The sequence below is a fragment of the Tachypleus tridentatus genome, chromosome 7, assembly GCF_004210375.1.
Source record: "Tachypleus tridentatus isolate NWPU-2018 chromosome 7, ASM421037v1, whole genome shotgun sequence".
NCBI classification, from domain to species: domain Eukaryota; kingdom Metazoa; phylum Arthropoda; class Merostomata; order Xiphosura; family Limulidae; genus Tachypleus; species Tachypleus tridentatus.
The window spans coordinates 138,375,433-138,447,521 of NC_134831.1; the positions used below are offsets into that span (position 1 = coordinate 138,375,433).

Below are 72,089 nucleotides of genomic sequence, written 5' to 3' on the forward strand. Positions count from 1 at the left end.
TATGTTACATAATACCATGAACCCATTAAACCTTTGCATTTTCAGAATTTTCCCCACCTAGCAATGTTATCTAAATGATTTTGTGAATAAGACTTGTGTTTATTGATGTTTGGTTCTTTTATAGTTTTACCTACATATATTAAAATGGTGTGTTTTTCGAAGCTGTAGTTTTACTTAGATACCTTTTCAATTTAGATCGTTTATTTATGTTTATGAAAGTCTCTTACATACGTAGCCTTTATGATAAATGAAAATATTCTCACATCTTAAATGGAATTTCGCTTCTGAAACTGAACAGCTGAACGAGTAAGAATTGATTGCTGGTAGTACAGGGATGAAGGAACCAATCGTTAGTATGCTTTGCTGGTGCGACAGTTTCAATCCACGCCCTCCCACGAAGAACTTGGGTTTAAAAAGCGGCAGTCAGGTGATGTAGCAAGTTAGTGTGTCTAATACTTTCATTGAAGTTATTTCAGCAACAAGTTGTTCCAGCGATACGTTTATTGGGTGAGTTTATAATACCAGAGTTTTATGTAAGAAGTAGTGATATACGTTCTGTGAACGTTTCTGTCCTGTTCCTTTTTAATATACATATATTAAATAATATATACATATATATATACATTTTTATGACTTAGAGGTTGTTATTGGTTTCATGGAGAGTATTCTACGCAAAAACTTTATTTCGTATAAACAGCTAGAATATGCAGAATTTTTAATGAAATAAGTAGGATTAACTGAAAATAACATTAAATGATAGTTCAAATTGTGGCCACAATTGCAAATTAAACAAATATTAAATAAATAGAAAAAGCTTGTGAAACATTCTATTTTTCCAAGTGCGGTTTTTAATAAGCGAACCTGGAAATATGTGCAGGAGATCTAAACATGTAATTGCTTAAATAACTCTGTTTTCAATTTTACAAGTGGTTCGTTGACAAATTTACGTAATATATAATACATTTCTCTATGAAACATATAAACCAATGAAGAAAAATCTATGTTAAACAATTATGTTGTAAGTATAATATGATTAACACAGTGTAGAATGTTTTAAAGAAAAAACTTAGAACCATATCAGTCTTCAACACAATGTTAAAATGTGGAAAGAGTTTACTGTTTCAGCTATAATATGATCAGTAATATTAGGCGAGTTATTTTATAGTAAAAACCGAACAGTTACTATATCACAAATAGAATATAGGCAGAAGTGTAGCAGTAACGAAGTAGTATTGTTACAGCTAGCATTACAAACAGCATACTGTAAAGTATACAGTTTATAATCTACCGTTGGAATAAATAAAATAATCAAAACAGTCCATGTAAAATATACTGATCAAAATATTTCTGAACGATTAGAACCTAGGTTTCTACAATATCCAAACAAACAAATACATACACTGCAGACGTACTGGTTATTTGGACTATCATTCAGAAGTGTTATGGAGATTCAAAAAATGGGCGTGGCGAAATGAAACACAAATAAAAAAATAATAATTTATGAATATTTGTTTCAGTATTTCCCACAAATAGGCATTGTACTAAAATTAAGTCGTTCAATTAGCTATTTGCTGTTGGGCTGTGACGAAACTTTTGTCAGCATTAAGCATTGTCAACGAATTTAAGCAACTCGGGTTCATTATTGTGATTAATTTTGATGGTGTTCGAATTGAAAGATAAAATAATTTACTCTGTAATAAGAATGTGAAGTTTCTGTAAGCTTGCAATCGTGCTTTGAGTATGTTACACATTTATTTTTACAACAAACGACCTGAAATTCGAGATAAAGATTTTTGTTATTTTACTGAGTAAAATTCGATGTGTAGAGTTAATGAAGCAATGAAAAGAAAACACATTTTACTGCTACTAGTCGCTTAATTTGAAAATAGATTATATACTTTGTCTGAAGACCAAACGCGAGATTGCCTATTATATACATAAAGAACAATTTTAAAAATTCTACTTACAGGGAAATTGAATTGAGGAAATTCCATTTATCAAAATATAATTTCCTCATAAAACTAACTTAATAACGAGGAAAAGATAAACTAATTCCGTTCTTCCAGATTTAATTTCAGTAAACAACTAGCCATGTTCTGAGCAGACAGTTTCACAAACTTCTAATTTAAAAGAGTACCGACATAAGCTATGGAACTGCACTTTCTCATGTTTGGTGTGAAACCTTTCATCGTTATGTGTGTTATTACGAAAAGAGAATTTAATAGAAAAATAAAATATATTTATTGTATTTTAAAGAAACAAAACGGTTTTAACTAACCTGCTGCTAAAACAGAGCATTTATAGATCTGATAAAGTAACAACTATTAAAGAAAACATGTTATTTTTTTTTGTGTTTAAATATGCTACCTGAAACCTGTAAATGATTTGTAAGGTACGTGTAATAACAGAGAAACCATTTTCATGATATTTTCATGACATAAAATAAAATCAACTTGTGCTGTAAACATTCTCAAACATTTTATAACAGGTTATATAAAATTACCTAATCTTCGTTTTTTAATGTATAATAGTTCTCGTTATATACCGTTTTTAGTGATATCATTGTTTCTATAAACATTTTACTCTAGGATATAGACAGTAGCAGTGTTCTTTCTTTAGTATATTGTAGCGACTTAATATTATATGTTCTTTTTATTTTTGGTATAATGAGTTATTTAAAGATTATTTCTTACTCAATGTAATGAAACATTCAAAGGCATTTCTGTAGCTGTGAAATGGAGTTTCAGACTTTGGTGTTTACTATGTTTAGGTAATGTAACAAAACTAAAAGTGGCAGTCAACTGTTTTACACATGTAGTGAAACTTGGATGAAAAGTTTCAGTGAAGAAGGAGGCTAGGGTAACAAAGAGTAAAACAATTTACCTTCAATTTAATTTTATTAACTTAAAGCCTACTTACGTAACTCTTTATAAAGAATTCGTTTCACTGTAAAACTGAAGCGTTGTTCCTGAGTTTGGTATGCAGGAAAACATTTTTTGTCTTAGTGATACAACTCTCCAATAAAGATTATTTGTACACTTCATATGCTGTGAACTGTTATGGTTGTTTTTGGCTTGTGCACTACTACACAATTACATTTTCTTTACTTATTTATAAATTAATTGTCAATACTTTAAGTACACAATTTTTAATTATCAAAGTCATTTCCGGACGATGAAACAATTTACTATATAGGTATGTATTTCTAACTTTGTAATGCCTACAAAAGGCAACAAAAGCTGTTAATCATTCGAACACACATACACATTTATTTCGAATTAATGAAGCTTTTAAAATACATTGAGTTGCTACGAAACCTACAAGAAGTTTTGAGGAACAAATGTTTCTTACATATTTTTAAATACTTACTGAATTAACCTGTTGTCTTGGTTTGAAAACAGTTACTGTGTATCTTAACTTGAGCGTAAGCCTGTGAAAAGCCTATACAGAACCACGGACTCAGTAACTGCATCGCTTTTATTAGTTAAATATCTGGTGTGTTATTTTAACAATTCACAGTTGTAGTGATGTAAAGTGTCTGCGCTAGCGAAGTAATAAGACATTTTAGGCCTAAATGTGATTAACATTAAGATTCTCTTTATTTTTGTTTTCAGACATTACTCTTAACCATTTCTTTAGAAATTTTAAGTCAAAATGTATAAAAATATTTAAGTTCTACCGTTTTTTGTACACCAGTTTCTGTCCAAATACATCAGCTGGGCTACATCTATGACAATCAAAATTCACTGCACATTCTGCGTAAATAACACTATGTTACCCAATTTTTACTTTTTCTTGTTTCTGGGCAGAAAGTGTTTTCCCAATTTCTTATGCCGAAAGTAAATTGAAAAGACCTATTTTTCTCTTCAAACTTTGCTTTTGTGACTTGGGAGCGTATAACAAAAACATGATGGGAGATTCTATTTGGGGGCTGATACGTGTAAGTGATTTATATTACAGTCGCAAGTCTCAAGAAACTACTCACTACTAAACATTTTTGTACAACTTTAGTACAAATACATGTAAATCTTGATTCATACGTTGTTTTATTCAGACCTTATGTAAATGGAAATTGCAAATTTGCCCGTTTTTACATAGAAAATAGGTTAATCTATAAATTTCATTATCCAGGTCACAAAAGCAAAGTTTAAAGGGAATAATGGTCATTTTTGTACTTTTACAACATAAGCAATTGAGAAATAACACATATAATCCAAGAACAAAATTTGTGTTACGTAGTGTAATCCATTACGAATTTCGAATCAAACGTAAATTTAATAAAAATGCTATATGTAAGTAAAGTTACTAAGACTACTGATTATAGTGAACTATGAGATTTGAACATTCTTTAAAATCAACGTTACCCAGAATATTATGATAAAGAGTCTTTATAATAGGATAAATAAAAACACAAGTGCAGTTATTATAGTATAGAAGAGTCAAACGTGTTCATAACTTTCTGTACGAAAATTATGATGGATCCGGCTTGGGATTCTTTCCAAATGGATATAAAGTGTGAACAAATGCAGAGTTGAAATATTTCTGTTACATGTATTACTAATACATTGTATGTACTATAGGTACCAGCGCAAGTGATTTAGTTTTGTTTATATGTAATTAAGCACAAAGCTGCAAAATAGGTTATCAGTGCTCTACCTACCTCGGGTATCAAACTCGGTTTATAAAGCGAGTTGTTGTTGTGCCCTACTTGATATAAGTGGAATGCATATGGACTAGCTATCGATATTCTATACTGAGGCGTTCAGTCATGACTGTGAACATATTTCTTTTTAGTTTGGTCTAAGTCAGCGGTTGTCTCCTTGTGGATGGTTGGTCTTGAACCACATACGAACATGTACAAAAGCTGTCTCACATTCTGCTAAGTACAGTTTTAGGTACATGCAGCCAATTTGAAACAGTCTTGTATGGTTCGCTGGCTGCTAGTCATCCAATGTGTCTCAAAATGGGTGAAACGTACAGATGTCTTGTTTGACATCTAGTAATGCCTAGTGAAAAAGTTGAAGCATTTTATCTTTGTAATTCGCTTCAATGTAACAACTGAGGCAAGACTGTGTGATACCTTTATCTCTCTCTCTCTCTCTCTCTATATATATATATATTACAGAGTGAGTGAACTATTACATATATATGTATCTTATAGACTGAGTGACCTATTATACTTATATATATATATTACAGACTGAGTGACCTATTATACATATATATATATATTATAGACTGAGTGACCTATTATACATATATATATATATTATAGACTGAGTGACCTATTATATATATATATATATACCAGGTCTGTTCAAAAAATACGCGGACTGACGTCATAAAACAAAATGTACTTTATTTAGAAGTTACAGGTCTGGGACCCCTTCAAAGTACTCTGCTCCCCAACGCACACACATATCCCAACGGTGTTTCCACTTGTTGAAAGTCCTGGTACGCTTCTTTTGTAATGTCCTCCAGCTCCTTCGTCGCATTTGCCTTAATCTCGGGAATCGTCTCAAATCTTCTTCCTTTCAAGGGTCTTTTGAGTTTGGGGAACAAGAAAAAATCGCAAGGAGCAAGGTCAGGTGAGTAGGGGGTGGGGAAGAACAGTGATCGAGTGTTTGGTCAAAAACTCACGAGTTCTGAGGGCTGAATTTCGCAGCAATGCGGTGCATCTTCAATTTTTCGGTCAAAATCTCGTAACAAGATCCAACTGATATCTCACACTCTTCAGCAAGCTCCCTGACAGTCAGACGTCGATTTGCCCGACCAGGTTGTTGATTTTGTCGACGTGTGGGTCGTCAGTTGACGTGGAAGGACGTCCAGGACGCTCATCATCTTCAATGGACTGTCGACCATCCTTAAAACGTTCATGCCACTTGAAACATGCCGTACGCTTCGTAGCAACATCACCGTAAGCTGTGTTAAGCATAGCAAAAGTTTCAGTCGCAGATTTTCCAAGTTTAACACAAAATTTCACAGCAAGTCGTTGCTCCTTCAGGTCATTCATTCTGAAATCCGCCAAACGAAAAAAATCGCACTTCACTTAAAACCGCGTAGCTAATACACAAATGAAGATATCTGCAAGCTGGAAAAGGCGTCGTAATCAGCTGATCTGTGCAAACCTAGTGACACCAAGCGGATTCCCCTGAAACCAACTGGAGCCGCGCAATTCAAACATTCCGCGTATTTTTTGAACAGCCCTCGTATATTATAAACTTATTGACCTATTAATTATCAATAATTTAGTTCATATAATTGCAGAGTGTGAACCTGATTTGTATAATAATAAATTAAGTGATGGTTGATATCCTTCTGTAATATCATTGTTGTTCTTGAATATGGTAGATATTCATTATTTTCCTGTTTCTTATAAGTGCCGATAACTGAAATAGCACATCGAATCGAATAATTACATACTAAAGATTTGGTAAACTAAATGAATGAATTTCATAATATTTTTGCTGCAATTTTTTACAAGGAAAACAAATCGCTCCAAACAGCCCGTTTCTATTCTTATTATTATCCTGCAACATAAACTGCTTGGTATATTACACACAAATCTAAGGTTGTGGTATATTAAAAAGCCTATTTGTTTTATCTATATTTGGCATTAGCTAAATACATTATAATTCTAGTATAAACAAAGTTATCGTTACGTCTTGAAACAGGCTTTCTTACAAATACGTAGTGTTTCTTTCAAAAGCTTAGGTACGGTGAAACAGATATTACCAACCAATAACAGATATACATTAGCTGCCAGTAACATGGATACTCAATGCTTTGTACACTATACGATCAATGTCTCTAGGAAGCAAACCCCTATATTATGTATAAATGAATAAAAAAATCAATACATATAATATTAAATTTCATTAAACATATTCGTGGAATAGTTACTTTAAAAGAAACGAAGTCTTACTTAAAATGATGTTTTTGACGTATATGTTCTTTTTTACATGTAAAATTTTATATACATTTAGTATGAGTTATGTCTTTGTCTAGAGGTATATTTACCCACTGCTATGCATTAGGTTTAGAGAATTTCGTTACACGGAAACTCTAAATGCTCACTATATTCTCAAACACATGTGCATAACGATCTCCATTTGCAGTGTCGAAACAAAATGAGGCTTATTTTTCTTCATATCATATATATATATAGTAGTATTTAGTAGAGTAGGTTGAATTATATGGGTGTTGGGCTAAGGAACCTTCTACAGTGTTTGTAAATTGTTGGCGATAAATTCGAAAATAAACGAACAGCACGCAAACCACTTGTTTTCAAAACAATATATATATATATTTATACTAGTTAAACGTATGTACAACAAATTATTTACACTATAGAGATAATAGCCATGGCATAAACACTATGTATAGTTCTCTTATTCTTGTGAAAAGTCTATTTAGGACTATTTAGTTACTGTAGAATTTTATTTGACAAACTGGACCACCATCTTTTTTTACTATCTCACTAGTATTCCGTGTATAATTCACTTACAATGTGGTGCAAGTGATCAAAGTCGTATACTGCTCTTCCAGTAATCGTCTTGTCCTTGTACTTCAGATATTGTCTGTTCCTTTTATCAAAGTGCATTAAGGCTGGTTCAGTTACTTTAGAACTCGCTTTCACGGTATAAACTATATTTCTTTTAAAACTGTTAGTTTTGCTCTAACACATTACTCGTTAGGCATATATTAACCATTAGACCTTTCACTTCTACGACAGTTAACTTTATTTTTTGTGTCAGACGACTTATGGTTCTAAAATTGTCATAGTCTTATTCAGCCTTTTCAGATTAACTAGTATAAAAGCCTATCTGAATCCTCTAACATGCATTTACAGTTATGCTATCCGTAAATAGATATAAGGAAAATAAGTAAACAAAACGGATTGGATTTGGTTTGTTTGGAATTTCGCTCAAAGCTATACGAGGGCTATCTGCGCTAGCCGTCCCTAATTTAGTAGTGTAAGACTAGAGGGAAGTCAGCTAGTCATCATCACCCACCGCCAACTCTTGGGATGCTCGTTTACTAAGGAATAGTGAGATTGACCGTCAAATTATAAAGCCCTCACGGCTGAAAAGACGAGCATGTTTGGTGTGAAAGGGATTTGAACTTGCGATCTTCAGATTACGAGTCGAGTACCTTAACCACCTGGACATGCCGGGCCGAAACAAAACGGGAACGGAATATAAAAAGAGAAAGTATTATGGGATAAAGATTTGAATAGTACTCGTGCAATTCAGGAAATTTGGAGTAATCGAGCGTGACTTACGACACTTGATTTTTATTATTATAATTTCACGTGTACTAAGAATGTTACGCTATATAAGCTTTCAAAACTGCTCTATTTTCGCCAGTATTAAAATATTTCAAAAAATAAAATAAAAACAGTAATTTATCGATCTCTATCATCATAATTATTTTGAAAATATTATCATCAGTGATAAAAGAATGCTCCCTGTTAGGTTGTGCAAGAAATAAATCTCACAGCACCCAAAAATTACCTAATTTCAGAAGACAAAACTTTTACCTGTGCAGTTCTATTTCTACTATAATTAACACTTCCATAACAATTAAGTTTAATCTATTGGTAGCAAGGCTAATTTGAAACCGACAAACTGATCCGGACAATTATAAATACTAAAAATCCTACTTTATTGTTTTCATAACACAAATAATAATCCAAACATACTTCATTTTTATCAACTTAGTGGATATTAATCAGTGATGACGAGAAACCCACTTGTTGAGAAATTTATATGCAAAAACGGCTCGTTTGGGCTGAGAAAACACTTTACATAGAAGAGCGAACAACCTGACGATGACCGAAGAAGGTCGAAACGTTGTTCGCTCTTCTATGTAAAGTGTTTTCTCAGCCCAAACGAGCCGTTTTTGCATATAAATTAGTGGATATTACTTCTCTCACAAATTTTCAATTCCGTCATATGAGAAAAAAAGCCATCATTACAATGTGAGTACAATTCTTATAACATTCATTTAACAATTATTGTATTACTAAACTATCTATCATCTTACCTGAAACTAGAAACAAGGTCTCAAATTAATTTAGTACAATTTCCATCTGACCACTAGCGAAAGATCTTCCACGTTTCGAATCCTAATATTAATTTATTCTGTTGTTTCTCTTTATTTACAATTGCAACTTTAACTGTAATATAAATTTATTCTGTTATTTCTCTTTACTTACAAATGCAACTTTAACTGTAATGTTTCCACTTTTTTTCTTAATTCATGATTTGCTTTATTCATGCTCAGCGACTCATAATTTTTGTTCTACATGACAAGCATGCCCCACAAACAACCTCTAAAATATACTTTTGCGCTTCTTAAAATTAGATTTTAGCCCACTGTTACCAAGTGTAACTTAATTTTATATTTACTGCTCTTTACAAGTTTCACGATGTTTTTATTCTTATTACTTCTAATTATTTCAACAGTAAAGCTAGTGCTCCTGCAAAAACGAAGTCACATAAAACAATTGGAAGGAAAAAGAGCTACGCAAATATTAAGAAACGATAAGACATCAAGTCCTGTCAATGGATTTTAAATTAAATTAAAGCCAATGAAACTCTAAAATATTGAAAAATGTAGTCATACCAAATATCAAGGTTAAAGTACCTTAAAGCTTAACTTATTAATAACGTAAAATGTGGGTACTATGCACTAATATGGCCAAGTGGGTTAAAACGTTCGACTCGTAATCCGAGGGTCGCGGGTTCGAATTCCTGTCGCACCAAACATGCTCGCCCTTTCAGCCGTGGGGGCGTTATAATGTGACGATCATTCCCAATATTCGTGGATAGATGCTACGGACTGGTTTTCTTTCGGTCAGTAACTCAAAATTAGGGACGGTAGCAAAAGACTAAGTAGATTTGTCATAAGTATGAGGTACAAATATATTTCTAAAATATGCAACATAACGTGAGCTTTTATTGTTTGCTTCTATGTTATTATAATAATTTAAGTGAAGAGTCTTATTATATCTTCTTATGGAAAAGACGTTGCTTCCACAATTCATGGGAACTTTCTTTATTATTAAATAAACTTTATGATCTTGGTGAAGACGATTGGCACTTTTCAAAACATGTTCTCTGAATCATTAAGTGTAATCTACAACGAGCAAACAACTGTACAGAAATATATTCCAGAGATCCATCCAGATTAACAACTTATATCGCTGAGTCGCTCCTAATCACTCTTACAGACTGCTAGGAACTATCTGTTCGGATTGTACCAGAGCTAAATAATGATTTATAATCTTAAATAACTTAAGAAGTATCTTTAATATGAATAAAATGTCACCACTCTGCTCTGTCGTTAACCCTACTCTTAGTTTCAACATGCACTACACTAACAATTATTATTTATAGCACCATTCTGCTTTGTCGTTAACCCTACTATCAGTTTCAACATGCATTACACTAAGAGTTACTTAAATCACTATTCTGCTCTGTCGTTAACCTTAATCTTAGCCTCAACATGCACTACAGTAATATTTACTTATTTATATTACCATTCTGCTCTGTCGTTAACCCTACTCTTAGTTGCAACGTACATTACACTAAGAGTTGCTTATTTAGTTTCTGCATTTGAATTATCATCATGTCTATAGCATGTTGAATCTTATCACCTCTTTAATAATTCTAACCTTAATATCACTATGTTCTTCATTAAGTAACCTTTCTGTATGGCAAAAGTACTGAATTCTAAATATTTTTTTTCTGACTTGACAATAACATTGAAAAAAATTCATTAGTCAATAATCTGTAATTTGACTCATTATTGCCAAATGAAGTATACGGTTACTTCACTACAAGAGAAAGCTTATGTTTCGTCCTCAACCATTAGAATTACTATGGTTTTCCTTGATTGTAAGCAGACCTTTCTCAATCACATTCAAAGACTATTGTTAATTAATTAACTCTGTATCAATGATGTTAGCCTCTTTTTACTAACAACTGGATCTGAGATCGCTACAGAAGATTAATGAGCAAGACAACAGATTACAAATGCTTATAAAACTCTTACAGGTTTATATGAGACCTTTTCACCAAACTAATGGATTCAAGTTGCTTTACTCATTACGTAGAAATACAACTAAGCTTGTTTTGGAGTTCAAATGAAACTTATAAAATATGACTTGGTAATTTAAAAACTTGATACAATTATTGAGATAAAAAATTAGTTTATTGATGATACCACCAAAAATTAAAGACGTTTATATCACATTTTTTTTTAAATATTCAGCTTTTCTGAAAGTTACCAGTAGAACTATAAGTATTTATCTTTTGGAAAAACAATAAGGATAACCACGCCCGTCACCTATTGATAGTTCTTGATAAAACTTACCTTCATAACAGAACAATATATTAAAAATAAAATAGGATGAGTTTTGCAAAAATAACAATGTAAAAGTATGTAAAAAAAGGAAATCAAACTTATTAAATGTCACCATTATTTAGCTTATTTGAATGTATTTAGGAACAGGTTGGAACGTTCAGTCATTTTTGTAGAAAGTTGAGAACTAAAGTAATACGTGAGTTATATCAACTGATTTTATACTTTTAATCTAATCTTTTCAGTTGTCTCTCAGATAAATAAATACATTAGAAAACAACGACATTTATTAGTGATTTGTTAATGTTTTATATTTTGTTTTCTTTAAACCAGCCTTTAGTATTTTAGCTTTTTCCTATTTGTCTCTTCTGTTTTAGTATTTATTGACCTCAAGGGTGGATTTATCTACAAAGTTGGTGTTTAGGTTTTAAAGAAAATAATAGAATTGTGAATACAACTAATTACGTAATATAAGTCTTGAAAAATGTCGATACGTGTTAAGAAATATTTAAAACACAGAAAAAGTTTAAGCTTTTGATAAAAATAATTAACAAATAATCAGAATCACTCATAAATTAATAAAATTGAGAGTAAAATAAAGCAAAATATAAATAAACATTAAAGTTATACGAAACCTAAACAGAACCAACAAACTTAAATCCAATAAAAAGTATGTGCAACTCCAACACCTCACACTTATCTTATTAAATATACATAAACAGAGATATCTCCCAGTTAACGCTATTATCGTGTGATATTTACGTTTGTACCTCCGCAACTGTTCAAGAAAATTTAAACTTCTCAGTATGACTTAAAACTTATGAGCTTGAAGTACAGTTTTGAATTTACCTTGGTAATTAGAACATAAGAGATAAATAGTATTTCAGTTGTTTCACGAAAACTACGTTATGTTTAGTAAAATGAATTTTTATATTAGTGTCATTATTACTCTCTTCATATTTTTTTGGAGGAGTGACTGTAAATTTAACGATATGAAATGTATTTCCAGATAGAAAGATATATTTGATATAATTCAAACACGTAATATATATGTTTATGAATTGTCCCTATTCTATTTGTTAGAATCTTGCATTGAAAACAAATTAATATTTCTCAGTCGTTGTTGTTTTGAATTAAGCACAAAGCTACACAATGGGCTATCTGTGCTCTGCCCACCACGGGTATCGAAAGCCGGTTTTTAGCGTTGTAAGTCCGCAGACATGCCTCTGAGCTACTGGAGGGCATTTCTTAGTCACTTTATGCGGTTAGAATGAAAAAAAGAGAAAGGTTTGGGTGTGCCATCTCTTGGAATATTATAGTATTAAACAAATTAAAATAAGCTGTCGTTTTTTTGAAATTAAAGGCTGTGCGTTACAGTTAGTGTCTTTCTGGCCTATAATCTGCGTCCTGTTGTAAAAAAACCGCGCTGTGCATTTTAAATTGATGAGTGCGTTATGAAGGAAGGGTGGCCCGGCATGGCCAAGTGGTTAAGGCGCTCGATCGTAATCCGAGGGTCACGAGTTCTCACCAAACATGCTCATCCTTTCAGCCGTGAGGGCGTTAAAAAGTGACCGCCACTCCCACTATTCGTTGGTAAAAGAGTAGCTCAAGAGTTGGCGGTGGGTAGTGATGACTAGTCTTACACTGCTAAATTAGGGACGGCTAGCGCAGATAGCCCTCGTGTAGCTTTGCGCGAAATTCAAAAAAACAAACAAACAAATTATAAGGGTGACAATCAATTGCCACTTTTCGGTCAGGCAAGAGTAGTGTAAGGCTTGGCAGAGGATGGCGCTTCTCTTTCGCTATTTTATCGTTTCAGAAGTAAAGTTATGTTGAAATTTTATCAATATGATATTCAAATCCGAAAATACAGATCCTAGTGTCATTTTACAGCATGAGATATCCATCATAACGTGAGGATCAGGATGAAGAATATTATTCTCTTCTTTAATAAAATATGTGTTGTTAATACTGTAGCTTGTACTGCTTATCTATGATTCAGCGGCACGTCTTCAAACTTATGCCGTTAGAAACCGGTTTCGTTAGCCGTTGTGGGCTTAATAACAACAACAATAACTACTAACCTTCAATAATTTTGCCTTTAAAATGCTGTCGACTGTAGAGGGTCGAATAAATATAGAAGAAATGTTAAAACTTAATTTTATTACGACTACTTCACACCCACCGCATCCAAAGAAAATATCAGTATAAAACTATTATTGAACTACACCGAATAATGAAAAGGTTAAATATTTAATAAGTTTTAGAATATTACATACGAGCGCATTACTAAAAATCAATATATCGTTCAGTGTATGTTGATAAGGGTGAAACGACCATTTTGGCGCATGTGCTATTCATCCTGGAATAACAGTATTAATATATTTTCTCTTTAGGTTTTGATTATCATTTCAATTTATGTTACTGTCATCGTACAGTTATTCGAACGCTGAAAATCGAATAAGGTCGAATACAACTTATGTTAATCTAAAGGATCAGGCTTTATCAAGATAAAACGTGACCTAGCACTGCCGTGATAGTGATGATTGAGAAACCATAAAGGTAGATAGGTTACTTTATATATAACACATTTGAAACCACCTTAAACGAAAGTAAATCATCACGTTAATCCATCACCCACTTTGCCCCGGCAGAAGAACGGACAAAATGTTTCATAAAGTCATTCGACGGCTAGTCAGAAATGTGTTATTAGCAGGAAGGTATGTTCATTTCAAAGCAGACCTGTGAAGTGTGGCCTGTTTATAGGCCCCCAGTGGTAGAGCGAAATGTTTGCGGACTCACACTGTTAGAAATTGGGTTTCGATACCCATGATGGGCAGAGCACGAATAGCCCATTATGTTGCTTATTCCATTATTTTCCTAGGGATTCTTTAGTTGTTAGCTGTATAAGCCAAATAATACAGTAGAGTTCAGTAGACTATTCAACTAACTGAAATTATGGATGTAACCAGAGCAGACAGTAACTTGATAGACTTGCTGATAAAGTAATGACCATTCGTACAGTCTTTGTTACATAATAGTATAGTTTTCCAATGGAGTGTCTCTTGGGAGATTTGAAATTTTATCAACTGTCTCATTTTTTGTGTGTTCTGTAAACTTTCTGTATTTGTTTAATTCAAAAGAAATTCGGAACAATTATATGCTAAACCAACTACTAGTTGTAAGGTACTAATATATAACTCTTTATGTTGTTGTCAACTCATTTTACATCTTCGTTGAGTTTGTCAAAATTAACTGTTGTTTTCATTCTAACTTAACTGGATGTACATGCTGGAAACTGACAGCCTTCAGAAGTAAAATACACAGTACATCATGTTTATTCGTTCACATTTATGGTGGCTTTAAAATAATAACTGTTGAAAAACTCTTACAATAAGGTTATTAAATGAGGTTTCTGGAGCGTATTTTCTAGAATGTTTAAGTGGAAACTAATAAGCTTAATACTCATGATAAAATCTCGCTAGGTTGCGTGTTCTTTTTTTAATTTAGTATTCACATTCATGCTTATTTGTTCATTATGTATTTTAAAACCAGAGGTGTCAGAAGTGATAGGCTAGAGGGAAGGCAACCCACCGCCAACTCTTGGGCTGCTCTCTTTAACTACTGATAATGGGATTGATCGTTTTATCATAGTGTTCCCACGGCTAATAGGGTGAGCATGTTTGATAACTGGAATCTAACTCGCGATCTACAGATTACGACTCGAGTGCTCTAACCATCAGACTATAGCATTTAAAGAGTAGTTCAAAAGTTGGCGGTAGGTAGTGTTGACGAGCTGCCTTTCATGTTCTATATCACTTTAGCATTAGGATTTCTACAGGATAATCTTAGCTTTGATAAGCTTTAAGCGAAACTTAACATGAACAAAACGAGCCATCACAATACGACTCTTAATAGTTTCAACCGCATCCTTTGATTTATTATGACTATCAGAAAGAAAACAATATATACATTAGCATTTGAGGGATTACCTTCCTCATTAGAATAATTGATAAATAAGATAAATTTTGGCAAAATAATGAATAAATAAGTTTATTTGATATTTTACTCGTTATTTACAATGATGACATTAATGTGATAATTATTGTCATGACACAAAATGCCAACTCTTTTACAGGTAAACTCCTAAGAAGAATGTCCACGCGACATCTGCTGAATTTTGTGTTCTGGACGGTTATTCTTCTTTTATGTCTTTACTGTGTGGGGAAGATGGAGTCGGCGGCTGTTGTTGCTAGTGGTAACATTTATATATACTCTATAACATTATTTATTTTAAACAGAATTACTGTGAAACAATGTATGAATTATCTAAACCTTAAGCATAATAATAAATATTAAATAAGTTTATGAAACGTTGTTTATGCATTGTAATTTACCTATGTTTGTGATAATTGTTTAGGGGTTTTATTAATTAATCAAATAACAAGAGAAAAAATATATTAATACAGAAGGATGTGTACATTGGAACACTTCTGAATATGCAAGTTAGCAAATCATGTGAAAACCAAGGCCGCTACATGATTTGGTGTTTCGTAGGTAATATGAGGCCTACGAAAACTGATATTTTTTTTGAAAGGGTAAGTAGCAACCGTTTCCAAAACAAAATGTTTATACATTTATCCTTATTCCAAGTCTCGACACTAGGCACCAAGATCACCTAAAAAGATATTTGCAAAAAATTTGGTAAGCAAATGTCAATGTGTTATAACAGGTGAGTATTCAACAACACAAAGGACAGTCATAAAAGTCTCTCACGAGCCGCAGGCAAGAGTACTAAACACAATAAAAAGACCCGTCTAAAAACGAGACTAAAAGGGTATGGATTAAGCCAGATAAGAATTTCAGTCATATCTCCCATTCAACCGTCACGTACTTCAAGCAGCTCAAAAATTAAACTGGTAACCATGATATTCTATACAGAGACATATCAGTCAATATGCAGGACATAAAGTCTATGAATTTCTGTACAGCACGAGAAAACAGTTGTCTTCGTATACTAGATGGATTATAAAGTATGCATGGAAGAGTGGTGTGCTTTGAGCGAGATAACACATGAAAGAAAGTACAGAGACTAATCTTAATTCATGTAATACTTAAATAGGTGAGAAATATAAAACACTGTCGGAGAAACAAGTGCACAAATTCAGGTATTTTTATATCATGTTATGCAATGTTTCCGAACATTGTAGCTGCAGTAATGTGATTTTTTAAAAAGTAATTATCAGTGATGTCGAGAAAACCCACTTGTAGAGAAATATATATGTAAAAACGGCTCGTTTGGGTTGAGAAAATATTTTACGTAGAGGAGCGAACAACGTTTCGACCTTTATATGCAAAAACGGCTCGTTTGGGTTGAGGAAATATTTTACATAGAAGAGCGAACAACGTTTCGACCTTCTTCGGTCATCGTCAGGTTCACAAAGAAAGAGGTAACTGACCGGAAGCTGACCACATGTTTGAAAGGGGTTGTGTAACTGTGTGTCGAAATGTAGAGGGCGGTATTAGATGTTTGAATATATAATTTTATTTATTTTAGTATATTAATAAAGGTATAAAGGCGTTCCTTTATATTGGTTTATTTTGGGTTTAAGTTGTTGTATAAGTAAGGCTTCTTTGATTTTGCGTTTGTTTACGTTTGTTTCTTTATTTAGTATTTGAGTGTTTTCTATGGTTATGTTGTGTTTATTTGACTTGCAGTGTTCGAAAACGTGTGAAGGTGACTTTTATGTTCTTTGAATCTGGTTTCCATTTTCTACTTGTTTCTCAATATAGAAGTCGTGGCAGTTATCACATTGTATTTTATAAATAATGTTGGTGTGGTGTTTGTCAGTGTAGTTTTTACATAGTATAGACCTCAGTTTTGTGCCGGGTTTTTGAATAAATTTGGTATTAACTGGAATGTCATATTTTGTTACTAATTTTTTCCAATTGTTGGTTATTTGTTTGCTGATGTCAGGAATATATGGTATACAGCAGTATATGGTTTCGTGGTTTTTTGATTCGTGAGCTGTATTTACTTTAGTTGGTTGATTTTGCTTTCTGTCTAGGTGTGTGCGTATAATGTTTTCTACGGTTTGTGGAGGAAACTTATTGATGTTGATGAAGTATTGTTTTATTTTGTCTAATTCATCGTTAATTTTATCTGGTGAGCATAGTTTTATGGGTGTGTTTATTTGGTTTCTTAGTATGTTGAGTTTTTGTTTTGTTTCATGTGCTGAGTCCCAAGGAATGTATAGGCCAGTATGGGTGATTTTTCGGTGGATTTCTGTTTTGAATTGTGTGTCAGTTCTTGTAATTTTGAGGTTAAGAAATGATATTTGATTGCTTTCTTCCTGTTCACATGTGAAGTTAATGTTGGGATGTATAGAGTTAATGTGATTGAAGAAATTAAGTATGTGTTCTGTAGATTTGAATCCCGCAACCGTGTCATCTACATATCTGTACCAGTATAGTGGTGGATGTAATGCTGTGTTAATTGCTTGTGTTTCAACTTGTGTCGTAAAAATATTGGCTAGAACTGGTGATACTGGGTTGCCCATGCTTAGGCCATTTGTTTGTATATAGTTTTGGTTGTTGAACATGAAGTTTGTCTTTATCGTGGTGAATTCTATGAGGGTTGCTAACTGGTTACTGGGAATTTCTATAGTTAGGTTAGGGTCTCGGATATAGAGTTCTAAGGCTATCTTGCAGGCTTCAGTGGTTGGAACTTCTATAAAGAGGGATATAACATCGAAACTGGCCATTAAGGCTTTATGATTAAGTTGATTTAGATTAGACTTGAAATTAAAAGAGTCTTTGATGAATGAGCTGGCTGATGTTACATATTTGAAAAATGCCCATGCTATGTATTTACCAAGATTGTAATTAAACGATTCATATGTGGACATTATTGGTCGTAATGGACAATCTGGTTTATGAGGTTTGGGGATGCCGTATATTTGCGGTGTGCGTGAGTCGGTTTTACGTAGGTAGGAATAAAGTGTTTGTGAAATTGTGTTGGCTTTTTTCATTTGTAGTAGCAATTTGTTCAGTTGCGTCTCGTGTGTCTTTGTTGGATTTGTGTGTATTGGTTTAAATTTTTTCGTGTCTGATAGGATGTTATTCATTTTTTGGATGTATTCATTCGTGTTCATTATGACAATAGCGTAACCTTTATCTGCTTTTAGAATTTTTATGTTTTGTCTTGTTTTAGGTTTTAATGGAATTAATGTCTCTTTTGTAAGGTTGTTTTAGTTTTCTGTTTTGTGAAATTATGTTGATGGTTTTGTGAGAAAATTCTTTGAAAAAATCGTTTAAGATGTTGTTTTTAGGTGTTTCTGGAAAATATAAATTTGTAATTTTACCTGGGAAATTTGGCTGTTGGATGTCAATAAAATTATCTAAGTTGTCTTCTTTCTGTTGGTTGTGTTTGGTTGTTTCCTTGTTTTTCTTCACTGTAGAAAGTATCACAAGTCTCCTGGCTAGGTCTTCTAAACATGTTTTGATTTCTATGGTTGGAATGTACCTAGGTGCTATTGCGAAGTTGAGTCCTTTGTTAAGTAGTTGTTTCTCGTCTGTGTTTAATTGACGGTCGGATCTGTTAATTATGAGGTTAGTCAACGGTTTGTCGTTTTGGTGTCTTTTTTGCATATAAATTTTGCATATAAATATAAATTTTGCATATAAATTTGCATATAAATTTCTCAACAAGTGGGTTTCTCGACATCACTGATTATTGTTTCGACCTTCTTCGGTGATCGTTAGGTTCACAAAGAAAGAAAGAGGTAACTGACCGATAGCTGACCACATGTTTGAAGGGGGGTTGTGTAATTGAGTGTAGGAATGCAGAGGGCGTGCTTAGATGTTTGATTATATTTATTAATATCCTAATTAATATCGGTCAATTACCTCTTTCTTTCCCAAAATAAACCAATACAAAGGAAAACCTTTATATTAATAAATATAATCAAATATCTAAACACCTCTTTATCTTGTCCAACGTTACCTTGTAATACATTTGATTAAATAAAAATATCTTTAATGTTTAGTGAAGAATGAAGATACGGTGTTACAGTTTAATTAATTAGTTACAACACAATGTTAACATTACTAGGGTTTCTCAAATGTATAATTATTTACAATATAAACACTTAAAAAGACCGTCGATGCTCTTGTAAATGTTATAATTTAACATCATTTAGGAAACCACCTAGATACGCAAAAAGTAACATGTTTTTGTCAACGTAAGTACAGTATTAATTAACTTACATAAAAACAAATTTATATGTGCTTTGTTAAATTATCTAATAAAGAAAGTTAGGGGTTCGGTATGGCCAGCTTAAGGCACTCCACTCGTAATCCGAGGATCGCGGGTTCGAATACCCGTCACACCAGACGTACTCTCCCTTTCAGCCGTGGGGGGCGTTATAATGTTACAGTCAATCCCACTATTCGTTGGTAAAAGAGTAGCCCAAGAGTTGGCGGTAGGTGGTGATGACTAGCTATCTTTCCTCTAACCTTGCACTGCTAAATTAGGGACTACGAGCGCAGATAGCCCTAGTGTAGCTTTGCGCGAAATACAAACCAAACCAAATCATAAAGAAAGTTAGGTATTAATTGGCACTACCCTAATATGTTGGAAAGTTCTTTAAAACACAGATGCTATATTTTACTAGAAGCAATTAAGTACGGAGATTTCTCGTTGGTAGTGGTTCTTTGGTTGGTTGACTGACGACAAGAGTTATCTGTTTCAGGAAATAAAAAAAAAACACGAAGTAAATATTGATGTATATTTTATTCGCTACTCTCGCTGCAATAGACTAGTTTCGCTGAATTCACACCTCATCAGTATCGTTTGGAGTAGACTTCGTATCGTGATGGAGTATATTTACCTGCTTTATCCTCTTATCCTAAGCAGCATTTTAGAAACCTAAGACACTGAGAGGTGAGTGAAATATATTGGCAAATGTAAAGAAATGTTATTTTATTTCAAATTTCATAAGAGCTAATGTTAAATTACGTTTTTTAATACTTTAATACATAGCCTACATATAATTTACATATATATATTTGTTTGTTTGGAATTAAACACAAAGCTAAACGGTGATGTCGAGAAAACCCACTTGTAGAGAAATATATTTGCAAAAACGGCTCGTTTGGGTTGAGAAAATTTTTTTACGTAGAGGAGTGAACAACGTTTCGACCTTCTTCGGTCGTCGTCAGGTTCACAATGACCGAAGAAGGTCGAAACGTTGTTCATCCCTCTACGTAAAAAAATTTTCTCAACCCAAACGAGCCGTTTTTACAAATACAAAGCTAAACGGTTCCTAGCGATGTGAGTTCATAGATATACCACTAGGGGCACTTATATATATAGAATATTACTGCTTAAAAGTCAAGTAAAATAAAAGAAAATCAAAAAAGAAGGACTGCGTTATAAACAATAAATCATAACCTCTGACTAATGATAATTTGATATAAACAAAAATAAGCCCAAACAAACATAAAATACGCGGCACTAAAGTTTGTACAGATTACAATATATTATTATTAATGTTGAAATGTTAATACAAAAATTAACATTTTGTGGATTTAATTTTTAAAAAAACCCTAACTAAAGTTGTTAAAAATATTCTGTGATAAGTGTAAGAATGTATTAAATTAGTAAAAAGAAGCAAATATTAAGGAATTTTTTACCGAAAGTTTTTGATGATTGTTTTTAGTTTTTAATAAGATCATTTAAACAACTTGGCACTACTTTATGCGGATCAACACCTCATCGTATATAAAGGATTGTTTATAGTTTGAAAATTGGTAGTTACAGTGGGCTTAATGCGTAGTGGTTGGGAGCTATACAAACTAATTTAGATATCTGGTTGGGACCTTTTATACTACTGTAATTTGTCTTCTGGGCTACTAAGTTTATTTAACATATTATTTATTATTTTTGTTTAATTTTTCTTTACTTTGGAGAGTATTCACCTTCCCACAACTGTCTGCAGGCAGTGAAGGGTGGTATAGGTGTGGGATGTCGTGGGCTTGAGCATCCACATCTTGCTTTTTAATTTCTATTTACACCTCTTTCATCATTTTATTATCTAATTATTCTTCATGTAAGACTGGCGAACGGAGGTTAAGACTGATAGACGATGTATCTCCACCACAATGTAGGTCCTACTTACGAAGTCACCTCCAAAACCTAGGGTACATTTTATGTCGCATATTATAGTTTGCACCCTGGGGATCCTTTCGATTATTGCAGCGTTTTTTATTTTTGTTTGAGGTTGTTTTTGTTTCGAACAAATTATACATGTAAGTACTATTAATGAATATTACACACGTTAAGCAATGTTGAATAGTTTACTTTTTTAAATTCAACTAATTTACAAAGAATGATGCTCATGTTCTGTTATTTTTCCTACGTTTTCACTCTTGAAGATGTAATGGTACCACAAACATTTTTAGGTTAAGTTATTTTGTATTGTATATTGGCTATCTTTGTTCTGTCAGTCATGGGAATGGAAACCATATTTGTAGCGTTATGAGCCGTCTGATTTACGGCTCAATTACTGGAGGCAACACTTTGCAAGTTATGTCATCGTATTAAAAGTTAATAATGGAAATCTAAAGGTAACTCTTTTATAATGATAAGAAGATTAGAAGAAATGGCATGTGGCGCCCCCAAGTGTCTCAGTAGTATGTCTGAGGACTTACTCACTAAAAACCGGATTTCGATACTCGTGGTAGGCAGAGCACAGATAGCCCATTGTGTAGCTTTGTGCTTATTTCTAAACAAACAAACAAACAAACTTGTGGCGAACCAAACGGGAAATATTAGAAGTAGTGTCGAACAGTACAATCTTAATGAATAATTGTTCTAGAATTACCAGAAACTTGCTTTGTGAAAACAACTATTTTACCTTTGGCAATTGCCCACAAAACAGAATGAGTGAAAACCTCACCAAAAGCACCTGCACATAAAAATGTTATTTATTTTGACCTTGAATGGGTTTTCTTTTGTAATAACTCATTTAAAACACAGCCTTAAATAAGCGCTAATGTTTTAGTGAACAGTGTTGCTGCTGAAGCACTTATAATGTTTATTAGATGAAAACCGAGTCCAAACAATTATTGTAAATTTAAATTAAATACTTAATCCATTTATTCATCAGATGTGAAGTAAAATAAATCTAACCAAAATGCTAGAGTCTCGTTACACGAGACATTTGTTTACAAATAGCTGACTAACTGATATTCATGAATAAGACAAAATGTTTGAGCTTTGTTTATACCACGTTTTTAAGTGTTTAAAAATAAATGTTACAAAAAAGAATTAAAAAGAGTCGAATATTATCTCATTAATTTTAATATCAGTGCTTGATAAATAAGTAAAGCAAGTTAGGTGATCACATTCAAATGTATCTTTATAATTTTAAGGCCTGAAGAATTATTTGGAATATGCATGTATATGTGTATAAATGTATGTATTTATATATACAACATAACAGAATAGATTTGAGTACACATGTTTTGACAAATTATGAAACAAGTGTTGATTATAGAAATTCTGAAAGCTAAAGAAAAGTAAAATGATACCGTTTATTATTTCAGCTAACATTACAGAGCTATTAATATCATTATCTAAAGCTTTCCTGATATACCAAAGTTATTTCGATAAAAGTGTTGTAATTTTTTTAGAATTTTCCTTCGTTTACTCAATATAAAAAGTATCATATAGTTTTAATTGTATTAGTTTATGTAAGGAAACAGTCTATTTAATCTGTATAATAAATGGATATATAAACTTTAGCCAAGAAATATTTTTCAAAGAGAAACAAAAATGGCTGCATGCAGAGTACGATTGTTTTTTTTTTTGAGTTTCGCGCAAAACTACACGACGGCTATCTACGCAAGCCGTCCCTAATTTAGCAGACTAAAGGGAAGGCAGCTAGTCATCACCGCCAACCGCCGCCAACTCTTGGGCTACTCCTTTACCAACGAATAGCGGGATTGACCGTACATTATAATGCCCCCACGGCTGAAAGGGCGAGCATGTTTGGCGCGACGGGGATTCGAACCCGCGGCCATCAAATTACGAGTAGAGTGCTTTAACCACCTGGCCATGCCAGGCAGCAGAGTACGAAATATAGGTTTGTATAGCTACCAAACTGGATATCTACCCTCCATGAATTTAACTCATTTATTTTTCCGTTGTTACAATTTGAAACTGCAGTAAGAAGATCAACCAATATACAGCTATTAAGTTGCGAAAAGAAACTTCTTTTCTTCAGTCAGCTATATATATATATATATATATATCTTGTTTGGACAACTTCAATTTCTGATCAGTTCATCTGAATAAAATCAACAAATCATAATTTCCTTTTATGACTCTGAATAACTGAATAGCCACAGAGAATGTTGAAAAGTGTTTTATTCTTTGAAATGTAAAAAAAAATATCAGAAAATTAAAAGCTATAAAAAGAGCTCTGTACAAAATGGCGCAGTGGTGGAAGAGCGTTAACTTTATAGACTTGCAACGTTAATCGAATTTCTTGCGGTGGACGCAACACATAGCCCAGTGTAATTTTTCTACAAACAAAGAAACTCTACAAAGTGTGTTATTTGTAAATCATATCCTTTGTTTAACCATGAAAAGTTTTCCAGCTTAGAAATGATTTGAAGCAACACAGACATCATATTGTCATTCTTTAATAAGAGTAGTAAACTTTTATTTAGCAACATTCTGATGACGTACATAAAATGGTATTACAGTTTCTATCCCTTGTATAATGATTTATTTCTCAGTGACTTTTCGGTACGCTTCAGGACTTATGATGCTTAAATTTGAGTTTCGATACCCGTCGCAAACTCAGTACAGTTAATCCATTGTGTAGTTTTGCGCTCAAACAGTGAAACAAACACAGCATCAATGTTTAATGCGAAGAAAATCAACAAAATCATCAAACATACATTAACCATGAAATTATTATATCTGATTTTTAACATGTTTTTAAATCATTTCTGAACCTGTTTGTCGTCTTTTTTTCTCTTTCACACACATATGAATGTAAAAAAAATCCTTTAACATTATAATTATTAATTTTATTAACTACTAATTATTTTTCTGTGAATTTTAAAGCTAATGTGAGTTATTTCATTCAATTTGGTCAAGTGTAGCAACAAGTAAAAACATAAAATTACTCAATACGATACAATATATAAAATCTACTAGTAGTGAATAGTTTATTAACTAGTCTGTAATTTGAAAGTTACAGAAACACAATGTCTTGTGAATGATTTTACATAGAATACAAAACAAAACGTCATTTCCGTATATATGTCATTAAATGGAATTGTTTCCAAGCTAATTTAAACATGGTATTTCACTGTACTTGTGTACAATGCACAAAATCATTTATTTAAAAAAAACACAACATATACCCCAACGTCCCCCCAGTGTCACAACGGCATGTCTGCAGACTTATACTGCTAAAGACCAGGTATCGATACTCATGGTGGGCAGACCACAGATAGTCTATTGCTTACTTTTGTGCTTAATAACGACAACAATATTCTCTGACGGTTTTCAGATAACCAAAAATACAAGTGGTAATGTAACTGTTACACTTAATAACAATAAAAAAGAAAAAATGTCTTATCATAATGAAAGAACAATGCTTTCAAGTCTATGTTTTATCTTTTTACTCTAGCATGTGTTCCATTTTACTGTAACATCGTTTTCTTGAATGTGCTCAAATATATATATACATGTTTGTGTGCATAATGTTTTATCATAGGAAGAAGCATTTTCGAATTATTATTATTATTGAATTATGTTTATTTTAGATTTAATGCTGCTGGGAAAATATTGTTTTAGACATATTCAACTGAATGCAAACCGGAGATGAGACCGAGAGTGGCCCAATTGTCAGTGTATTCGGGCTCTGAATACCGAGAGTAGCCCAACTGTCAGTGTATCCGGGCTCTGAATACCGAGAGTGGCCCAACTGGCAGTGTATCCGGGCTCTGAATATGGAAGTTTTTTGCTCGCATTCCTAAGTCACAAACACTAGTTCCATATTTTGTGTTTTAAAAGTAATTGTTAAATTTACCTGTTTAGTTGCAAAAGAGTAGTATAAAAGTCTGGAATGGGTGGTTTTAGCTAATTGACTTTCCTCTAGTCTATTATTAGAAAATTAGGGACGCCTATACGCATATCATGATTTGAATAACTTTGTGTGAAAATTAAAAAAAACAACAACAACAAAACTACGAACAAACAGCTGGAAAGAAAACATAGGATAAAATAAATAGATATGTCTGGGTTGCTTATGAGTACATTATATCAAAACAATTGAAAATAAAATATTGCAAAAGGCTCTGTTGTAACACTGTCTTGTTCAAAGCACATCCCTTCTCCCCTATGTCTTTCCATAATCCATCTAATGTGTGAAAATGATAGTTTTCCAATGCCCAATTGTAACAGTCGATCACACATAAATTCAATATACTGCGTCTAGTGACTTGACCAACATATTTTGGTATGGAATATCACGAATGCTTTATTTTTCCATTGCTTGAGAATGAACGGAAGATTTGATTGGAAGCATTATCTCGGTGAACCCACACAGTGTTGACCTCGTTTCCAGACTTGTGTACACGTGACATGTATGGCTTTCCAATCGAAGATATTTGTTGTGTTATGTATTATTGTCATTGGCGCATGAGTGGCTGTTACCATTGATGATTACGTGCATGCATTTTCAACAACTACAATACACCCACAATATGCTTATATCGGTTGGGCTACGATGTATTACAGATCTCTTTCCGGATAGGCTTGATATTACAATTTGATTCATATTCATTTATTTTAAATGTCGTTGAGTAAAAGGAATATCCCCGTCTTTGAAATTCTAAGCTCCAATCTTAGCATCCTTGTGATTTTAGTATATGAATATTCTGTATCGAACAGAGATGTTATGTATCCCTTTCAAAAATAATCAACTTTTGATGACATCATGCTGTTTACAAATATCAAAATTTAGTTTTGACACATCCTGTTCGTACCGGATTTGTCACTTTCTTTGATGTTTTTAAACTCAGAGATGTTAACAAGTTAGATGGCAAAGTGTTTTTTTGAATATTTTAGCATCGTATATAACACTAAAGAAATGTATTGGTATCTGTCAAAACTGTTAAGTAAGGTTTATTGTTTATGTGAAAAATAAAGCAGGTACTTTTATAACAGCAAGTGACAATATTTTAAATCTTAGTCAAGAACGTGAATTTTGAAATATTATTTGATTGGTAACGTCAATACTTTTGGTCATTCTAACTCCATATTTTTATGATTACCTAAAATGTAATTTGTTTATTTAAAACTCCTTCAAGAACTTAAAGCATCTATATATTTTTAAAACCCTGTTACAGAGCCTGAACCTCACAAAAGACTATTTCCCGGAGGATTTCCAAAAGTTTTCTACATACCTGACGGTCCTCCTGATCAAAACACAGGAATAAACTTTCACAATACACCGTATCGTCTGTATATTACCGACTTTCTTAGTGAATTCGAGGAAGAAAAACAAGTGGGTGATTATTTGCAAAGTGCACAAAAACAAGATGATAACGGACGAGGACACAGTTTTATTCACTTTGGAAAACGAAGAAATGGTGTAGTTAATAAAGAACGCAACAAAGTCCTCTTTCAGCAGGGACTACAATCAGAGAATAGTTTATATGAACATTTTGAGGCACTCAGTCATACAGAGGATAAAAGGTATGAAAATGAAAGAATATTACACCTTAGAAAACGATTTATTGGTAAATCTAAGAACAAAGCATATTCTAAGCAGCCAAACCTCAGAAAACTTAAAAGTAACAAAGAACTTAGGGGTCACGCTACAATGTCTTTTGACAAACGGGTGCATAGTATCAAGCATCCTGGCCATTATATCATACATTTTGGTAAAAGAGATGATAACAGCAATCTGCGTCATTATCAAATGATGGACTTTGAAAGTGTTGTCGAAGAAGAAAAGCAACATAACAGGCATATTATGTGTTTAAAAAAACAATTAGAGAAAGAACAAAGATCCGATGAGCAGATGATGCCATTTGGAAAGAGAATGAAAGAAAGAGCGCACTGGCCAAAGCATAATGTACTTTCATAAACAAATTGCTAATGACCTTAGGTCCAATAATTATTAAGTTCTGTAGGAAGAGAATAGAATAGAAGAGATAACCTGGACATAGTATGATGTACTTTAGCAAAAGAATGGATGGAAATGATAAACCTGCCCATCAAATGGCGCACTTTAAAAAGAAAATTAGTAAAGAAAAACCAATAAACAACAGAATATACTTTGGTAAAATAATAGATAACGATAATAAGTATACTAATCAAGGAATTTATTTTGAAAAGAAAGCCGAAGAAAGAAGGTATTCAAGCCCTGAGATGACCTATTTTTGAAAGAGAACAGAAGACGAGAAACAATCCGATCAACACATGTTGTCCTTTAATAAAGAAAAAGACGAAAACAATACATCTAATTAGCAAACGGTGGACTGTGGAAAAAAAGTCGGTTCGAAAGAGCAAACAAGTCATAAAATGATGTATTTTGGAAAGAGAAGAAACGAAGAGCGACCTGGTCAACATGGGACACTTTTAAATGAAGAAATGGATAAATATAACATACCTAATCATAAAAGTGTGCACTATGAAAAAAGAATAGACGAAAAAGAGTCATCAGGTCACAAAATTATGTATTTTGGAAAGAGAAAAGACGATAAACGACCTTATTAATCCGTGGTGAATTTTGGCAAACAAATAAATGACTACAATGCACATAATAATCAAATAATGCATTTTGGTAAAGACAAAAAGAATGAGAGAATGAAAATGACAATGATTATCACAGAATAAAATTTGGAAACATGTTTACGAGCAATTATAACAAGAATAGCAGAGATTTATTTCACTTTAATAAGTTAGTACCAGTTATTAAGAAACAAGTCAAAGTTGGACTTACTTTTCATAGTCTGTACGATACGGTTTTCAGAATGAGAAGCGTTAGAGTAAATGGTAGGATGCAAAAGAGGAACAAGCTATTAAGTAATAATTTCAAGGAAACATTCTCGTCTCTGATGAAACTCTAACTGTTCCAATAGAAGCCTTCTCCAAATATAATATCTGACATATGGTGTTTCATTGTCAAAAGGTGGTTTTAAACAAAATAAGATTGTTCTCTTTTCGTTTAGTAGTGACCAAAAATGATCAAAACAATCCTCGTCTTCACAATTTACTACAATACCAGAAATGACAAGTGACAATGAAAAAAGAAGAAATAAATATTTTCTTTATTTATTTCCAAACAACAGTAAACCTGAAAAATAAATCTTTTAACAAACAATTGATTATGACACTCTTTATTAGAGAACCATTTTCAATCATTTTTGATATTAAATTGAAATGAAACGTATATTTAATTGAAGTGGATGGACTCTGTAGGCTTATTTTTAATTATTACATATTTGTATTAGAAATTTGAGTAGATATAGTTGCTGTAGACCTATCAACAGTTTATTGACCAATATTATAGTGATTGCAAAATATGTATTGTAAATGTGATACTCTTTCTACAATAAAGTTGTTTCCAAGATTGTATCAAATTTTTGGTTTATTATAACTAGTGAGAAACTTGCAATAAAAAGTCATTAATCATTTGTTGATTTAAATGCTCAAAATTAATAACATGATATTTCTAACAAATGTTAAAGTTTATCTTCACAAATAGTTCCAACAATGATTTGAGAAAATCCAGATCGTTATAATGAAATAAGCTCCGAACGTATACCTTTAAAATAATTGTGAATTGTATCTTATTACAGGCGTAAAGTATGAAAGAAATAAAACGTAACTGAAGAAATTCGGAAAGAAATATGTTTTGGTGAGATTTTATGTTGAAGATCTCTTACAATAACCATGTTCTTCTTGGACAGTTTTTACTTATCATCTTTATTATCTATGAGAAACGTTAGGTCGAAATGGGAGTAAAATATTATCATTACAGATTACTATAATTGTTATGAAAACATGTTATGCTAATCAGATGCTGTAATAAATAAAAGTTTTATATGTAATGAAAAACATTTAAACACAATACGATATTTGAATTTGTTTTGAATTTCGCGCAAAGCTATTCGAGGGCTATCTTTGCTAGCCATCCCTAATTTAGTAGTGTAAGACTAGAGGGAAGGCACCTAATCATTACCACCCACCGCCAACTCTTGGGCTACTCTTTTACCAACGAATAGTGAGATTGATCGTAACATTATAACGCCCCCACGGATGAAAGGGCGAGCATATTTGGCGCGACGGTAATGCAAACCCGCGACCCTCAGATTACGAGTCGCACGCCTTAACACGCTCGTTGGTAAAAGAGTAGCCCAAGAGTTGGCGGTGGGTGGTGATGATTAGCTGCCTTCCCTCTAGTCTTACACTGCTAAATTAGGGATGGCTAGCACAGATAGCCCCGAGTAGCTTTGTGCGAAATTCAAAAACAAACAAATTCAAAACAAACACAGAGTAAATAATAAAACTAATATTTTTTCTTGAATAAAAGAAGGGATTTACCATTTGTTTAAAGTTAATAGGGGAGGATTTGTTGATTATAGTTGAAGAAAGTGAGCAGCAGAACTGATTGACGAACAGGGACTTCAACCAAATGCTTCATAACTTAGTTTTGGTATTTTGATTTATTTAAATATTTCCAAATTATTAGATTTTGCATCTGTTAGTAAAACTTTAAAGAAAGAACATAATCGCTACTTCACATGGAAGACTTGTATTACAAGTTAAATAATTCAATACCACATTCATATTCTAAATTCTTCATGAAATGTTTGCAAACTCAAGTGTAACCGAGTTCCTGTTTTTTTGGTAAAACTAGACAAAGGAACTCAGAAACTTATCATTGAAACACTTATTTGTTTGACACATTTTTTTCTGTGTTTAAATAAACAAACAAAAAAGTTTATGGCAGACATTGTGTTTGTTTTTATTTTTTGACAGAAAAGGTAAACTAATGTTTTACATATAAAGCGAAGTTATCACCGAGATTTATTAAACACAATAAATCACTGATTTTACACGAAATTATGAATTTAAATATTTAGCACAACAGCAAATATTATTTGACAGCTAAATTACAGCTGAAAAATAACGCCTATTTCTTGTTTTTCCCATTTCCCAGTTTTTTCTTAGATTTATTTCCATTTAAGGGTTTCGATCAGATCATAAATGCCTAGAGGGTAAACTCAAATTTTGTTTTTTGTGTTAACGTTTTATAAACACTAATATATGCAAACAAAAACGATATTATAACTACCTCTTTATGTATCAATCCTTGATTCATGTGAAGTTTGAAATGTGGTGTAAAATGTAACCACATATCAAGCATTCAATCGATTATTTCAGACTGTCATGATATTAAAGACTGTTTAGTGTAGATATTATTAATTACCGTATTTCCCAACGACAAAAATGCACCCACATTTTGATTACCGAAATTTTAAAAAAAGATATAAACATAAGAATAAGGCCGCACCACTTCCACCAATCTTACCAAGACGTTTCGTGGATTGTTTAGTGACTAACAGTATGTACATCCTCTTGCTCACTTCTCGTTGTTTGTTAGCTGTATGCTTATCATATCTACCTTTGAAAGTGTATACCTTATATTACCACTGGAATATCTGTATTATTACCAGTAATAACGATATTCTACGCCAGATGAGTTAAAAAGCGCGCCGACATTACAACACCATATGTACAGTGAGATGTTCTTGTTTATTTATTCGTTACGTAATACTAAGTGACTTACACGTTTCATTCTGGGTAAATACAGAGGGGCTTGGATTACTGTCTAGTATCGAAACGTTTCCTCTAAGCTTAGGTTTAGGCCTATAAGCAATATAATCTTCGCCCTGGAAGACGCAGGGTAAAATACTGAGACTTATTTTTTGGAAAAAAATAGCGTCTTCGACGCCAGGAAATGCGGTAATTTATTTTTTGAGTCAATATTTCACAGCTGTTTATTATTTTTATAACAAGAGAAGGAAAAGCAATTGTTTTAAATTAAACGTTATAATAAATTTAGTTACGTAAATTACGTTGTGTTTATAACTCATAAATGTCGAGATTATAGAACGTCTGTGACATTTATTGATGTGGAGAATATAGCCAACGATGAAAGTAATAAACATATAAATATTATGAGTTGTGCTGAAAAAATGACAGACAAACAAAGTGAAAGCAGACAAAAAACAAAGGAAAGTTACTATAGTTCAGTCGATCAAAAGTTAAACTATTAATATAGACCTAACAAACGGTATACATTAAAGTGAGACTAATAGTGGACTTTAACAAATAGGCTAACGATTCTCAGAAACACAATGAGAGAAAATGAGCAGACGATGTTGGACGTATAGGATATAACCGTGGTGAATTCGAAGATAACGTACGTGAACTATACTCAGATAGGTTGGCAACAGAAATAGAGATAAATAGTTCGGCTTGCTTACTGAAAACTTAAAGCAATTGAATAGGCCTAAGTAGCCTTTTGACAACAAGAGAAAAAATACACAGTGTTTATAAAGAATTTACTGTTTAACTAGTTCCAAATACATTATTGTGAAAGCAAGTGAAGTGAATGCCGTTCAGTTATTTTTGAATTTATCAACAATAAATCACAGACACCTGGTGTAGAAGAATCCTTAGCCTGACACCTATATTATTCAACATTCTTGCTAATTACTAGTGTTGTATATATATATATATATATTGTTAAGAAGAATAAGTCCATTATTTTGACATAGACATTAATGACAGAACATAGTGTAGATTATCAAGTCCACAATGTGGAAGAAGTTTCATGTTGCTATAATTCACAGATGAGTTGCAGCTTCTAAACCCAAATGCAGGAGATCAACTTCGGTAGCTCCTTGAATAAAAAATGTACTATGAGGATTATTGTTGAGCGTACTATGTTGTGGATTGGAAAGATCAAGGCTTAGGCCACAGAATGTTCTAAACATATTTCTCAGTTTCATCTGTGGCGATATTATAGCCGTGGTAATCACCTCCGTTGGTTGATTTAGAGTAATCATGTAGGAAGTGAATATTGCCTGACTAGTTGCCTTCTATCTGACCAGCAGTTCTAAATCATGGATAACTATGCCTAAGCTGTGGGTTTCTGACGTGATTAGTTAGCAAATGTGTTGTACATGATGCCGTTCAGATTGAAAATGCTATGTCAGACAGTGGTCTCCAAAATGTTACTTTTCAACAATGGCTCTTTATTGGTTAGTGAGAAGATATAGTAGTGTTCTACCAAAGTAGAAATTATGTTTAGGGGAAAAATTAGCTTGCTAAGAATCAAAGCACAAGATCTTGGTGAGACAAACGTTCATCCGTTAATCTAAGGAAGAACTTCTCAAGAAACTCATATTTCAAAGTTCCTTTAGAATCCTCTAAGAAAAAGGCCTGGCATGCTTTTATGTTGAAGAAAACCTCCCTGGACATTTCCATGTATGTTGTGAATACAAAAGATAGTGTCAGTTTTTTGTGACAACTTGTTTTATGGTACTTTGTACTTCTAGACAAGATGTGTTGACGCAAAATCTGTTAATCATAAAGTTCTAAAGTCGTGTGAACTATAATTAAAGTGACATTAAACAAATACGAATTACTTTAAGGAAAATACACCATTAGTAATATGTACATGTGTTAGACCATGAGTCAGTTGAATTTAACTGAAAAATAAAAACTGGTTCCGTCCGTTTTAGTTCACTAAACTTATTACAGACTTTGTGTTCTACACACATATATATATTCAGTATACTTTACTCATGGATTCATTCCTGCTTTTTATTTCAATAAATAAAAGTACAACAGTTTTTTCTAAACATTCTACAATGAATTTAATTAATACTTCACCATAGAATATACGCAAAATTGTTAACATTTCCAAGTAGAATAATTTCGTTTAAACTTACATGTAACATATGTCAATTTTGTGTTTTTTAGTTGCTCGTCCGCGTCTTGCAGTCCGCTTTACTAAAGTCTATGAAATTGCAAATTTTTGTTCACATTTCTATGATAAAGCAGAAAAAGGAATGGATACTATTGAAGGAAGCAACTTTTACATGACGTAATGAAAGCCAACCATGACTTTTATGACCTTTCCAAGAGTTTATTATGGCTTAAAAGCTCGCAGGAAAACGCTACTAACACAAACTGTGTTTACGGTACAGAAGGTTAAATCAGAACGATTCCTTAAACGTTTTAGAATATAGCATATTTCTCCTAGACAAATATGACTAATTCATTCCCACTCTGTAAACAGAAATGCTCACTAACGGTTAGTTCAATCACTTTTCGGAAAAAAAAACCACAACAAAAGAGAATAAATCCACTTTTGTGATAAATGTATTGAGATATCTAATCTATAGTTCTTTAGTCAATTTCAGTCCACAGATGTCACTACAAATCACCTACTCATAAAGTGAAATATAAGTTGCTGCTGGTAGATATGAAACATGCTATCAGTTAAAGATATACTTCTCAGTCTACTGCTGCTTGAGCTAAGGTAAGTAAAATTTATCTCTTTTCGGAATTACTGTCTAAATGGTAATATGCAATGTTTAGTACATATACTTAACGGCAAATATGATTTCTCAGTCTTATATAAATATGGAAAATTTTCATTCAGTAGTTTTTTTTAGACTGAAGGTCTTGATAATTTGAATTACATTCTTTCTCACGACAACACAAAATATAATTAGACTGTGTTGAATTTCACTCAAAGCTACACGAGAGCTATCTGCGCTAGCCTTCCCTAATTTAGCAGTGTAAGACTAGAGGGAAGGCAGCTAGTCATCACCCCAACTCTTTGGCTACTCTTTTACCAACGAATAGTGTGATTTACCATCACATTATATAACGCCCCCAGGGCTTAAAGGGCAAGTATGTTTGGTGAGAAGGGGATTCGAACTCACAACCTTCGGATTACGAGTCAAGTGCCTTAACCAACTGGCCATGCCGGGCCTTCTGAGGTGGACATTGATCTGAACAACAATAACAACAACAAAACTTTACAGTAAATTATTTCGAAGTCTGTATGTCTATCACCTGCGTCTGTAAACTTTGTAAGCTATATTAAGACATTACTGAGCTATAAAAGTGTTTCTTACTTTAGAGCTGTTAGGCGTCAATCATAGATGCACCTAATGTTACAACTGGGAGCTTATAAAGCAGTCGTACATCACTTGAGTACAAATTTTAATTTAGGGGTAAAAAAGCGCAATTTACTCGTCATTACATTAACTTTTTTATAATTTAAATTATTTGATGGGCCATGTTTTAAGAGAGGTCACATCTAGCACAATTAAAACGCTTAGCTGTGATCTATTCCAGAAATTTCCTTGAGACATTTCCGTAATTAGTTTCAACGCGGGAAATACAGTTAGGCTACAGGGCATTATAGAGTTACTGAGTTCTCAGGAGAAAAGGTTAATACTGTTGTTTCTTTTAATTACAGAGAAGATAACACAGAGTTGCGATTTTTCTTCTAGATTTATCTGAAGAGGTGGAAAGTAGACGCGACCTTTCTGTATTGGATCATGAAAGACTATCTCTTTTAATGGTTGAGCTTTAGGTAAGTTAGTTTGTTTGTTTTTGAATTTCGTGCAAAGCTACTCGAGGGCTATCTGCGCTAGCCCTCCATAATCTAGCAGTGTAAGATTAGAGGGAAGTCAGCAAGTCATCACCAACCACCACGAACTCTTGGGCTACTCTTTTACCAACGAATAATGGGATTGACCGTCACATTATAACGCCCCCATGGCTGAAAGAGCGAACATGTTTGATGTGTGTTGCGGGGCTATAAGTAAGAAAAGATCATTCTTTCCCTTTATTATTGTTCGTTCCAAATTATCATTGAAAAATTTCCATTTTGATCTGTAGTGGCGTGTATAATATTCTAGGTCATGATCCCAGTTGTCTCAACATAGTCAGGTGGTTAGGGCACCCGACTTCGAATCTCTACTCCATTAAACATGTTAGCTTTTTCAACCGTGGAAGCGTTACAATGTGACAGTCAATCCCATTATTCGTTGGTAAAAGAGAATCTCAAGAGTTGTCGGTGAGTGGTGACGACCATCTGCCTTCGCTCCAGTCTTTCACTGCTAAATTAGGGTAATGAAGAAATATCTCATGTAGCTTTATGCTTAGTTCAAAACACACCATTTCAAAACACACCAAATCAAAAGGCTTATCTTTCCTGCGTTTTTCTCTTTGCCAATATAATTCCGGAATTTTTGTCCAGCTGACCTTAGTTTCTACAGCTGATCTTTATTCATCAGTGGAAATTATTTAACGTGCTGGACTATAAAACTGTCCAATTATGGTGAAAAACACGCTCCACACTTTGATGCCGTAAGTTACAAGGTTCATGCTTGCCCCTTTAACCATGGGGACGTTATAATGTGACGGAATCCCACTATTTGTTGGCAAAAGAGTAGACCAAGAGCTGGCGGTGGGTGGTAATGGCTAGCCGTGCTGCCATTCCTGTAGCCTTTCGCTACTAAATTAGGGACGGCTAGCGCAGCTAGCCCTCATGTATTTTTGCGCAAAATTCAAAACAAGCAAACAATCTGTGTTCACCAAATCAAATGAAAAATATATTTAGTTTAAGGTTACGTAAAACTGAATCAGTATCAAAAAAAAGTTTGTGATATTGTTTTCAGTTTTATAACGTTGTTGTTTTTTATACATAAATTATGAAATTATTTCCAAAGCGTAAATACTAAATTATAATTAAATAAAATAGTATTTAGTATAACATGTTCAAAATTAAAGGTAGAAAGTCCTGTTTCATCTTCTTGCCCAGTGTAGTTGCCTCATATGGTTTTCTTTAATAAGTTGAGCTGAGGAGACATCTATAAAACAAGAAAAAATCAATCATTTTAATTTTAAAAATATCTTTCAAAAACCCCCCAAAAGGGAAAGGGTAATTAGTTGACATTAAAAAACAACGGTATTAAAATATCATTTTTTTTCAAATCAATGCAAATTGTAGTTAACATTTTGATCAAAATCCAATGTATCTGAGAGACTATTGGATATAAAAAAAATCTTGTGTGGCTTTCCATGAGTTATTATTGAAAAGCCTTATTCTAATATAATACAATACAGTATTTACAATTAAAAGTAATATAATGTTAAAATCATTGCACAATAAAGATTTATTAAGAACGGAAACATTGCACTGAAAATAGACTTTTTCATATGTGTCGGAGTCTATATGACACCGTCTTCAAGAGTAACGGTAAACGCGTGGCTATTTACCAACACGATCATTTACATTTCTTTAACACCACTTAGGCTTGAACTACAAAATATCTGGTTAGTACTTTATTATTTTTAGACCTGGACCAGCTTCCTTGTTTAATTTCATATCTTTGTTGTTGTTTTTTTAATTTCATTAGTTTCTCTGATATTCAATTCAATTTGAAATTCTACCTCATTTATCAACTTGGTGACACTTAAGTCTGTAATACGAAATGCTTCCATCACATGTTTTTTTCTAATAACGATTCATTTACTTTGTGTTTAACTAATACGTTTCTATGTTCCTTGGTTCTGAATTTTAAATTTCTACACGTTTGTGCAATGTGAGTTCGACCATAGATACAAAAATCCCATATTTATCAGTATCTTTAATACTCGTGAGACTATTTAATTTACAACGTGGATAGAATGTTACTATAAATTCTATGTACTTTTTCATTACATTACTTATTATTGTAGAAACATTTTGAACGTACGACAAGTAAATTCTTGTGTTATCTACTTTTATTTTCCCTCTAACTTCGGGTTCGGATCCCGTCACACCAAACATGCTCGCCTTTTCAGCTGTGGGGGCGTTATAATGTTACGGTTAATTCAACTATTCATTATTAAAAGAGTAACCAAAGTGTCGGTGGGGGTTGGTGATGACTAGTTGCTTTCCCTCTTGTCTCTAAATTAGGGATGGTTAGCCCAGATGGCGCTCGAGTAGCTTTGTGCGAAATTCAAAACAAACCAAACTCTCTAACGTTTTACATGCTAACATTCTTAATTCATTGATATGTTTATAATGCAACATGTCAGAAATTTCCAGTGTATATTCCCTACCTTTGCCACAATGTTAATGTTGTATTGCTTTTAACTGCAAATAGATGTTTTACACAAGTGTCGTTTTAAATTATTGATAAAATACTGCATCATATAATTTGTGGAAATAGCATTTCAAAAATTTATCTAAAACTTCAAGCGGACCACGTGGCTTAGTGTCAAAACCATAGAATCCAATCTCCTATACGACGTTTCAAGGAGAGTATTTCTCAACTGTATGAACTTTTCTTTGCACTAAATCATCACTGTTTGTTCTCGAGCTGAAAATTTAGTTGCATCGTTTTGTGTTTCTAGAAGTACAATAAAAGTGACCTTGAACTGTGAAAATACACTAATAAATATATGATTACTGAGAAAATTCCAGAAAGTTTTAATTAACGTACTCATCGTGTGTATAGTGTATTGAAATTCAGTTTACAGTTACATAAATTTTTGATTAATTCTGAATGCTTTAACCACTTATAAATTGTCATTTTAAGCTATATAATGAATTTAGTTTAAGAAAATAGGTAAGTTCTGTTCGTGGTGTATTTGCATTTTACTTTTAAAACTGTTGTTTAAAAAGTATACTCAACGCACGATGTCTTAAGTACGTGCTTGTAAAAGTGCTGTTCGAAAGTTACGCAAACTACTTTTAAGTAACTTCAAGAGAGCACTTGTTCTTTACAAAAATCAAAAATTTGATTTAACATGCACCCTGGCTTACGAAGGTAAGTTCGAGTTGCGCATTTGATTTACTACGCATCCTTACAAATCTGTTGGATCCGGTTAGCGACAGTAAGTTCGCGTTGTGCACAATATGCAGCATTTAAGAATTTTAGCGTCAAACAAAAGAAGTTTTAATGATCAATTTTTCAAAGATTGAAAGTTCTCCATTCGCGAAAAACTTCGTATAATTCACATGGGAATAAAAATGGAAATTTAACTCAAAATCAACTTGAAACTTTTCATTTGTTATATAGATCATAAAAATGTGTAAATTGTAATTCTAGCCTTACATTACTTTATGCCACAATTTTTGCACTGTTAAATGTTAAACGGTTAAAAATTATTAAGCAAAAATCTGTGACTCCGCTCAAATTAAGTTTCCAGTTTTTTTGTTTATTATATAAATATTGCCATTTTTGTTTTAATCTTTTGTTTCCATTTTGAGGCTACTGGAAAAACGTACAGCTTTGTACCATATCAGATTTCTTGAAATAACGTATTCCGTCATCGCCAATAATAAAGTTTATGTGTTTGTTGAATTTTACGCAAAAATAGGCCTGACATGAGCAAATAGTTAGGGCGTTCGAATCGCAATCTGAGGGCCGCTCTTTCAGCCGTGGGAGCGATATAATGTTACTCTCAATCCCACTATTCGTTGGTGAAAAAAGTAGCCTAAGAGTTGTCTTACATTGATAAATTAGGGACGGCTAGAACAGATAGCCCTCGGGTATCAAAACTCGGTTTCTAACATTATAACACCACAAACATGCCACTTGAGGGTTGTTTGTTGTTTTGTTTTTGGAATTTCGCACAAAGCTACTCGAGGGCTATCTGTGCTAGCCGTCCCTAATTTAGCAGTGTAAGACTAGAGGGAAGGCAGGCAGCTAGTCATCACCACCCACCGCCAACTCTTGGGCTACTCTTTTACCAACGAATAGTGGGATTGACCGTCACATTATACGCCCCCACGGCTGGGTGGGCGAGCATGTTTAGGGCGACACGGGCGCGAACCCGCGACCCTCGGATTACGAGTCGCACGCCTTACGCGCTTGGCCATGCCAGGCCATACCACTGGAGGGCAAAACACATGTAATAAAGCATAAGTGATTCTTAAAGATAAGTTAGGATTACAAAACAAGTACTTATACATAAAACTTATTTTAATCTAAAAATTAGAATGTAACAGTAAAAGACGTTGAGAAAAGTAAAGGGTAAGAAGTAATTTAATATCAAAATAAAACTTAAAATGTTGAATTAAATAACAAATAGTAAATGAATGTAACGAAAATTCATGTTAAAATGAAGTAAAAATTGGAAAATGTTATAAAAGATAAAATAGCACGGTGTATAAATTAAAACTTAAATTTAATTTGAGGAACGAAAAAGTCACATAAAAATCAAAACGTTTGAACTATATAACTTGTTTGTTATTAGATTATCGTATTAATAAACTAGGAGACATTCTTGTTCTCAAACATACGTCAACAATGATTTTTAAGCATACCTAACACAGCATTGTAACTACTAATGGATATAGGCTTAAGGCACTGGTAACAAAAACAGAATTAACTTCTGCCTAGAACACTAGTCCTCGTATTGATTTATGATTAAGCTTTCGTCGTGCGTAGCCTGTGAGATAATCTAAGTTCATTTAGTAATTAGTTATTAATATTTTCTTATTTATTACTAATAATTAACCAATTGTTATTCCACGTTTCGTCTGCTCTGCAGCTATCTTCATGGTACTCTGAGAAATTGCTCTTTCCATGTTAGTAGTGACCATAATTGAAAGCTGAGAACTTTTTGATCGAAATAAAACGAAAATGCAGAGACACAGGACGAATGAATAGCACATCAAATACTATCACTGAAGGACGTCTCGAAAGATGGCAGCGTATTGGTAGCCGATATGTATGATACAAATATTTAGTCAGAAAGACAGCAACTGATTAATAATTATACTTAGCTGTTGATGTAGGCTACTCACAATGACAAAGATTATATCAAAATATTTCCAGTCATTCCTTCTTTGTTATTTAATTAGAAGGTAATAATTAATCACTAATTTGTCTAAGATAATGATATTATAGGTTACTCACCATGACAACGTCTGCATCATAACACTACCAAGTGTTCCTTCATGCCTTAATTAAGATTCTTTATAGCATTTCTGTAAGTAGTGGTAGAACTTATAAATCGAATCGTCTATAAGGTGGATTTCATTCGTTCATTATAAACGCCTTTTTATACAAAATACCTATGTGCGAGAGCGTAGTTTCTGCTCGTAGTACTTAAAATTAATTACAAAGCTCAAATCAGCTCAAATCGTACTCTTTAATGGTTCAGTGGTAAGTGTGGAGGATATATAACGATAAAATTTGAGTTTTGATACCCGTGGTGGACACAGCAAACATAGCTTACCGAGATTGTATTGCTCCAAGTGGTGTCTCAAATACACTGAAATAAGCTGAAACGTCTTATCTATCACTATGCTTCTCTTCTCATTTCTGTTTACCATCTTTTGTAAATATTTATGTCCTAGAGGGTTGGTAATATACAAGAAAACTATAATCGTTTTGAAGAGTCACGCTGAACCCTGGTTTTGAAATTACAGCGAAAGGCTATATGTAGGTACTTTGACTTTGTAAGATAATTGTTTTCAACATAGAGCTATGCCATGATTTATTTTCTTAATTATAGTATATTTGACATACAGGCAACATAAAGCTATGCCATGATTTATTTTCTTAATTACAGTATATTTGACATACAGTCAACATAGAGCTATGCCATGATTTATTTTCTTAATTACAGTATAGTTTATATATAATTAACATAGAGCTATGCCATGATTTATTTTCTTAATTACAGTATATTTTATATATATTTAACATAGAGCTATGCCATGATTTATTTTCTTAATTACAGTATATTTTATATATATTTAACATAGAGCTATGCCATGATTTATTTTCTTAATTACAGTATATATGACATATATTAATCAAAGGTATGACCTAAATCAATTCAGTTAAGTGTTTCTCTGCTGTTTTCATCCATACGAACGAAACAAATCCATTTGTTTGATTTTGTCACTTACCAAGCTCTCTCATGTTTCTCACACGCTGTAGAATAAACAGAAATATTCCATTTTTACGAAAGATACAAGGAAAATAATTTAAAAAACGTAAATATATTTTTTTAAATTACCGGTGTCCTTTAAAAACTTAATTAATTGTATCAAGTTCTGTACAAACTCGTCAATGTAACATATATGATTGATATATTTAATTGTGTATGACGTGTGAAACATATATAAACATAATGATTTTCCAATTCGAAGTGTTAGTGTAACAGAGACACGGACATGTAGTTCTTAAAGTAAGAGTATTGTATATTTTAGCACCACATGAGTTCACTGATGTGACCCACATTATTAATGGGCTACAAAACACCTGGTGATTATATAAAAACGTCATAAAAAATAGTTTAAGTAATACAGTTAATACTATTCACAAAACTAGCTGAAAAATAACTTTTTCAACTCGTGTTTGTCTCTGTATACGTGCGATTACAAAACACCGACTTACAGGAGTGCATATGCAAAGAACGAAGTTACCGAAAATTATTTACATGAAATAAAAGGCACATTTGGTAATTTGCCATTGCTTATTTATATAGTGAATTGGATTATATATATATATATATATATATAGATGTACACATACAACTAATTTGCTTCATATAATTATAAGATCATTTTCGTAGAAAATATTACTATTTTTTGTCCAATATCATTCAATTTTCAAATACAATACTTTTATACAAGTCCTGGAACTAAAACTTTATCCTTATTTGAGTTTCCGAACAATTTGATTAACGCGTAACAACGTATAAGATAATAATGAAACGTATTTCTCGAAAACTAGACTAAATTGAAACTTAATGTATAAAACTGAATTTATACGGTGTTTACATAAAGAAATCCGTTGACTATAAGAGTGAAGTTGCAATTTCTTTGGTTTTCAACAATAAATGGGACACTGACGTTAGACGTTGATTGTCTGACATCAAATTATCTGTAATACCTAAGGCTATGGTTTTCTTGTCTTGATCTGAAGATAGAGCTCCCAGATAATCCTTAGAAATAAAATATTTTTGCTGAATGTCTGATATGGGAGATGAACGATAGTCTGGTAGTAAAATATTCGTCATATTCATAGATTGTGTTAATAGCATTGAGTTATAGTAAGTTGCGCCTGTGTCGTTAGAAGGACTTTCGTGAGGGTTATTAGAATATCCAGTACACGAAGAAGTCGAAAATGGAGCAGTATGGAAGACGAAGTCGTAAGGAGATGACGCAAATCCACATGTATCTGTAATGGTGTTGTTCAGGAAGGGTAGAATTGGTGTTGTTGTCGAAAACATTGTTCCAAAAGTGGAGTTCGAACCTATGAAATATAAAGAGACAACTATGAATAGCTTAATAAACTAATCTTTGCACTTTTCCGCTCATCTAATTTACATCATCTGAAGTATGACGACAAACATTGGCTGTACTGAACTATATTCTATAAGACAATACATACCGAACTATATTCTATAAGACAATACATACCGAACTATACTGTATAAGACAATACATACCGAACTATACTGTATAAGACAATAGATACCGAACTATACATACAATACGAACTATATTATATACATACCGAACTATATTCTATAAGACAATACACACCGAACTATACTGTATGAGACAATACATACCGAACTATACTGTATGAGACAATACATACCGAACTATATTGTATGAGACAATACATACCGAACTATACTGTATGAGACAATACATACCGAACTATACTGTATAAGACAATACATACCAAACTATACTGTATAAGACAATACATACCGAACTATATTGTATAAGACAATACATACCGAACTATACTGTATGAGACAATACATACCGAACTATACTGTATAAGACAATACATACCAAACTATACTGTATAAGACAATACATACCAAACTATATTGTATAAGACAATACATACCGAACTATATTGTATGAGACAATACATACCGAACTATATTATATACATACCGAATTATACTGTATAAGACAATACATACCGAACTATACTGTATGAGACAATACATACCGAACTATATTATATAAGATAATACATACCAAACTATATTGTATAAGACAATACATACCGAACTATATTGTATGAGACAATACATACCGAACTATACTGTATAAGACAATACATACCGAACTATATTGTATGAGACAATACATACCGAACTATACTGTATGAGACAATACATACCGAACTATATTGTATGAGACAATACATACCGAACTATACTGTATGAGGCAATACATACCGAACTATATTGTATGAGACAATACATACCGAACTATATTATATAAGATAATACATACCGAACTATATTGTATGAGACAATACATACCGAACTATACTGTATGAGGCAATACATACCGAACTATATTGTATAAGACAATACATACCGAACTATATTGTATGAGACAATACATACCGAACTATATTGTATGAGACAATACATACCGAACTATACTGTATGAGACAATACATACCGAACTATATTGTATGAGACAATACATACCGAACTATACTGTATGAGACAATACATACCGAACTATATTATATAAGATAATACATACCGAACTATATTGTATGAGACAATACATACCGAACTATATTATATAAGATAATACATACCAAACTATATTGTATAAGACAATACATACCGAACTATATTGTATAAGACAATACATACCGAACTATATTATATAAGACAATATAATCAACGAAAGGAGTCTGATGTACGGCTTTGGTGAATGTTTCATTTGTTTGTTTTCTCCATACGATTGTATTCCATACGAACGACGAATGGACGTTTATGAAGAAAACACCGATCGTTAGAGGTAGTGGGCATTTCTCTTTAGTATATTCAGAACCGTAGTGAAAGTTGTGTATACGCCATAAGACAGTTATTCTGTGTACCTAAGTTCCTAGAGAAGACAGTGAAAGGAGTTAACCTGGTTTCTCTAGTAATAAGCTATATTGCTCCTGTAATGTTTTATTATTATTATTTAATTTCATTAGTCTTAAAACGTTCCTATAAAACGTTTCGCTGCTTTTATCATCATGCTTAGTGTGGTGAAAAAAACGTTGTGACGTCATCATTCAGTTAAAAGAAATGTAGGACTAAGATAGAAAGTGTTTGTTTCTCCGGTTATTTGAACAGTTTTATTTTGTTGTGACTAAGTATAATATACATATTGGCTAAACCAAATTTTCAGTATGGGTAAATACGATTTTATAAATTATAATTTCCAAACCCAAAGGTGTAACAATATCGTATGGGCCTAACCAGTAGACAGAAGGGGAAAGTGCTACCCAACTTTGGATTTTTTTAGCAAAAAAGATAAAAGCATACACCACACAAAACTTCGCTTGTCACTTCTACCTTACACTCCCCCTCCACTTTTAGCAAAGTTAGTGTGACGTAACATATAACATGTAGTCGAATATTATCAATAACCACCTACTCAACTGGTATAATTTTATAATGCGTCTTAGGATCATGTCAGTACTTTAAACCCTATTCAATATAACTAGGTGTAAAGGTTTGCTGAAATTAAAGGGTTAACTCTATTTAACTTTTCATGACCTTTGTGTTGATACGGTTTGTTTGTTTATAATTTCGCGCAAAGCTACATCAAAGCTATCTGCGCTAGCCGTTTCTAATTTAGCAGTGTAAGACTAGAGGGAAGGCAGCTAGTCATCACCACCCACTGCCAACTCTTGGGCTACTCTTTTACCAACGAATAGTGGGATTTGGTGCGACAAGGTTTCGAACCCTCGACCCTCGGATTACGAGTCGAACGCTTTAACCCACCTGGACATGCCGATCCGTTCATATGGTGTAATGAAAAAACAATCTGACATAATAAGGAAATATCATGAAAGTCAGAAGTAAGAACAAACAAAGATATGTACAGAATAAAGTAGTTTGGTCAAAGTCATATATTTCTTTCTATTAACACAACTAAAAATATGGTACTTACATTAACGATCACAGTTTACAATAGTAATACCAATACTGTTTAAAAAACAACTATAGAAACAAATCGCTACTGTGAGGAGTATAATGTTCGTAACTATTGAAGTACCTTATACTGATTCCCTTGTATCGCTAATTACTGGTTTTTTAAAGTTATTTTTACAGCAGTGTTTCACGTGAAGTGTTTATAGACGACGTAAGCTGTGAACTGAAATTCGCTTTACACCCCCTTACTCACTGACTTTGCGTTGTGGGCAAAGCACAGACAGCCCTTTGTGTAGCTTTGTGCTAAATTCCAAACATCAAAAGCTATAGCAAACGGGTCGCTGTTGTTGGCAGCTCCCTCTAGTGATTAGTTAAAGATTAGGAACGATCATATCTATACTTCTGAAGCGTTCTTCACAAAAGCTACATCTCCCAGTTAGTGCATACTCACATGATAAGAACGTTGTACTAATACTATTTTACTAACGCTCTACTAACATTATTCAACTGGAAATGCTCTCTCTGAGAACGATACCTTACCACAATATATATATATATTTGTAGCAGCCATAAAACAAAATGATTAATTTTATCAACCGCGCACGTTATAATTCCTGAATTTTTCCTTACTATTCACATATTATTTAGTGCTGGATAAATTAAAAACCCAAAGCTTAATGGACACTGCTTTCTAAAGTGAATTGGTGTCCATATTTAAAAAGATTTTCTCAACAGTTTGTAATTGTATCTTTTTCCATTTTTTTAAAACAATGTTTTAACGCGTCCTAATACAGCGAAGAATATCAATAGATTTAAACTATAAGTACCGATAGTAACTTTGCAGATTTTGAAGGAAATGTTTGTTTACGTAAGCGCAAGTGATAAATCATAGATTGTATATTTATTCACTTACCACTCTGCATGAAATTTATGTTACGTGATGGTTCTCTCTTTCGCCACTTAGTTCGTCTTTTCTGAAACCAAACCTACAGGAATGAAAATAGATCTATTACTGTCAAAGTTAACATTAATTAAAAATTCAGTAATTGCAATAAAGATTATTTGAACATTTGTAAAAGTTTAACTGTAGTATTCAAACGACTAGGAACAATATAAATGTCTTTGATTAGAAGTTACAGTTTTAACAGTAAGTAAGATTTATGTTTAAGCATTTTACGTATACTTTACTTTAGGTTATATTATTTACAGTACATAAGATTTGTATTTAGAACTGGTACAACGTATCGATCACTGGTGCGATCATTTTCACGTACACAATTTTTACCAATAAAGAACGTTAAAACTTACATACTTGAATATGATCTTACCAGTGATCGATACGTCGTACCAGTTCTAAATACAAATCTTACGTATTGTAAATAACATAACCTAAAATAAAATATATATAATCAGAAAGTAAACTCTAAGTGAAACAAGTCTTGAATTAGTTATGCATTATATGTTCACTAAACACAATATTGCGCATCATTAGCGTTGGTGTTAAAGGCTTGTGGAAAAAATTATGATCTTTCTATTGAACTACTTATTTGTGATTTTGATGACTATTTTTTATCAACTGCAAAAACTAAAGTAAGTGTCTCTCAAAATAGTCGAATACTTAATTCTTAGAAAAGGGAAGACATACCTGGACACGTGACTCACTGAGATTTAGTCTGAGTGCAAGTTCTTCACGTGCAAGAACGTCTGGATAGGGTACCGTTTGGAAGGTAAGTTCGAGCTCTTCCAACTGAAATGCCGTAAATGCTATCCTGGTAACAAATTAATGTAATCTTGTGTGTGTTGTAGTTGAAACTCAAATAGAAATATCAAACCATAACCTATTCTTTTTATATGGTGCAATACATTTTACTTTAGCAGAAATATATGTGAATATTTTCCATTTATTTACCATGTTTCGGTTCTTATGCTAAGGTTCTCAAAAGAAAAGAAAACATATTATGTAGTTTCTCGTCTGTAGAATACTTCTAATATATCGTAAGTGCTACTTGAAACTATACTAAAATAAATTCATATTAATATTTCTATATTTTTATGGTTTAGCGAAATTAAAACTAGCAGAATATCCTTCCAGATATAACGATTTGAGCACTCGACTCGCAATCAAAAAGTCGCGGGCTCGAATCATGTCATCGAATACATAATCCCTTCAGCCATGAGGGTTTTATATGTGACGGTCAATCTCACTTTTTGATTAGAGTGGATCACTTGTAAATCAGGACGGCTATCTTTGTGTGAATTTTAAGAAACAAACAAATCCTCAACCTACAACACTAAAGTAGAGGACGTTAAAAACAGAAAGTAGAATACAACGTTAAAAAGTTAAACGTGATATTGCAGTTGTCCACACCAAAATTACATGTCCTGTATAACACAAACGGAAATTTCATATTTTCTTGCCACGCTTCTCGTTCGTCCGTCCGACTACTTAAAAGTTTCGTTTATTTTCTCTTGAAGCTTAAATTATGATTCAATTGTCAATTATTTATGGTACTTGATGGCAGTGTTTAAAGCGATTTGGAGTTGGTACCGGTATGTTTGTGAGGGTATGTTATATTTAGTGTTTCACCTGATATAAAACACACTCACGTTAGAATTGCAGATACACTAAACCCAGATATATTTCCTAGTTGCAGAGACACTAAAGTTTTATATATTTACGATTTGCAGAGAAAATAAAGTCAAATGTGGTTTTAAGCTGCAGGGATGTCAAGGCCAAATATATACTTTTAGTCGCAGGAAGGTAAAACCAAATGCATTTCCTGGTTACAGAGAAGTTAAGACCAGACATATTTTCACTAAAGCCATAGATAAGTTCCTGTGATACAACATATATGTGATTTGGATGTTTTGTGGTAATATATTTTTGTCTCTATGCTATATCGTCATTTCTTCCCCGATGTGCATACAGACACATACCTTCAACCATTGTGTGCCAGTACTTACGTCATGTTTAATGTATTTTAATACTTGCTTCTCGTGCGTCACATGTAGAGATAAAATCGTTTTGTAAATGTGATGGATTTACTATCACATATTTATTTTAATATCGATGTTTATTTTAGTTAAACATATAGTTAGAAATGCATGTAAGTTATACTGTTAAATGTGTATTGCGATATTCCCGCCTATTCACTAAATTTGTAGAATATTCTCGAGCGTAAGAATAAACAATATATGTTTAACAAAAGCACTAGCATATTATTGAGCCCACTGAAATTTATAGAACCTCGCCTTAACGTTTATCAACCAACGCTCCAACAGACACTATATATTATTGGTTTGCTATCTTAAGTGGTGAAAAACTCATGTGTGGAAAGTAAAAAAAACTAATTAGTTACCCTTTAAGTGAACTGTGCCAATATCAACTCGAAATTAATGTGCTCATCGTAAGCCGTTGATAAAATATTCACTTCTAAACCAGCTAGAAGACTCAATACTGTTTGTAAGTTTATTAAACGTTTCTATATAAATCATTAGTTTTAATAACTATTTGTAATAACTATTACTATAAACTGTATTATTACTTGTATATTAAAATATGTTCCTTTCAAGAAAGAAAACTTTGTATATTAATTTCATTCGAAAATAACATAAATTTAATACATTACGATATTTACGTAACTCGTAAATTTAAATCATAACTTAGCTCAGTTTCAGGCTCTTTGAAATCGTAATACGCAAGATAATAAAGAAATTATAAAACGTAACATTAGTGAGCTCTATTGCTTAAATTACGTCTTACTTGTTTTCAAATTTCTTCGTGTTACATATTCTCAAATTAATTCATATTTTCTCTGCTTTGCATATAAATACTAAAAATTACGGATGTCTCATGTTGGTACGTGTGCTATAAGATAAAACATACGGTCTGCGTATTTCTTGTAGGTATTTAAATTAAATGTATTGTAAATTGATACTAACTTGTTTCATATAAAATACTGTTATATACAAATATGTTATATTATCTGCAATCATTAGCCTCACAACAATGTAGATATGTCTTCTACAAACATTACTTCATAATAACCAACTATAATATCATTCTTCTATAGTTTAGTTGTTTATTGTTTGTCCCGCTTATGACTTTAGTAACTCTGAGTCTATAAACATACGTATTAAATATCGGATGTCTTCTTACAAAAACTAGATGGGTCAAGAAATAAGGGCGAATGTGCGTCCCGGGGAAACCTAACAAAATAAAAATAGACAAGGGGTATGCGTAATACGTAAACCTCACGCTCGAAATCAGTAACTTCAGGTAGATATACTTTATTGTGGTTTTTCAATTGTTAGCTATTTATAATGGTGCTTTTACGTTCAAGGTCGTTGGCAAATGTTGCAGTATGAATATTGTTACTTTGTTTGTTTGTTTTGAATTTCGTGCAAAGCTACTCGAGTGCTATCTGCGCTAGCCGTCCCTAATTTAGCAGTGTAAGAGTAGAGGAAAAACAGCTAGTCATAACCACCCACCGCCAACTCTTAGGCTACTCTTTTACCAACGAATAGTGGGATTAACCGTCACATTATAATGCCCTCACGGCTGAAAGAGTGAGCATGTTTGGTGCGACTGGGATTCGAACCGGCGACCCTCAGATTACGAGTCGAACGCCTTAACACGCTTGGCCATGCCGGGCCAATATTGTTACTAATTTATGCCACGTGTTTTGTATGACTAAACTTACTTTATGTGTGTTCCATATTGGTACTAATGTTACGTGTTTTGTATACTACATTTACTTGATGTGTACTCCATATTGGTACTAATGTTACGTGTTTTGTATACTACATTTACTTGATGTGTACTCCATATTGGTACTAATGTTACGTGTTTTGTATAATTAAACTTACTTCATGTGTGTTCCATACTGGTACTGATGTACATATTTTGCGTAATTATAATTACTTTACGTGTGCTGCATATTCATACTATTGTTGAAAACCGTGTATATTAGAATTTATATTATACGCACGCTACTTAGACTGCTTGTTGAAGCTTACTTTATCTGTGGTTTTTGTTACCTTGTTCATAGTTTAGCTTACTTAGACTGCTTGTTGGAGCTTACTTTATCTGTGTTTTTTGTTACTTTGTTCATAGTTTAGCTTACTTAGACTGCTTGTTAGAGCTTACTTACTTTATCTGTGTTTTTTATTACCTTGTTCATAGTTTAGCTTACTTCAGTTGGGCACAAACTTTTTGGGTCAGGGGCCACAAACAGACTTCTCGTAACCGTTGGGGGCCACAAAAAGTGAAGATTAAAATCGTCCCACAGTTGTTTCACACAGGATGGACATCACATTTAAGAACAGACAAATAACGATTACATCAAAGAATTTGTAGATTATTCTAAGAAATGTTATGATACGTCAGCTGTCACAAAGTCAGTGCGATGGATGGATGGCAGTACGTGCTGCCAAACATGCTGGTATGGACAAGTGCATTCTCTTTCAGATTAGCAAATGTATCAGGCAACGTTTTGTAGAAGTCAAGCAAACTGTTTTCTCGGTAAATAGCATGTAGTTCATCAGATGCCTAGAGATTAGTAAGTTCAAGCTGATATTCTGCTGACAAGTCATCCACTGTTATACATAACGGATCAGCAAAAAGTTTCATCAACAATCTGCATTGGTCAAAGTGATGAAACCGTGAGTTGAAGGATTGAATCAAGGTATCTAGCTTCCCAACATAAACTTATGTGTCAATGTTCTGATTTTTCTGTAGCTGTGACTGAAAAGTGAGAAAGTGCACAAAGTTGCCTGATGCTGCTTGCTGCCAGAACAACTGCAACTTTGTCTTGAAAGCTGAGACGTGATTTGCAAGCTGACAGAGAAGCTGATTTTTGCTTTGCAACTTCAAATTCAGATTATTCAAGTGTTGTGTCATATCAACCAGAAAGGTCAAATCAGCTTGCCATGCTGGATCAGTCATGGAAACCACTTTTGTGTCTTTGTTCTTGCTTCCGACGAATTCTATCACCTCATCAATCAACTCTCAGAATCTTCTGAGCATCTTCCCTCGACTCATCCAGCGTGCTTCACAGTGATACACAAGGTCACCATAGTCTGAATCAATTTCTTCAAGAAGAATTCGAAACTGACGGTGATTGAGCCCTCGTGATTTGATGAAATTAATGGTTTTCGTCACTAATGTCATCAGTGCCTGAAAACCAAGTTCTTTACTGCACAGGTTCTGTTGATGAATAATAGAGTGCAACTTCACCGACTGTCTGTTTTACTTTCCTCGATGCTTCATCAACAGTGCTACCATCTCGCTACTTTCTCCGGTCATGGCTGGTGCTCCATCAGTTGTCACACTTACCAGTTTCCTGAAATCCAATGAAACACTACTACACAGTCGTACTGTCTCCTTGAATAGAGCACACCAGTTCTGACCCTTCATGGAACCTATACCGATTAGTTCCTCTGTGATATCAAACGATGACGACACACCACAAACAAAACTAGTAGTTGTGCTGTTGAAATGATATTAGTCGACTCGTCTGCTGTCAAAGAGAAGTAGACAAAGTTGGCTGCTTTATTTGTGAGCTGCCTTGTTACGTCTGCTGAGAGGTGTGAAATTCTTCGTTGAACTGTCATACGATTCAAAGCCACCGTCTGTATCTTGCGAACTGCTTCCAGACATAACTTTCCGATGCAGTAATCATACATCGCTTGACAAAATCACTATCAGTGAACGGTCGGCCAGATTTCGCTATCATCAACGAAATATCGCAACTGACCTCACATGCTGCACCTAAATCTGCTGAGTGCTTTAAGTGCATGTTCTGCTGGTGATTCAGCGACCGCTGCAGAGATTCAATTCGAGCTGTTCGTTCATCACCGACAACGTTGCAGAAATCTTTATGCTTCGACTCATAATTACGCTGTATATTGGATACCTTTGCCACTGCTACTGTCGAATGACACAGCAGACAAATCACGTTCTTCTGTTGTTGAACAAAACAGTATTGCGCAGTCCAATCATCATGAAACTGCCGGTTTTTGTCGTCAACTTTTCTTTTACGATTAGCTGCCATTTTTGTTACGAAATAATATCAAAATAGGGCACGTAAGTAAATCTCGAAGAACAATTAGGACGTGTGAGATTTCGTAATTACGGAAATATTACGTCATTGCGCCAATGATTAAATGCCTATGCATTGACGAGATTTGCTTATTAAATTTTCTTTATTGCTCGATACAAATATGGAACCATCCAATATCTAATCTAATGCATATTCTTCTAGAAAGCTTAATCTTCGCGCAGGCGCGAACTCTCTATGTTTGACTTTGCCGTTGGACATCGCGGGCCACTCGGCGACTCGTCGCGGGCCGGACTTTATGCATCACTGGCTTACTTAGACTGCTTGTTGAAGCTTACTTTATCTGTTTTTTATTACCTTGTTCATAGTTTATCTTTGCCAGATTTTTTTATTATTGTGCTTACGTTATTCATCCTCCATATTGGCAGTAATATTAAAATACACTGTACATAGTAATTTACATATCATATACGTACACTGCTTGGTAAATAAATTACACGTGCTGGATTTTGTTAGTATTAGACATACATTAGATGTACTTCACATTTGTACTAATGTTAGAATGTACTGCATAATTGCACCTATATTATACATATGTAATATGGGTATTTACAACACCCATATATATTTATAAAAACTTCGTTGTCGTATTAACATATGCCCATTTTGTTATTTTAATAATGTTTTGTGCACGTTATTGCTTAAGATGTCTCTCGTGCATATTAATGTTGTATTACGTTTATTGCTCGCTCTTAATTACGTTATGTATACTGTATCCTATTAACACTGCATGTCGTATTATTACGTTAAGTAGATTTTGGTTATTACCATGTGCAGTACGTTTTATTATTGTATTTGTTTCTAATACGTATTTACTTCATTTTAATATCTGTTTTCAGAAAGTTAAGTGTTCTGTGAGAAACTGAGTTTCTTTAGTAGTTAAAGCTTTTGTTCTCAGAGTTTCATCAGAACACAGAACAATTACTTAAATCTAAGATTATATATTTAATGGTTGGTTAACTTTAACACAAAAGTTCTTCAGTTCATTTATTTCATATTTTCATATTGAACGTACTAACCTCTTGTTTTCTTTTTTGTTCAGGAACCTTTTTCCTCTTCGGGGATTTTATTAAGATTAAGTGGTAGTTTTTTTTTTATTATTATTTTATTTAATAAATTAATCCAATGTTCCCTGACCTCTGTTTCTTCTCTGGGAGTTTAGACTTAATGGAATCAACTTAAAAAAAAAACCGAAAACGGCTAATGTTGGTCCATGATTTTCACAGCATTTAAGAATTGACAAATATCAGGATTATATTACAAACGGTAATTTATGAATAGAAAATTCTACTGCATTTAAGAATATTTGTGTGTATGTATTTGAATGTATGTTTTGTGTGTTTTTCCTTTTAAGCAAAGCCACATCGGGCTATCTGCTGTGTCCACCGAGAGGAATCGAACTCCTTATTTTAGCGTTGTAAATCCGTAGACTTATCGTTGTACAATGATGGCTTTTTTCCACGTGTCAGGGTAATACCCGGTCGCTAGTGAAATGGGAATAATATTCGGTATTTGGTCATGTCCGGGAAGTGTACCTTTAAGATGAATTATCCGGGCGTTATTTACTTTCAAAGTAATGGAAAACAAACCGTGTCTCATGTCATAGATCTTTAAAGTTGCACGAAAACAAAATTTCCTTACCGATGGTGTGTGTGTGTGTTTTCTTATAGTAAAGCCACATCACTATCAACTATCTGCTAAGTCCACCCGAGGAGAATCGAACACCTACCTTACAGATGGTTAGCATTACAAATTACACTTAAAAATAGACAGAACAGGTGTAAATAAAATATGACTTAAACTACATTAAACTGATTTAAAAATGGATTACAACTTGTAATTCCTCATTATATTTAGTAAACAAATGAAATATCACAGACAAACGTGGTTTAAGAAACACCTTACTAATTATCAGTAAGTTTTTTTTTCGGTTTTGCATTATCTTACCTGATCATGAGAAAAGTACGAAAAATATTTTATAAAACTAACCATCTAGTCTTACCTTGAATTTTCTGATCTAGGGCAGTGTTTACTTGCAAGCTGCCTGTCGTCGAATCCCGTAGGCACACTGAGTTTTCTGGGTTTCTTGTAAATGATGTCGCTATAACATTACTCGTCAGTGGGAAACCCATCGTACTGACATTACTCATTTCAAGCTGCGATTGGACGTGGTCCAAAATTTCTTGTTGCTCAAGCATCACTTGGGAACTGTGAAGTTTCTTTCTCTGCCCTTGGATTTCGTTTCTTACACACACATATATATATACATCAATCAGGACCATACAATGCGCTGTTTGGAAAATATATCTCATCATACAACCGTATGTTAACATCCAATTAAATTTAGCCTTACTTAATGGTAAACCACAAAGTTGCAAAAGGATTAATTGTTATATAAATATGTGCTAAAACTAAGTTTTTTACAAATCAAGAGCCCAAGAACTACAGTAAGAGATTATCAACATAGACGTCTAAATGTGTTGTCAGCTCACAACAATAAATATAATGTACGTGTGTTATATAATACTGTTGGAACGTGCGATTAGGCATCCAACTTTATGTCAATAGAATTGATATAGCAGTTTGTTTGTTTGTTTTGGAATTCCGCACAAAGCTACTCGAGGGCTATCTGTGCTAGTCGTTCCTAATTTAGCAGTGTAACACTAGAGGGAAGGCAGCTAGTCATCACCACCCACCGCCAACTATTAGGCTACTCGTTTACCAACGAATAGTGGGATTGACCGTCACATTATGACGCCCCCACGGCTGAACGGGCGAGCATGTTTGGCGCGACGGAGATGCAAACCCGCGACCCTCAGATTACTAGTCGCACGCCTTAACACGCTTGGCCATGCCAGGCCTTGATATAGCAGAAAAAAATAAAATAGCTAATAGAAACTTATTGAAATTCTATTAGTTAATTTGTTAGTTTACAGTTTAATTTGCATATTATAGTCTAATTCCAACGAAGTATTTTCATAATGTTTAGTGGGATTAACTTAGATATAAATAAATTGAAAATTTAACGCCATTAACTAAAAATAAAAGGTGTTCAATTCAGCAAGAAGACAGATTGAGCAGAGATTTATTTTTAAGATAAATATAAACAACTGAAGGTTAAAGGTTACTTTTTCCAAATTTTACTGTTACAACGTCTAAAACTCTCCAGAATTCATTAAATATTATGCAAAGATGACACATACAACTTTTCTAACGAAGCAGGTACATTATTACAAATTCGGTTAAACTTACAGACACTGAAGGTAATTTGTAGAAAAGAACAACATATATTTCGTGCTAAAGTAAAGAGAAATAAATGTATTTTATGGGAAAGTTAATTTAGTGTGAACGATAACTACAAACGACGTGTTGCTGGGCAACGTCATCTGATGATTAATCTAATGTTCTAAAGATAATTAGATAGTTTGTTTTTAGTGATAAATAAATAAAACAAAGAACAAAATAACTAAATAAAGTTTATAATACGAAGAAACGTTTGCTCATTTCTCTTGGGAAGATTCTGCCATATCGATAAATTAGTTCTTTTTCGAACTCTTGTCTTTTTCTGTGGTTAGCTGATATGCGGATGAAAGCTGAAATTGCTTGTTAAAACTTTTCTCTATTGGTCTCTTTTTCACGTGCTAGTTCTGCTAGCATGTAGAAAGTTTCCTCTATGTAAAGTTGGCCACAGTATGGGTAAAGAGTGATCTACGTTAAACACATGGGCAATAGGAGAGTGAACATTTAACTTTTAAAATGTCATACAGTTACTTGTAAGACTGCTAGGATATTTTTAAGTTTAATAATAAATAAGGTATATCTCTAACGGAATGCAAGTTATATTATGTTTGTTCTAAAAACTAATCTTACTCACTGTAAAAGATGTAAATTGTATTAAATTATACGTTCAGTTGAAACACCTAAATTCTGGAACAAAATAGACATAGTCACACATATATGATTAATTTATTTTCACCTTTAAGTTAACATAATACAACTTCACACATTCGTCGAAAATGCTAATAGATTAAACCTTTTTTGGAGGGTTGGTTTCACTACTTTACTGAAACAGTTAAGAAACCTGCTTACCTTCAGAAAACTTTTGAAGAAAGAGGAGATGTAGGAAGGCAATGGGTTCTGTTCAGTATTTATGCTACTTACTTAGATTTAACACAACTCACATGATATAGTTCAACGACAATTAGGTTTAGTTGTAGAGATTTTAACCTGTTTGGAATGTAAAAGCTTTCCTTTTCTTATATCATTTAATCTAAAAATTAATATATGGGCCTGCCCAAGAGCAGCTATTCAACCAATCATGAGCTTTCTGTACTATTGTGGCCATATTTTACCACTTTGTGTTAACTCAAGCAAGGCTAGATGCTCCACCTACATCATCTACACTTGTGTAAATGCTTTTCTGCTTTGTGTTTACTCAGGCAAGGCTAGATGCTCCACCTACATCATCTACACTTGTGTAAATGCTTTACTGCTTTGTGTTTACTCAAGCAAGGCTAGATGCTCCACCTACATCATCTACACTTGTGCAGCCATGTTTTACCGTTTTGTTGACATGAGCTCAGGCTATAATTCTACCGACAACATTTACTCTTGTGTTCATGTTTTACTACTCTGTATTTAACCAAACCAGAATAACTACACCATCTATTCTTGTGGCCATGAGTTACTATTCTGTGTTCACAAAAGTCCAGGCTAGGTACTCCACCTACAACATTTACTTTTGTGGCCTTGTTTTTTGTATTTTATGTTTAGCCAAGCTAGGCTAACTACTCCACCTATACCATCTATTCTTGTGGCTATGAGTTACTATACTGTGTTCACAAAAGTTCAGGCTAGGTACTCCACCTACAACATTTACTATTGTGGTTTTGTTTTTCTATTTTATGTTTAGCCAAGCTAGGCTAACTACTCCACCTATACCATCTATTCTTGTGGCTATGAGTTACTATTCTGTGTTCACAAAAGTCCAGGCTATGCACTCCACCTACAACATTAACTATTGTGGCCTTGTTTTTTTATTTCATGTTTAGCCAAGCTAGGCTAACTACTCCACCTATACCATCTATTCTTGTGGCCATGAGCAACTATTCTGTGTTCACAAAAGTCCAGGCTAGGTATTCTACCTACAACACTTACTCTTGTGGCCTTGTTTTTTATTTTGCGTTTAGCCAAAGTAGGATAACTACTCCACCTATACCATCTATTCTTGTGGCCATGTGTTACTACTCTGTGTTTACAAAAGTTCAGGCTAGGTACTCCACCTACGTCTTGTGGCCTTGTTTTACCATTTCATGTTTCATAAAGTCAGGCTTGTTGCTCCACCAATACCATCAGGTTTTTAGTTTATTACTATTTCAGGACATTTATGAAATACAAATAAGTTACTTACTTTTGTATTTATGTATGAGCATAGCAGTTTGATTTAAAATTTAAAGTTTGAATGAAACATGTTAATTCAAAAAGCGTACTTCTTTTGTCAATTGTGTTGACCCAATAACCATTAGTAGCTCAGAAATGTTTAGAAATAACTACAGCCATCACCATATTAATTATTATATGCATAATTATAAATATTTAACGGAGATTAAATAATCACTTACTAAGAAAAAAAACGAAATCTTCCTCAGATCGAATTATTGAAATTAAGCGTGTGTAAATACGGATTTGAGGACACATTAGAAAAGAGTGTTTGTAGGTGTTTTACTTATAGCAAAGCCACATTGGTATGTGTTGAGCCCACCGAGGGAATCAAACCTCCTGATTTTAGCGTTGTAAATCCGTAGACTTACCGCTGTACTAGCGGGGGAGGACCAATCAGAAAATAATTAGGATATGATTGAATCAATTTATCTGAAATAGTAACTTTCGGAAACAAAGCGTTCCTCCATTCGTGGCATTGGTACAGTTCTGCACATGTGAACATAACATGACAACGTAATGGAGGATCCTATCTCCAGCATTTAGACAATGCAACGCCATGTTTTTTTACGTTTCTTTATTGGTTAAATAGTTGACGAATAAGACACACAGTGAAAACTCGAGGGTGACTTTTGAGATTTAAATAAGGAATTCTAACTTGACAAAACATGACCTTTTGGGTTTTCTATTCAAGATAGTCAATTACAATTCTAAAAGCTTAGGAGCAGTATTATCTCACTTCAAGAAAAACTCTAGTATAATTGCATCCTTAAAATGTTGTACACCTGTGACCAATCCCAAGTATCCCCGTCGCACCAAACATTCTTGCCCTTTGAGCCGTGGGGTGTTATAATGTGACGGTCAATACCACTATTCGTTGATAAAAGAGTAGCCCAAGAGTTGGCGGTGGGTGGTGATGACTAGCTGCCTTCCCTCCAGTCTTACATTGCTAAATTAGGGACGGCTAGCGCGGATAGCCTTCGTGTAGCTTTGCGCGAAATTCAAAAATAAAGAAACAAACCAATACCAAGTAAACATGTCTTTGAGCAGTGAAGGCTCCCCTCTCTCTAAAGTACATAGATATCTGTATGTCCGTTCACACTGATACTTCACTCATACTAAAACTGAATCACTTATCAGAACGAAAATATTCAACAACTTTGTACTGAGTGTACTATCGCCTCTAGATCTCCAGACACAAGCGCCATCTATACTTAGTACAGACATGAAACACGTCAAGGATGTAGACGGTTTGTGGTATCTATACCAGTTTTGGAGAATTCTAAAAACTTGCCTCTTGAATTTTGTTCATTATTGTATGGTCGTCGAAGATCACTCACGTCATTAATCCATAGACAGTGACCTGACGGCTACTAACGGTCATATCGTGTAGCTTGCGTGTAAGAATCAGTTGTCTGACAGAGTATCCACAACCTTCTTACTATGAACTTGGATACACAAAAGAGATGCTATTGGTCTCTGCATCATCTGTGTGCACTTTAATGCTACAGTTTTCTTAGTATTTATTTTGTTTGAATTGTTAGATTTTGTGAATAGTTACACCATTCCTATCTGCCATAACCAATCACAGTTTTGTTAATTAATACTAGCTACCAAGAACTCTTGAGCTACTTTTGTCAGACCGAATAGTGAGGTTTGATCTTACAGAGATCTTAACGCTCCAGATTATGGCCTTGTGGACAGGGTGATGAACTGTAGAATTGCTGTTATGTGGTTCGCTTCCATAGGACTCAAATGGGCCCATTTTTATTATTTAATTCAGCGCTAGCCGTCACCAGTTTCAAAGTGACAGTTTAAAGGCAAGACAAATGGTCAACCATAATCCCTGCTTAGTTTTTGATTACCATAATCGACTGTCATCCTTATAATGCATCTATGATTCCCTGAGAAACCGCACAAAGCCTATTACTGAAAGTTTGTTGAAAACTTAATTTAGACTACGTACAACTAATTAAAGAAATAAATATAATTAGAAAGTGGCATAAGTCATGCAATATAACACTGCTGACATTCTCTATTTTTTGTTGGCGCATCTACACGTTTTAAAGAGCTATGAAAAGTTATGTAACAACACAAAGTTGTTGTGTTTTTTTCTCCTTTTTAATGTTTTTGTTGAAATAACTTTACTTTACATACGTTGCGTTGGACGAAAAATAGCAGGGCTTATAAATGGTTTATATTTTGTTCGTCAAATTTATAATAACACCAATAATTCCAAAAACAAAATAAATATCTTGGAATTCATATATTTACTTTTCACTTGCTCTGTCTTTACCATGTGATATATGTGTAGAAACTACTCTTAGAAATATTTTTTTTCGTAGGTTACCGTGTATCGACATAAATATATACATAATAATTATGTTGTTTACGTCTAACATGCCTCCCCTTCCCCCCTGTGATATGTCTTCGGACTTGCAACGCTAGAAACCGGGTTTAGATACTACTGGTGGCCAGAGTATCTAAGATAACCAAATTAAAAAGCTTAAATGGACCCCGTATTTCTAAACATTTGGTGAAAAAAACTGAACATTGGGCTCTTTTTATATCAATCATGATCCAAACTGTTTAACAACAATCAATAATAAATGGCAGAGAGAAAATAAACATTCTGAGAGTCCGATACAAGTGTCGACTGAATATCAGACAATGGTGTTGGAGATATATACAAAAGTATATGATTTCACGAACTCTGACAGATATATATATCTTCTTATCCAACTCACGAGAAAGATATGTAGAGCATGAATTCATCTTCCGGCAATACAGTTATTTCAAATATGCAGCAAATACTGTAAAATGATACCTGGTATTTAAAAAATGATGGCGCTGAAACACTCACAATCAAGGATTTATTTGGACAATGCAAAATACTCGTGGATTGTACAACTTATTCTCTTTTCTTTTACATTTTATTTAGTATTGTGATAATGATAAAGTGCTTATTTAGTTATAATTACCCGTTGTGTGTGACTTATGTATGTGCACTTTTGTATTTCCATAATTATTTGTTTTATGTATAGTAAAACATTGATGCATAATAAAAGTTATGTGTTTTGGTTAGGAAATAAAACAGCAAAACTTCCCAAGATTAAATAAATCTCTTTGAACTGATATACGCCTCCCAGTAGCACAATGGTATGTCTGCGGACTTACAACGCAAGAAAGTTGGTTTCGATACCCGTATTGGGCAAAGTACAGATAGCTAACTGTGTTGCTTTGTGTTTAATTTCAAAACAAATAAAGATATATATTCCATTATAATTTGTGTTTCTACTTACAGTGTGTCCCTCAATGGTACAGTTGTATGTCTGCAGACTTGTACCACTATAAATCGGGTTTCGATATCCATGGTGGGCAGAGCACAGACAGCCCTTTATATGGCTTTGTGTTTAATACAAACAACAAGTTACAGTGTGATATCTGGACAAATATTCTGATATGAAACGTACTTCTTGAACACATGCTTTATCGTTTCGGACTCCCTTGTATATACTTTGATAAAACGCACATTCTTGAACCAAATATATATATACACAATCAACCTATTTTAAAATATCTAAAAATTGTGAAAAAATAAATAATATTCAAACATTTGATTTCACCAAATTGTACATCACAATTCCATTGAAATATTTAATCTTTGTTTTAAATTCATTAATAGAACAATTATGTTATCCTTTCATAGAACTGGACGAAAGGAAATTTTCTCGAAAAACATAAAAGATATATTAAGTTTCTGTATTTACAGTAATTATATTTTTTTTAATAACCAGGTCTTTAAACAAGTAATAGGCGTTCCAATGAGAACTAACTATTCTACTTGAAAAACAAATTTATATCTTTACTATTACGAGAAAAGATTTATTGAAAACTACAAAAATCGAGATATTTTTACCTTAACTTACAGATATATGGCCCAGCATGGTCAGGTGGGTTAAGGCGTTCGACTCGAAATTCGAGTGTTGCGTGTTCGAATCCACATCGCACCAAACATGCCGCCCTCTCAGCCGTGGCGGTGTTATAATGCGCGGTCAATCCCACTATTCGTTGGTAAAAGAGTAGCCAAAGAGTTGGCGGTGGGTGGTGACGACTAGCTGCCTTCCCACTAGTCTTACACTGCTAAATTAGAAACGGCTAACGCAGATAGCCCTCGAGTAGCTTTGTGCCAAATAAAAAAAAATTTTGCCTTTACAATTTATGGTTTACCCTATTTTAATAGTAATGTACCATGCCCTTCTGTTATAAGCATTATAGCTTCACAATTTTTCAGATATTGTAAAATTTGTAATAAATTACAATATTTTATTAGTAATGTTGAAATACTAGTACAAAAATTAATGGTTAATGGACTTAATAAAGAAACTTTAAATAATATTATTAAACTATTTTGAAACAAATATAAGAATGTATTAAATAAATATAAAGAAATAAAAATTAAAGAAATTTCTAATAACTATTTCTAGTTATGAATAAAGTAATTTAACAAATTTATGCGTATGTACACCTTACTGCTCATAAAAGCTTGTTTAGAGCATCATAATTAGAGTGGATTTAATCGGTGGTGGTTGGGAGATATACTAGCATTATAATTGTGCTAGTGTACCATGCCGTCAGTACGTCAAATTCCACAAATAATGCTATTTTGTTCAGGAATTATACAATAAGGAATCCATAGAGTGAAACAACGAAAAAACTCCACTGTAGTAATATGCCTTAACAGTTAATTAGCGAGCAAAACTTCCGAATTTTGCACTTGAGGGATTATTATTATTATGCCTCTCGATTCCATGAAGGAACATGGGGCTGCAACCACTTGCGGATTCATTAACAGGCTGGTTTTTTTAAGTGAGCAGATTGTTAGCCTACTGCACGACCCCCAACCAGGAGGAGAAACCTTAGCCGTTCCTAATTTTGCAGTGTAAGACTAGAGGGAAGGCAGCTAGTCATCACCACCCACCGCCAACTCTTGGGCTACTCTTTACCAATGAATAGTGGGATTGACCGTCACATTATAACGCCCCCACGGCTGGGAAGGGAGCATGTTTAGCGCGACGCGAATGCGAACCCGTGACCCTCAGAGTACGAGTCACACGCCTTACGCGCTCGGCCATGCCGGGCACACTTGAGGGGATACTTGAGGGAATATTGTATTTAATCCATTCAATCGAAAAACTATAAAACTGGAAAAACTGAAAGCTAGGTAATGAAAATTAAGTGGTATTTCGAGATTATAGTAAACATGTATACATTTGGAGCTATTCATGTTCATGTCTTGATTGGAGGGGCATAATAAAATAAACGAAACAACAATCTGGGTCGAAACGTTGTTAACAAAATTTCAAGCATGTTCCTACTGTAAAATTGTTTATCACTCTTGATAACTTTAATATAAAATTTATTATTTATAGTCAAACACTTAGAGAGATACCGCGAAAATAGTGGTTACAGCTTGAAAATACTTCATAAACACCTAAACATTTTTGTTAGCATACTTACATTACAAAAACAAAAGTATACAGAAAGTATACAACATAATATGAGCACGCTTAGATTTTAATGTAAACGCACTTTATAAATTTCTCATGCATTTGTAGCAAACTTACAGTTGAGCTTTGGACAGCGTTTGTTGATGTCTGGCTTTACAGTAAAATGCATTAGACTTTCCACGTCAACACACATAGCCAAACACACAACCACTTATTAATATACATGTAAGTTCTCTATACTCCAGAGAATGGAGAGCCGAACAGTGTTAGGTTTGACACATGAAGGATATTTCTAAGGGAATATTTTATTTAGTGCCTTAAAACGAAAAATCGTAAAAGATTGTATTATTCGAGTACAGAGAAACTACATGAAGACTAAACGCGGTAGGAGTTTAAGGCTGAAAGAGAAGATAGCTATTCATCACCATCCGCCGCCAGCTCTTGGGTTGTTTTTTTACTAACGAATAATGGGATTTACCAGCTGAGAGGTCAAACATATTTAGTATAATGGGGAATTCCAACTCGCGACCCTTAGATTAGATGTTGAGCGTCCCTAACCACTTGGCCATTCAGGTCTAGGTATAGAATAAATGAAAAAATTCTAAATATGCTCTTATTGAAAGCAACGTAATGGAACTGAAGTGGTATTTATAGACTACGGTATAGATTAATCATGTATATAATCTATTTCATTTCGAAACTGTTAATGTTTTGTTTGGAGGATTACATATTAAAGGGCATAATATGTGCGTGTGTTTTGCTCATATCAAAGCCACATTGAGCTATCTACTTAGTCCACTGAGAGATATCGAACCCCTGATTTTAGCGTTGTAAGTCCGTAGGCTTACCGCTGTACCAGCGGGGAACGAGGGGGCATAATATGGCGAACAAAGAAAAACTTATAATCCAAGTATTTTGATTATGTTTTCTCCAACCACGTTTCTTCAATCTTTACCTATATTTTTTTTTAGTAAACACAATTTGTTGATAATCCCTGAGTACACTGACACACGGGTGATGCACAACACTGTTGGTTATCTATTGTTCTGTTGTTCTTTCTTTGCATATTAGGACAATATAGATGGAAACTTTGATGCTTACCTTCTTTTACTAAACAAAACAGTTTATTAAAATCTTTATAACTACAGATCGACATAAAAAATATCCATGGCGGTACAAACCTAACTGTATCCAGACATATATTCATTTTTGCAGAATTATTGTTATCCCAAGCTTTGTTCAAGTAACATGACACAAAAAACGTTGTTTATAGACTGAACTGCAAGAAACAAATAGAAAACACCTTGATAAAAACGTCTACAACAATCCGTTTAAAACTGGGGAAGCTTTACTGAGCTTTTTTATTATTATTTTTAATGGTGTGATCTCATCGCACCATAGTGGCACAGCAGCATGTCTGTGGGTTCATGATGCTAGAAATTAGGTTTCGATACCTATAGTGGGCAGAGCACAGATGGTCCATTGTGTAGCTTTGTGCTTAATTCCATACAAACAACCAAACAGATCTGGCCAATCTTTGCCTTTGAATAGTAATTATTTCAACGTCCAAGGTTTTTGAATGCCAGTTTTTTCTGCCTAAATATAAATTATCTGAAATAGACATACAATGCTGATAGAAGTATATTGATTAAAATGATCTTTAACAACTTGAACTTTCAGACATGGCTAGGTCGTTAAGGCACTCGACTCGTAAACTAAGAGGGTATTATAATTAGACGGTCAATCCCACTATTCATTGGTAAAAGAGTAGCCTAAGAGTTGGCGGTGGGTGTGGATGACTAGCTGCCTTCCCTCGAGTCTTACACTGCTAAATTATGGATAGATAGTGGAGATAGTTTTCGAGGAGCTTTGCGCAAAATTCAAAACAAACCAAAACCAATTGCAAATCTACTCATTAGAAAGGTTTATTATTAAGTTTTAATAAGACTCGTCGAGACTTCAGATGTTCAGAGAGCACCTTCAGTTTTTACTAACTGTCATTTGTTTGATTTGGAGTTCATAGTTGACTTACTGCCACCTACTGACTGAAAATGAGATATAAGCAAAAACAAGTTGAACTACTACGTTGGAAATATTGAGGGTCATTTATCATACTAGCGCACGACAGAAAATTTAGCGCTTTATAAGTTTATGAATCATTATATATTCATCTTTAATTATAAAGCGTTGTCTTACACGTTAATACTTTTAGTGTAGAAAAGTTATATTGAGAAAAGAAAAATATTAAATAGGTTACATGTATACCTCAGTGAAGTTTTATAAGGAAAATAAATAAACCTATTTAAGGATTATTTTTCACCACTTGCTCCCAATACTGACGTGATTTATAACAACGCGCATTCTCAAAGTGGTCTTTCATCGTGCTGTGTAAAATTTAATGTTGGTGTGTGGAAGGAAGTTTTTTCCTTGTATTTTTACACTTAGAGCATGCGTAAAAAACAGTTGTATCAAGTTTCTCCTCAACCTCTCTTAACACTGTTCGTAATGGTGCTGTGTCACTCAGAGATTTCTGAAGTTTCAATGGTTGTTTTTACCTATTTTATTTTAAACCACCTTACAATATATCTTACTGAGATATGTTCGTTTTCTGTTAAACATGAACTCGCACAATGGGCTGTCTGCACTACGTTAATCAAAGGGATTCAGACCCGAATTTTGATGTGTATGTCTTTGAGTCACTGAAGGAATGTTGAAATGTGAACAAAATGCGAATGTTACACCTTGCTGGAAAGCTGAGTAACTTCACACTTGTTTAACATTAAACAATGTATAAAAGTATGTTTTTACACATTGCATGTTATGCCAGTCAAAAGGTATTTTACCATACATCTTACATTAATACCTTCTGACTGGCATAACACGCAATAATTTTGACTTTCGGGTTTTAATAATTGTCGTGTTTTGTAGGCTTTACTATTACCTAAGAGTTATTATTTACGGGTTGCGTTTTTATTATTATTGTATGCTAATTGGTAGCTAGCTTTATCACACCTTAGAATAGAAAAGATCCGTACTGGAATACAAATCTGGTACAAACATCTTCTATAAAATACAGAAGATCAACGTCGGAATACGAATTTGATACAACCAGTGCCTATAAAATAAAGAAGACACACATTGGAAAAAGAATCTAATGCAACCATCTTCTATAGAATACAGAAGATTTGTTGTGAAATACGAACCTCATAGAATCGTCTTCTATAGAACAGAGAAGAATGTGTACAGTAAACTATAGATCTGATACAAGCAACTCCAAGTTGAAACTTCAGATATGGATGTTTCATTGTACCAGTTAGAGTAGTATAAATGCCTTTGTATCATATAAGTTACAGCTGTTTATTATATTTGCATTTTGGACTCATGAATAAATTTCTTGACCTCACTAGTTATTTACACCATTTTTGTAACACAATAGATTTAACTGCTCATTTAGGTTACGTTGTGTAGAAGCTTCCAGATCTCCTGGGTCTAGTTGGTTTTTGGTTTGGTTTGTTTTGAAATTGCACAAAATTACACGAGTACTGTCTGCGCTAGTCGTCCTTAATTTAGCAGTGTAAGACTAGAGGAGAGGCAGCTAATCATCACCACCCACCGCCAATTCTTGGGCTACTCTTTTTTACCAACGAATAGTGGGATTGACCGTCACATTATAACGCCCCCACGGCTGGGAGGGCGAGCATGTTTGGTGCGACCAGGATTCGAACTCATGACCCTCAAACACAGTAAGAACACTTACTGTTCGCGACGCGGGCGCGAACCCTCGACCCTCAGATTACGAGTCGCAAGCCTTACGCGCTTGGCCATGCCAGGCCTTTTCAGAACTTTTTATCATGAATAAAATGCTATTACAGAATGTTCTAGAAATATTTATGTTTAAAGTTGTTGTTGTGTTTGAAATCCCACTGGTTTCAAGTGACTGTGTTTACGGTTTAAGTTTCTTTTTTCATCATAAACACTTGATGTATATTGTAAAACTTGAATAAATTATAATACACAATAAATTGACACGTCTGAATGAAAACCTTTTCTAGTTTATTTTGTGCAACGTTTCAAGCAGACGCATTTCGTCAGATTGTTATAACGAAAATAATCGTTTACACGTAAGAAAATAAATACAATATTCTGATTACAGACGTTAAACGTGGCACGCGGTGTCCAAATAAAAAACTGATAAAAGCAGTGTTGAACGTATTACGTAAATATTATTAACCGTACCCAGAATATGGAAAAAAAGTTATATCTCTTACAAAAGGCTCCATTGATGACCAAGTTCCAAGAAACTTCAATTTTTCTCACCACAATGGCACCTCCCGACTTGGAATTGACCATAACATTATAATGCCACCACGGCTGAAAGGGCGAGCATGTTTGGTGTGACGAGAAGGTCTACTTGGACAATAATGGTCATGTTTATACAGACTACAGAGGTTTTGGCATTCTTTCTTCAGTTTTGTATTCATAAATGTATAGTTTTATCGGTTGCTTTTCGTCTGTTGGATAGTGCGTTCTCACATTTATTAGTAACTTTCGACACGATACATGTTTATTAAATATTACGCATAGAGTAAATTAACATGCTTAGTTCTATGATGCATAATAAATACATGATTAAGTGGCTGAGCTCATTTGAAACCTCTTTGATTATTCGCTCATTTTTAAAATCCAACAAATCTAGTAGAAAATAAGAAGCTGTGTTTGATTATTTGCGTTTACCATTGGCCATCATTACAGTTTTGGAAAACACGTAAATTACGCTCAATACTACTTAGTGATGATCCGGCATGGACAGGTGGTTAGGGTACTTGAGTTCCAATCTAAAGGTCACGCGTTCGAATTCACCTCCCATCAAACATCTTTTTAGGCGTTATAATTTGATTTTAATACTACTATTTGTTGGTAAAAAAGGAGCCCAAGAGTTGGCGGTGAGTGGTGTTGCCTTTAATCTAGTCTATCACTACTATATTTGGAGCAACTAGTGTAGATGAAGCCTGAGCAGCTTTGTGCGAAATTAAAAACAAAACAAAACAAATAAATATGAAGGTCGAAACGTTGTTCTCTACTTTATTTTAATAAAAGTTTTAACACCCATGGCAGCCGTGTTGATAAACAAATAATCAACGTTAAAGTACAGTCTACTAGATTAGATGTTGTTCCCTTTCGTTTGTTTAGTATATTCAGTGTTAAAACTATTTCCGATTTTATTATCTAATTTGTCGTTATATATAAATGATGTACATATCACACGTGAATTATGGATTGTGAAGTTATGAACTTTGGTTAGCTTCCCACACAGTGCAGAAAAATCTGTTTCAGGGTTTAAACTAACTTTATATTTCTCTGTTTTACGACATTTTGTTTATTATTAATTAATAAACTTCCAATCATAGCGAGCTACCTATGTAGATGAAAAAATATCGAACCGGTATTCAATGTAGCTAATTAAATATACACTTCTGACTTATAAAGATTAAAATGTATAGTCTCATCATTTGGATACCCGCACTGCTAAAGATATTTTCCTCCGTAAACCTAATGATAGCGAAAGTAAAAAAACAACAACAACACTATTGTTACGACGGTCAGCTCGGCTTGAAAAGTAAAACCAAACTCTCTCCAATAAAGAGAATAGAGAGAGAAGCTGTCTTGATGCTATCATATACCACTAGCTACTGTATGAAGCTACCGTACATACCTACAGTATGCTAATTATTTATATAAACATATACTAACAAAGGTTTGGTTTATCTGTGTTATAAGCATACTAATCACCAATTGCAATAAGTTTCTCTGTCTTATAATGGGCATAACTCTTTCAAGTATTTGCTACATATTCGGAATTGTTCCATTAATGTTACTTTCTCAGTAATGTTCACCACATCAATGAAAATTGTTTATCAGGAAAGGTTTAATAATATACTGTAATATCCTATAGCTTTGGATATTAAAGAAGTATAATTTTCTTTATATGTTTTATCAAAACTCAATAGGTTATATTCCTAGAGGGTTCGCGATGACAACTGACATCAGTTTATGAGAGCCGCTACACATTTGCTGTTTCAGCATTGTGTACATTGATTAGTAATAAAATGAATAATTATAACAAATGTGTAACCAGGATATAGCAATGTTCTACGGAAAACAACTAATTTTAGCAAACAGTCACTGCCAGTAATTCTCAGGAATTGCATTAAAATCGATATTTAGCTTTAATCTAAAGATGTCTATGGATGTCTTGAAATAAGTAAATAAAATAATACATCACTTTACAGTCGTAATGACTGATAAGAGAATTAATGTGAAGTCATTGTAGTACTTTGGGGTTAATGAAGTATATAACAAAATAAACTATATAAAAATAAAGTATATAATAAAATAATATAATAAATGCTGACTTATTAAGGTTGAACGTAGATGATCTGTTAACGTATATGTGACAAGGAAAGTAATAATGTGTAAAATACACCCGAACACTCACAAACATATTGTAAAATACGACATCAAATGGCATATCCAGAAAATGCGAGGCTTACCTTTTCAAACCATACGTTTTTAGCGCCACCTTTCGTGACTGTACGTGGATGCAAAAAAGTGTTTCCCAACATGTATATATAATTAGCTAAAATCGTTGAGACCAATATGTTTACAAAATAATTATTCACTTAGAATATCAGTGGATATAAACTCGTTTCAAAATAATATATTACATTTTTCTGCACGAACAGCTCATGATTTAATTGAATGATATGAGTGTCCACGAACCTTGGTAATAGTAAAATAGACAAAACTAGAAAAATAACGACTTAAATCTATTTTAAAAGCAACGCGATCATTACGTTAAAAATGTAAGCTTAACGAGATAACCGGTTTACTTTTCAAAAATTAAAATAATTCATAAAATAACTACGAAAAGAAATGCGTGTTCTTAAAATACGCCCCACGCGATTTCAACAATTCAACTTTCTTACCAAAATCCTGCCCCAACGTATTTTTTTATGATATCAAATTACTTTTTATCATTTAATCAAACTTTCAACGTTTCGCTTTACAGCTTCTTTAGGGACGTTTCATTACAACACACACCTTAATTGATTGTACAAAGGTTCGAACTGTGGCTCTACCAGTTTGGCCGCCTAAATGAATTGTATTCCTTTAAGTCACATGCTCAGTCATTTTTTTCGAAGGACCATTTTTTCGCACTAAAGATGATTTTGTTTAAATTTGTTTGTACTAAAAGGACGAAAGGTAATATTCTACTACAGCTGTGTTAATTTTGATAAATTTTTCACAATATCAAGTACGTATAATATATAGATATATATATCATAAACTGATGACAGAAAATATGTTGAATGGTGTAAGCGTAAAAAACATTTATATATGAATTGAAATTGTGGTAAATGGATGAATGTACATCCCCTAATCGTCATATAACATGAGAACTAGAAGGAGTGTTGTCTAGACCTTCAACATGATGCTTCAGGAAAAGTTAGATTTACTTTAGAAACAGATAAATAAAATACACACTGGAGTGGAAACACGTTTAATGAAGAGCAACTGACAATAACCAGACCAGACACGGCCAAGCGTGTTAAGGCGTGCGACTCGTAATCTGAGGGTCGCGGGTTCGCATCCCCGTCGCGCTAAACATGCCGCCCTTTCAGCCGTGGGGGCGTTATAATGTGACGGTCAATCCCACTATTCGTTGGTAAAAGAGCAGTCTAAGAGTTGGCGGTGGGTGGTGATGAGTAGTTGCCTTCACTCTAGTCTTACACTGCTAAATTATGAACGGCTAACACAGATAGCTCTCGAGTAGCTTTGTGCGAAATTCCAAAAACAAACAAACAAACAAACACCCTAGTGTCCATCGCTGTATCTCGTGAACATTTTTCAATACGCGACACATTAATAAACTCTCTAATCTGTAAAAGAGTAGCCCAAGAGTTGGCAATGGGTGGTGATGGCTAGCAGCCTTCCCTCTGGTGTTCCACTACTAAATTACACTAGAGCATATAGCCCTCGTGTAGCTTTGAGCAAAATTCCAAAACAAGAACTTTTCACATTAAATTATTATTATTATGGTGTGGTTCACTTTTACGTGCTTACTTCAGAAATGTAAATCCAAAGGCTTAGCACTGATTCAATGTGCTTAAAACCTTAAAAATCGGTTTACGACACCCACTGGTATGACGGTCCACTGTGTAGTTTTGTACTTTACAACAAAATAAATGAAATTCTCATAATCTTGTACCTCTGTTACTCTTAAATAGCTTTTTTAGAACATTTAAGTAATTGATTTTTTCTCCTACCTGTACAATAATTAACTTATGAAACTCTGCAAAGGTTAATGAAGAGTGAGTAATATTTTGACAGAAACAGTAAGATGTGTCTCTTCGTTTTTCTCTCTGTAATGAAAAATTAGTTGTATTGTTTGTCCATAGATGACAGCATAAAGGCATTGCTGGAATTTGAGATCTGTTTTTTAAGGTATTGTACTGCATGTGAAGAAATTCACTCGTAATTATATTAATTAATTCTGCTAGGAACAGACATCATATACTCTAAATA

The 72,089-nt window shown here is 33.5% G+C and overlaps 2 protein-coding genes across 3 annotated transcripts; one reads left to right on the forward strand and one right to left on the reverse strand.

The window, feature by feature from the left end:
- The first annotated feature begins 457 nt into the window (after nt 1-457).
- Nucleotides 458-28,977, forward strand: LOC143258129 (uncharacterized). The gene is made up of 3 exons (XM_076517146.1): nt 458-507; nt 15,509-15,628; nt 26,806-28,977. Exons 2-3 carry the CDS (start codon nt 15,526-15,528, stop codon nt 27,546-27,548), a joined length of 846 nt encoding a protein of 281 aa, XP_076373261.1. The 5' UTR covers nt 458-507; nt 15,509-15,525; the 3' UTR covers nt 27,549-28,977.
- A 12,168-nt stretch (nt 28,978-41,145) lies between these two features.
- On the reverse strand, nt 41,146-54,795 carry LOC143258130 (uncharacterized). Of its 2 annotated transcripts, none has more exons than XM_076517147.1 (3): nt 54,557-54,795; nt 46,347-46,419; nt 41,146-42,771 (listed from the first exon to the last, which is right to left on the reverse strand). In XM_076517147.1, exons 2-3 carry the CDS (start codon nt 46,354-46,356, stop codon nt 42,314-42,316), a joined length of 468 nt encoding a protein of 155 aa, XP_076373262.1. In that variant the 5' UTR covers nt 46,357-46,419; nt 54,557-54,795; the 3' UTR covers nt 41,146-42,313. The 2 variants fall into 2 exon arrangements, with proteins under 2 accessions (XP_076373262.1, XP_076373263.1); XM_076517148.1 differs by lacking the exon at nt 41,146-42,771 and adding an exon at nt 44,203-44,393.
- Between the last annotated feature and the right edge of the window lie 17,294 nt (nt 54,796-72,089).

What these genes read in the sequence shown, in the direction of transcription:
- LOC143258129 (XM_076517146.1), top strand. Translation starts at nt 15,526, where the DNA reads ATGTCCACGCGACATCTGCTGAATTTTGTGTTCTGGACGGTTATTCTT. An exon ending in GGCGGCTGTTGTTGCTAGTG is followed by an intron (nt 15,629 to 26,805) that starts GTAACATTTATA and finishes ACCCTGTTACAG; the next exon opens with AGCCTGAACCTCACAAAAGA.